This window comes from Diadema setosum, chromosome 12, assembly GCF_964275005.1.
Source record: "Diadema setosum chromosome 12, eeDiaSeto1, whole genome shotgun sequence".
Lineage (NCBI taxonomy): Eukaryota > Metazoa > Echinodermata > Echinoidea > Diadematoida > Diadematidae > Diadema > Diadema setosum.
This window is the reverse complement of record NC_092696.1, coordinates 30122944-30195032: the sequence shown is the minus strand read 5'-3', so window position 1 is coordinate 30195032 and position 72089 is coordinate 30122944. Positions and strand designations below refer to the sequence as shown.

Genomic DNA, 72089 nt, shown 5'->3' with positions numbered 1-72089 from the left:
ACAATGACAAGAATTCCATGTTTTGTAAGCTAAAATACAAAAATTTTCGGCTCCCTCGCTGCGCTCGCCCGCCGAAATTTATATATATATAAAATAGGAACAAAACGTGATGACGGCGCGGAAATATACAAAAAAAAAAAAAAAAAAAAAAAAAAATCGGCTCGCTCGCTCCGCTCGCTCGCAAAAAATTATCTAAATTTATTACATTCAAATCACACTCAAAAGACCCCTGTTAGGTGCTTGAATAAGCATATCATGTGGACTTTTTTTAAAGTCCCTGCCGGGATGGGGTTGGGGTTGAACACTTTTTCAGAAATTAGGGGCGCAATTTTTCGCGTTTGCCCCGGGCGCCGTTTTCCCTAGATACGCCACTGCGTCAACCACAAATGTCAAAACTCATTGCTTGCATTAAGGGCGGATCCTGGAATTCAGTAAAATGGGAGGCGCCTTTACAGAATAATTATAAGGGCTGCCGCACCCCCGATATTCTATTATTGTTAAACAAAAAAGAGAGATGGTGGCACAAGAGGGGGATTCGCCTCCTTCTCCATCCGCGATTGCGTTAACCATAATATTAAACTAATTGCTTGCCTTACAGGGGTGGATCCAGGAATTCCGTAAAAGGGAAGGGCCTTTACAAAATTAAAATCTGCCGCACCCCCATATTTTTTCTTTTTATTTCTATTGTTTAAACAAAAATGAAAGGAGGCACCATAGAGGTATGCGCCCTCTCTCGATCCGCGATTGGGTTAAACACAAATGTCAAAACTCATTGCTTGCATTCGAGGGGCGGGTCCAAATTCCGTAAAGGAGAGACGCGTTCATAAAATCAAAGGCTTGCGCAAACCGCCTCGCCCTTATCAATTTCTTTTTATTTCTTTTGTTTCAAGGACAGTTTAAGCGGCAGTCTTTAATTTTGTAAAGGAGCTTCCACTTAACGGAATTCCTGGTTCCGCCCCCTGTAATGCAAGCAATGGGTTTTGCCATTAACTTGTGGTTGACGATATTGTCCGATACAAATATAAAGGACATTTTGCAAAACTACGCTTAAAGAGCATCATACACACCAAATTTCACCTTCATAATTAAATGGTTCAATTTGATACAAAAATGAGTGGTTGCTATGGCAACACTTTTTCCTTATATTAACACATTGGTGTCTTGCATAACTACACCTCCCGATCATCATACATACTAAATTTGACCTTGTAATTGCTTGAATGATGTGGAAGTTATTCAGTCCACAATGTTTTGGTAAAATTATGGATTCCATGGCAACGCTTTGTCCGACACACACAAAAATCATCTACATCTATGCCTCAAGGCCATAATGCCTACCAAATTTGATTTCATTTGATTCAAAACTGTGAAAGTTGTTCACTCCACAAGATTTCGAAGAAAACATGCGGCTACCATGGTAACGACTGTCAAGTACAAACACAAAGAGTGTCTTGCATAACTGCACCTATAGATCATCATAGATGCCAATTTTGAAATTGATTGCTTGAATATTATGGCAGTTATTCAATCCACAAGGTTTTGCTAAAACTATGGTTACCATGGCAACGCATTGTCCGACAAACACAAAAAAACATGTCTTCCACATCTATACCTCAATATTTTCATTTACCTTAAGTTTCATTTCAATTACTGTACTTCAAAACTGTATATAGGAGGAGTTCGCGACGAAAGATTTTGCAACAGACCGACCGACCGACCGACCGCCCAGAAGAAAATAGGGGAAGGAGGAGGGTCGCGACAGCCTTTGACTTTGTAAAGACGCCTCCCCTTTATGAAATTCCTGGATACGCCTCTTTAATGCAAGCAAGAATGAGTTTGGTCATTTGTGGTTGACGCAATCATGGATAGAGAGGGAGCGCACCCCCCTTGGTGTCCCCTCTCTATATTTTGTTAAAACCAGAGAAAATGAAAAGAAGAAATTGGGTGGTGTCGCGCGAGCCTTTGATTTTGTAAAGGCGCCTCCCCTTCACGGAATTCCTGGATACGCCCCTGTGACGCGTTATGACCTTTGTGGTCGACCTGTTATGACATTTGTGGTTAATCCCCCATTTTGACATTGTGCGGTTGACGCAGTCGCGGATTGAGAGGGAGCCCCTCTCTTTATTTCGTCAAGACAAGAAAAATAAAAAGAAGAAAATGGGGGGGGGGGGGGTCGCGCCAGCCTTTGATTTTGTAAAGGCGCCCCTCCCCTTTACAGAATTCCTGGATCCACCCCTGTAATGTAAGCAATGAGTTTTTTCCATTTGTGGTTGACGCAATGATGATTCTAATCTAGCTTCTGGACTCTTTTTACTCGTAGCCGTGATTCAGTGCACGCGACAAGCCGTATGAGGGCGTGACACCTGAGGATTGCGATATACGCCGAGAACTGCGATAACCGAGAAAAAAAAGTCCAGTAAAATACTGTACTTTGGCCGGATCGAGCAGGGTCAAGAGTTCACGCTAGAGTGGTCATGAATATTCATAACTCGCAGTCAATCAGACAGTTTTACTGCCAGTTGATCGCACTACCGCTGGTAGTGTGTGCAGGGAAGTGTGTGGTAGTGCTGCCCACCTCCACTACACATTACTGTAAGTCATTTGTCCACCAAAATAGGGGGTTTTGTTCTAAAGTCGAGCCAGGGAGGTGCCACTACACCTCCCTAGTTGAGCCTTATGCTGTGCACTAATACTTCGACCGCCAGTTCATCATACTGCATTATGTTACGTGCTTTCTTTATGCATGATGAGCGACAAGCTGTCCATTCCATGATTTCATGAAGTCATCATATAAAAGTCTTTACATAAATCTCGGAAATACCAAAGACTCTCATTATTGTGTAGCTATATTATTTATACAAGAGAAGTAAATTTCATATCATCAAGTCTGTATGGGTAATGAGCGAAACGTCTTTTCACGAAACGTAGCCTTCAAATAGGGGAACTCCGATGAAAAAAAATGTTTCACTGGACATTAGGTTTATTGCAGATTACAGACTTTATTTCAGATTGATTCCTCCGAGAATAACAGAATGACACCCGTAAAAGGATAAATCCCACTATATCCGCTCAAATACGTGATTCTCATATATGTCACATGAGTTTGATCAATATTCCATAATCCTGTGTCATATTTTGGTAAAGCAACTATATCAAAGATAACCAGACAAGAAAAAAATACTATTACAAAATATCAAATGCAGGAACGAGATTCAAGTAGTCGATCGTGTCAAGATAGATGTCTATTTTTGAAAGCCTGTAGGAATTAAAAAAAAAAAAATAGTCATGGTCATCACAGGCAAGTGAAATTCATTGGACTGCGGGGTAGGATAACGAAGAGTTTCGTGTTTTTTTTTTTTTTTATATAGATCGAGTCAATTAAAACACAGACGGGAGATAGTTTTGTTAAGCTTATAAATCGTCTTAAAGATAAACAATCAAAATCGTTAATCTTTACAAAAAAGTCCCATGTTATAAAACACGTTGTTTTTGTAAAATAAAACAAAACACTAATTCTTCCTCTTCAGAAGACATATTTCATCAAGCAAATTCAGTATGTTATGTTATTTATATCAGGTATTTAAAAAAAAAAGATATTGGTTGCCATTCAGTTGTCTATTCACAACTTCTGTTTGGGTGAATGAGCCTTCCCTTGACGAATACCATTAGGTATTTTAAGATGCAACGAAACATACGTTATACCATGCTATGAGATTTCTCCTCAAGGATTATGACAGCATTATAGCTCAACTGGAAGGAATTCCTCTCATATCTCACTATAGAACCAAAGTAACTTTATCATCTTATTTCCATGGAAAAGTGCAGGTGTGAAACGTATATGTTACGAAAACTCACTCCCTGGCCAACATAACTCGCAGGATTTATCCATTTATAAACTAATACAAACGCTCTGAGGGAATGTATTCACAGCAACAACTTTCATAGTCAAACTACTTCATCTAAACATATCAAAAAGCAACATTATTCCATTTTTTTCCTTTTTTATATTTTGTTTTATCATCTAATTCATCTTTGCACATCACTTAAAATAGTTAAATTACACTCATTGGTGTAAATGTGTGACGGTAACGACAATTTTAATAACAATGATACACACAATGAAAATAGTAGCTCCGCATAGCTGGCAGGAGAAATCTACACTATTGTAAAAACGGGGTGAGTTATCTTTTGAGTTACGTAATACTAAACATGCCGGGTGAATGGTCCGTTTTCAAGAGTCACAAATGTTGTGTATGAGGTCTGCAGAATATTGTATTCCGTTGAATGTTTAAGTCCTTTTTGTAGTATTATCAGTCATTAATAATATTGTTTAACCCTCTAATGTCATAAGAGAATGTCAGTAATAGGGTTCGTTATTCCGAAGGTTCGTTATTCTCGAGGTTCGTGATTTTGCTGTGTACTATCGAGTATTCACTTAAATGTCTTGTATAGGGCCTACCTAGATGTGCGTTAATCCGGAAATATGGGGCCGGTTGAAATGGTGCGTTCTTCCAAAGGTTCCTTAATCAGGAAGTATAATTATGTCTGTTATATCGAAGGTTCGTGTATCCGAAAATAAACTAACGCTCACTATTTTTTTTTTTTTTTGTGATGATAATATTTTGTTCATCAGCCGAAACTTAAAACAATGGTTTGTATACATGTACTTGTAAATAGCACACTTTGGAATACACTGTATTGCGAACATTAGTAACCATCACAACGATACCCGCTCTTATTTTCACACGGCATGTGCTGATACGTGGCGATAACAATTTGCGAATTCTTTTAATTTTATTAAATGAATGGATTTTGAAGTTACAGGAGGGTTACACACATCTATTTTCCCTGAAAAGGTGTTAGTGCTAACCTATAGCAGTAAAGCAAAACAAAACAAAAGGAAACAAAATTGAAATGATACATTAACTCTGTATGTGTGCTTCCGTTCCTCTCACATATAGTTTGCATTTTATGTTGTGATTGACTATCAACGGTGTTCCTTACTGGATTTGCGTGTGAATTTTAAGGTTGTTCTCACTGTTTTGTGTGCAAAAATCATGACTTTTCAGTAATTTAGCTACTAGTCATTTGAAAGAAAAACAATCATAGATTTGTCATACAAGTTACATCAAAGCAAAGCTTGGCATTTTCTCTACATCTTTACTCACTATGTGTCCAGCTTAACAGAAATCTGTAGACGTAACATAGATTTGAAAAACAGAATGTTTTCTCAAGGCATGACAACGTTGGTGTCTCAGAATAATGTGGCACATAAAGAATTAAGCGTTGGTCGAAGGATGATGATACAGCATGACATTGAAATGATACATCAGAAGCAGAATGCTTCACAGACGCAGGTACACAGTGACTCAAATTGAGTATATGAATATAAGAACGACCCAAGTCCATGGAAGATCATTTCGAGTAAACTAAAAAAAACTTCATATCTTTTTTATTTGTCCAATACTATTCTATTTAACTGTGATGGGAAGGCAACATTGTATATACAAATTAGAACATATATTATTATGACAATTAACATTTACATTAATTGTGGAGAGGCCATTTTGTGTGGTGGACTTGGGTCGTTCTTTGATTCATATGGACTTGGGTCGTTCTTTGATTCATATACATGATATTCTGCTATAGAGATGGGAGAAGGATGAGAGAGGGCGCTATTATATGAATGTAAGAATGACCCAAGTCCTTCATTCTTACATTAATATAAGATTCAACTCATTCATTTCAGGCACTTCCGGGGGTAATTATGATTTATCATTTACACACAAGATGAGTACATGCATAAGCTGCAATTTCCCATGTCAAACTAAATTTGGCCAAAAATTGGACTTGGGTCGTTCTTATATTCATACACTCAATTGTCTTATGACTTCTGAAAGTGAACCATTTTTTGGGGTGCTCACCAATGTAAACGCAGGAGGAAATATAGGTCATTCTCATTGATACACGCAGAAAATGGGGAAAAATGATTAAGATACCTCGGGCAAATTACGTCCCGCAAAGCCATACTGATGAAAAGACATGCATTCTTCTTCTTCTTCTCTCTCTCTCTCTCTTTTAATGGGGGTGGACTTTCTCTTGTCTGTATGGTTGAAGATCACCTATTGGAAAGCAATACACTGAAGTACCTGGTTTAGCAAATATTTAGACATCACAGATGATATAACTTTCGAGCATAGCTATTATAAAATTGCATATACACATTGAACAAATTTAATATAAAAATCAATGATGCGCAGTGTGGGGCACGACATATTTCAATCCGTCTTAACGGTAACGTACTAATATGTTTAATTGGAAATACCAGATATTTTTCTTTTAATCATGCTGTTAATGAACATCTTTAATTATCATCCAACAATGAAGGATTAAAAATCTAGGGCAGCTAGATAAACTTTATAGGAGTGTATACCTTTGTTATCATGTGTAATACGTATTGTTCTATATAGGGGTGAACCCCGGAAACTGTGGTATCATAAAGTTTCATGAATAATGGATAAATTCATTTTGCACTACGATATATTCATAAGCAAGTGCCTAATTTATATCACACTATTCCCTTCAGCATGGTGTTGTGGAGTTTGCCAGTTATATCAAAGAGGTTCTCTCGCCTTCTTGATGATTATAGCTTACCTCCTGATGGTTACATTGCATTATCATGAATGCACGGTGAATATCAGAATTGTATAATATCCGCTGGGATTGTTAAATGCTAAATAATTCTGGACTCAGAAAATTTCTTATTTGTGGTTACAGTTTGTTATTCTGAAGGTACATTTCCCATGGTGTATTATTACGATAGTTCGGTAATCCAAAATGAAATAAGGTTCGTTTAAAATACTAAAGGATTGTTCTTCCGAACGTTCGTTTGTATAGTCCGTAAAAGAAAAAAGAAAAAAAAAAAACTTGCAATCCCGATGGTTCGTTAGTTTAAAACAAAAATTGGCTAGTAATTCAGAAGATTTGTTATAAGTATGCATTTTTTTTTCCATTTTTGGATTAACGAACCCTTATTTCACCTTTTTTTTTTTTTTTTTTTTTTTTGGGGGGGGGGTCTATCAAACCTTCAGAATCATGAAGTTTCTTTTATTTTCAGCTTAACGAAGCTTCGGGAAAACAACTCCTATTCAATTTTTGGATTAACGAACCGTATACTGAGTAAATAGCGTGCATAAGGTTTGCCACGTAAATTCTCCAAACACGTCATTTTATCATCCTTTGGTGAATTAGGTCTGAAGAAATACCAGCTTGTTTTTTTTTTAAATCAAAACTGATACAATAACATTCCTTGTGAAGCTCAACGCGGTAAACCTTTATGCTCGCGTAATCAAAGCGTGTTCTAACCTGTTATACTGTCTTCATAGCACACTATTCGCAAGAAGTTTTGAGTTTGATGGCTGCATTATTTCATCGATGAAATCACTTAATGTCATTGTCAGAGCCACACTCAGAAAGATTTGTGGATGTTTTTATTTGAAATTGCGTGGTATTTAGGCCCTATGCTGTTGTGAATTATTGTTCTCCAGACATAAAACCCAATTGTAAACCTACTTTACGTTTATACTTGGTTAAAAAAAAAAAAAAGGATTCCAGAAGTTCACGGCTTCATTATAACATAATGATTATATTATTATATTATAGGATTGCCCCACAAGTACAACATACACAGTCGACTGCAGTCGAAGTACAGGCCTATCCAGTCAAATTGCATATAATATCAATTTGATATAGAATCAGTGCCTCGATCTTCAAAGTGTTTATGGATTCACTCGGACACAGTGAAGCGGATTGAAATACCTCTCTCTTACCCAATCCTGTTGATACAAACAAGATCGCAAAATCAAGAACATGTCTTAAAATGATACGAACAGTCATGGCTACTGTTATGCCCTATTTCTTTGTACAGAGTTGAAAAAAAAAAAAAAAACATGAGAGGGAAAACACTAGAGATTAGCAATCGTAGATTGCCAAACCTTGGAGCTATTTCGTTTGTGTAGCTCCATGGCCAAATGTTGTAGCTTCATGGCCAAACTAAACTAGTATACCGGGTACATACATGTATTATTATGCAATGCATACATGCAGCACTGCACTGTAGAGTACATGTACTTCCATGGTGAGACTTACCTCCCTGACAGATCTGCAGAGTGTTGGTAGTCCAGTCAAAATATGAAAAAAGGGGCTCAACCCAAAACAAATTGCAACAGAAACCATTCCACTTGCATTTAACCTGGAAGAGCTATCAAAACAACATATTAAAAGTTCCCTCAAAATTCGAGTGGTGGATAAATGCCTAATTTGCATAAATTCAAAATGGCCACCATAAAACCTATTTATGCTTATATCTTGAGATGTAGAGCCCATATAAAGTCAGTTCTTGTGTCTAAACCTATGTCTTTTAGGTCAAGGAGTACAATTACGACATCAGTAATAACTTAAAAGTATTTATTTGTACATAATTTGCATAAATTTGCATATGAATGCATTCAAAATGGCAGCTATAATGGCCTTTTAATATCTCCGTACATAAAACATGTAGAAAGTAATTTTTGGCATCTATATCTATGTTTTTCACGTCAATATACACTGTCATGATGTGAGTTGTAACTCAAAAATCATGATTCCTACATACATTATCTGCATATATATATGCATATAATTATATGCAAAATGGCTGTCATATGGTTTGTGCATGCCCGATTATTTCATCTGTAAGTGAGTCTCTTTGTGTCTCTTATCTTCACTGCCAGGAGTAATTGCTGCAGTACCTACATTTAGGAGTAAGTCAATGAAAAATCTGCATATATATACATATAATTATTGCACTTTTTCCCTTCATTCTACCCTTCCTTTCTCCTTATCGCCACTCAGTGAGTGGTGACTTATATTCCTACAATGTTGTTTTGTTTAGACAATCGTTTCTGAGGCCATTGTCATCGTCAAGCGCTTGCTTATGACGATGGTCTCCTGAATTTCTATACATCAAGAATTGCCTGATTTGTCTTTGAGCAAGAGATATACTGTAACTTATGTATGCATAAATGTATGCACAAAATAGTATATTTTCATTTTGAATTGTATCAGGGAAAAGAGGTGAATATTTGAATTAATCATTTATTTGCTTTAATTGTCAGATTCAATTTATACTGTGCTCAATTTGTTTATTCAATTGACTTTGTACTTCATTTATGTATGAAAAAGAAATTCAGAAATAAAATCAGAATCAGATCATGTAATTATTCAAATCACTAATATGAATACACTTCCTTTTATCATACATATACATACAATGTTGGGCAAAGAACATTAACATATCAACCTTAATGATTATCTGATATATGTATATAGTTGCATGAATTTGCAAGTACTGTACCACCCATAACTTCCCAAAATAAAGCCTCTGAGCATTAATCAATGTAAACAGTATCAAACAGAACCAATTGTCAATTAACTTTAACTTCAAATTAGCTTCCAAGTGCGCTCAAAGGTACACCAAAATTGAAATCTTTGAATTGTTTAAAACATCTCATATATGCATACAATGTGAGAATTTGCCTTAATGTTTAATGCATACATGCAGTTTTCTTTTTTTTTTTTGAAGAGGGAGAGTACATCAATAATTCATTATGAGAACGTTTATCTATGAGTTGATAAGCAAAAGTTACATGAGTTTGGTGTGGAAATTGTTTTTATCATATTTTGGTGTCTTGTCACTGAATGACTTTCTGAACAAGAAACCCATGGGTTCAGAGCTCCCCAGTATCTCAAGTTTACCTTCCATGCAGTCTTGCAGACTGTTACCTAGGGAGAACACACCAAAGTTGGAAGTCTTTGGAGACCTCCAGGGCCCAGGGAGACATGGCATCCATATGTTTTTATTCTATGACACTGGCGAAAACACTTGTCAAAGTTGTATAAAAATGTGATCATGCGTGTTTCCAAAAAGAAGATCAAAACTTAAAACTGGTCCTCAATAAATTATTCCTGGCTGCGGCCTAAAGGGGACACCCCTGAATCTGCCATGAAACACTTGAAAGTACCCTCAGCGGTGTAGATCCCCCGCCCTCTAAAAAAGAAAATATATATGTGACTGTGCACCTCAAAACGAACATAAAGTCGCACACACTGATTTTGCGTGAGGACTGAAAGAAGTGAAATGGGTCAACCTAGCCGAACTTGACTTTTTCATATTTTTCTGAAAGAGCTGGTCTTCTTTTACATTATGCTAAAATTTGGTATCATAAAACGGGCAGGAAAGTGTGTTTTTTTAGCAGTTTATCTCGAACATTTTTGGTAGAATAGTGTGATTATGTGTGTCTTTAGAATCCCTTTTTCATTTCTGAAAAACCTTGTCCACACTCTTCACTTTCAACTTTAATAACTTTTGAAAGGATAGTGCTACTGCTTTGAAAGTTGGCATTAATTATGGTCAGAATGTAATGAGGCATCAATTTCAGTTTAATCTAATAATCCCTTCACTGTTGTTACTCTGGTAGTTTACTTCCTGTTTTTTGTCCCATTCATCGCACAGCCAGCACGGTTTGGTAAAGATTAAGCGCTTGAATAGACACTGTACTTCTGAGCCTCTTTTCTCAGTTCACACTTTTCCTGAGCTTGTGCTCTCTTTCCAATATTTAGATAAGTTAGGAGAGTCCATTTGATTTGAGTTATACATCATTTTAAAGCTTAAAGTCTGGTCTTTCAGAAAATGGGCTTAACTAAAAATTCATGTCTGGCGACTTTTTGTTTGTTTTGAGGTGCAGAGTCACATATAGTATATCTGAAGATGATCCTAATTTGGTTTGGATCCTAAAGGGATCATCCCTGTATCTGTTCTCCTGCTTTAAACATTTGGGGTTTTCCCACGAGTCATTGAGGTCAGCATTGAAAAAAAAAGAGGACTTTGGTCTTCTTTGCTTTAATAATCTGTGTCAAACTTAAGAGCCTTGTTTGCGTTGTGTCGGACTCGTAGGCTCTTTTTTATTACCTACTCTCAGACTCATGGGCCTTATTTGTTTAGTGTCAAGCTCATGGGCTGTATGACTCCTGGGTGTTGAATTGTGACATGTGCAAAAAAAAAAAAAATCTTGAGAGAGAGAGAGAGACGGCTATCTAGAGCGGGATAACTACAAACTCTGGAGGGAGACCGGGAAATTTTGAGAAAACAGTCTGAAAGCGGCCCATCAACCATTGAAAGAAATAGCATTAGTTAGAGTATCTGGCGCGCCCATAGAGGGCGACAAAACAGACTGATGCACCCGGGCGCGATTTTTTTTTCCGTAACCCTAACGCGTCGAAATTGCCAATTGTGTCACTTGAGCAAAGACTATCGGTGCACAAGTTGTTTTTTGTACGCATGTGCGTGGACTCCAGCGTTGAGTTTGTACTGTATAACACAGTACCATTGGCATGGTCGTCTGCTAACTACAGAATCACATCACAATGTGAGAATGGGACGCCGTCCTTCAAACAGAAACATAACAACGGGTTTATGGGTATATGAGTATGTGATGCGTGTGTTTGTGTGTGTGTGTGTGCGTGATTTCCACTTCACATTTCATCGGCATCGTGTTCGCCTTTGCCTTAGCTTACGTGGTATTTCTGTGGTTTTGTTCGCCGTCTGCTGACACTTTTCCTGTGTCTCGCAAGACTTGCGTTTCTAGGATGCGTGCAAATTCGACGTTGTCATCAATATCTTGCAAAAAGTAAATTAGAAATCTAATTGAAGCTTGTAATAAATTATGATCAATATCTTGCAAAAAATAAATTGGAAATCTAATTGAAGCTTGGAATAAATTATAATCAGAGTATTATATCTAGGCCAACAGCTGCAGCGTAGTATTGTTTTAACATTGATCATGTTTATTAAGCCCCACAAAATCAGATTCGAAGTGGGCATTGGGTCTTGGGTAACATGGATGAACTACTGGGTTAATTTGGGTTTATCCTCCAACTTCACGATGATTCAGAAAGGCGTAGTATAGGCTCCTTTTAGTTTAGGTTCATGTATATCAAGATATATGATTACATTTTCATTAATAATATAACATCCAAGATGAAGATGGGGGAGGGAAGAGAAACTGTGTGGGGGGGGGGGGGAGAGCTATAGTAATAATCGATTTTGATCGATAATCTCTCTATAAATAGTTTAATTTAATCAGCTTTAAAAGGGCATTTTGGATCGGCCAAAAATCAAAAGATGTGCTATTTCCAACAAATTCTATTCATGATATAACTCTATAAAACTATAATTCGTAGGCCTTGATTATATAGAAGTCACAAAGACGTCGCAAAACTGACGTAAATTTAACGTCACGTCATTAATATGACGTGGTAAATAGGTTGCAAAGCAACGTAAATTTTATTCTACTAATACTTCGTAAATATGAAGTGGATAATACGTCACAAAACTGACTTGAATTTTACGTCTTTACCCAGCTAACAAAAGACGTTTTCTAAACGTTCTTGAAACATTCCAAGTTCGTTATTTGGACGTTTTGTCTAAACTTTTTCAGAACGTCTTCTTGTGGAAGGTTTTCGACGTATTTAAAACGTTTCAATTGGACGTTATAAATACTTCTTTTAAACGTTAAAATAACACTAAAAAACCTTTCTAAATTTTTAGGACCGACAGAAAAACGTTTGGACGTTATAGACATCCAGATAACTTTTGAAACCCTCTACAGCCTTTAAAAAAGTTTTAACAACGTTCAAAAAGTCTTATGACCCGTTCCAGAACCCTGTTTGATTTTTGGATTAACGAACCTTCGGAATAACGAACCCTATTTCATTTTCGAATAAACGAGCCTTCGGAATAGCGAACCCTATTTTATTTTCGGACTAACGAACCTTCGGAATAACGTCACAAATGTCCGGATTAACGAACCTTTCTTGATTTTCGGGTTAACAAACCTCTAGGTATAGGGGATTTCGGTGTGTTTTGGATATTCGTTATTCCGAAGGTTCGTTTATCCGAAAAAACTAGGGTTAGCTTTCCGAAGGCTTGTTTATTCGAAACTGAAATAGGGTTCGTTATTCCGAAGGTTCGCTAATCCGGAAATAAAATATAGGGTTCGTTATTCGGAAGGTTCGTTGATCCGACAATGAAATAGGGTCCGTAACGAATCTTCGGAATAACGAGCTTTGTTTCATTTTCGGATTAACGAACCTTCGGAATAACGAATCTTCGGAATAACGAACCTTTGGAATACTCACCTTCTCAATAACGAACTGTATAACCATCATAATGGGTGCTATCATCGTTCAAACTTGTAGTTATCAGTTTCCCATGAATGCATTTTATAAAAACTCGTAAGTAGCCTCTGTGACTCTGAACCGATGCTCGTAAATTTGGCTAATATCTGGCAAATTGATTTTCATTTGGTTATCGATTACCATTATCAAAAATAAATGGAATCATTTTGTGCCACATAACACATTACAAAACGATCGTTTCAAATCTCTTCTACAAATGTGTTTAATTGAGAATCGGAGCTGTGGGTTGGATTTTTTTCTCTCTCTCTCACACATAGTAGACATATGGTTATGCTGATATTGATAAACTTCAATAAATAGCAAAACGTATATACAGAAGATGACATATACAGTGTAAATACATACCAGCATACTGTACATTGCAAAGTAACATAAAAAAGTACATGACACAGGAAGAGTTCACTAGAATGCCGAAATAACAATTAAAACGCTATTATTCAGGAATGATAAGCTATAGCCCAGAATAAATTTCGTGTGTTACTTACAAATAACAACTTTGCTTAAACAATCTCTTAATTGAATATATGGAAGAAGCTGATCTAATTGAGTGATCTGGCCTGTTCCATTCAAGTACAGAGGATACGATTGGGCTGCACTTGTGACAATCAGCGCGAAATCTTGGCACATGTAGATTTCCACTGTCTATTAGCCTTGTATGATGTTCATGTACATCACTAGGCTTAACTAAGTGCACCTGAAGGTACGAAGGTGCTAAGTTATGGACGCATTTATATATCATAACGCGACTGACGTCGTGTCATCCATTTAAGACTTTTGAATAAATCAGCTAGTATTCTTACAAACAAACAAACAGCCAAACCAAACCCCCCAAAAAAAAGAAATCAGTGTTTTAATATTCAATTGTTTATTTTCATCAATTCAATAAAGGGTGCTAGACCATGTGGGCATTGGAGGGAGGGATCGAGATAGGAATATATTGCCAGTCGCAATGCTTATTTAGACAGAGGATAATGATGAAGATGCTGAAAACTTTGAAAGAGATTTCGTGAAGTTGTTGTTGATGGATTGATGACATGAAAAACTAGAAATGTCGCTATGGCGACTGGTATGCCTCCGCCATAATGCCTGATTCTCCTAATAGGTCTATAGTACATGTGGACAATGTGTGATTACATTTTCGCAAAATTGGCAAAATATTAAAATGACATGTTTGTCACAAATGTATTGAATGTTTACCTTCCTTGACCTATGTTTAATTGGATGAATAGGAGAGCATGTATTTGGGAATTTAAGAACTTTAACTTGACTTTGACTCTTTCATAAGTTTATGCACTGAGTAATTTTCAAGGTATGGAGAAAAAGTGCAATTTCTGTATTGAACAGTAAATTGTTATCATTTTCATCTGGCCTTTGATTTATAAGAGAATCACTGTCAGGCAGAACATACATAAATATGTACTAAGTTTCAAGATAACTTGAGCCACTTCCGAGATATGGAAAAAGAAGTAAGTTCAGCACTTTCACTTGATCTTTGACCTTTTGACCTTTGACCTTCTTTGCAAAAACAAAATCCCAGAGACGAATCTCTATTGGGTTATACATGCATACATCAAGTTAAAAAAAAATAATCCTGCTGGCATTGCATAAATATAAGGAAAATAGTAAAATTTTGAAGTATTGTCCTTGACCTTTGACCCCATGAACCCTAAATTCCCTAGATAACCACTGCCAGTCAGTACATGCATATATACTATGTTCCATGAAGATAACTTGAACAATTTCCAAGATATAGAGAAAAATGTAAAATTTTAACATTTTACTTGACCTTTGATCTTTTGACCTCATGACCCCAAACTTTCACCAGAGAATCTTAACTGGGTAATACATGTGTACACTAAGTTTCAAGAAAATATCTTCAGGCATTGCATAGATATGGGGAAAATAGTGGAATTTTAAGCATTTGACCTTGACCTTTGACCTTTGACCTTGAGCATGTGCACCCAAAAGTTGATAGGCACAACTTCACCCCCTAATACACATGCATGCCAAGTTTCATTAGGATACCTCAAAAGGTTTTGGTAGTTACCCTGTCCACAAAATTCATTACGGACGGACGGAAGGACGGACGGACGGAAGGACGGACGGACGGACGGACGGACGGACGGAAGGACGGACGGACAACCCGAAAACATAATGCCTCCGGCACCACTTCGTGGCGGAGGCATAAAAAAGAGTATTGATAGTGGTGGAAGATTTATTGCTTGTGGTGATATGTATACGATGGTAATACGAGTGATAATCGTGGTGATGATGATAAGATGATAATGTCCAGTTATAATGATGTTTATGGTCGTGCGTGGTAATCTAATATAAGTAATGATGGTAGTTATGATTGGTTGATATATCAAGTGGTACCGTTGTACACATTGAGACTTGAATTGGTATCAACTTGGAACTTCAACTCGTATTAACTTATAATAGACCAGTAGCCTTCATTTGGTATCAACTGGTACAAAATGACACTTGAACTGGTATCAACTAGTATACCATGCAGTAAAACTTCAACCGACAGAAACTGTTACCAAGAAGTGGTACAGTGATACCTGAACTGGTATTACAACTGCCCATCAGTAGACTTTTACTGGTTTCAACTGGTATAAACTCGTACCAGTATGTTTAAACTGGTATCAACTGGTACCAGTACGTCTTCAACTGGTTTCAATTAGAATTGCTCATTTTGTTACTGGAAAGTTGGAGTTGCCTTGCTGGTTTCAACTGGAACCTTAAAACCAGTAACGACCAGTTAAAAATGCTTACTGGTTTCTACTGGTTTTTTGACCTAGGAAAGGAAACCAAAACCCAAAGATCAATATGGATTGAGTGAACGCAGCAACATTAGCAGTACACATCAGTGAAAGTTTGAGGAAAAATCGGACAATCAAAAGTTATTCGTTTTTATATTGTGGTGTTGTATCACTTAATAAGGAGATTACTAGGGACCATGACGTCTTTAGTGGACAACAATGTAAAGAAAATATGAAGAGAATTCCACACAAAAAAATCAATAAAATTACACATTCCCTCAACTTAATTGATACTGACATAATTTATGTTGAGGGTAGTAATCATTCCCCCTACTTTCTGAAAGTGTTTAATCAAATGCTCTTCCATTACTCAGGAAAAGTGAAAACATGTTTGTTTTCTTTATATTTTCTTTATGTCGTTGCCCACACATGATGTCATGCAGCCAGTGGTTCCAACATCAAAACGTAAAAAATTTAAAACTTTTGCATCGATTGCCCGCTTTTCCTTAAACTTTCAGTGATGTGTTCTACTAATGTTGCTGCTCTCACTCAATCCACATTTCTTTTTGGGTTTTGGTTTCCTTCAATGATGGTCGTGGTGGTAGAAATGACGATGGTACGTGATGAGAAGGACTATATACAGGTTGGCAATGATAAAGTGAAAATCAAAAAATTATTGATAGAGCAATTCAAACCGTGATACTAGTTTTTTATACAGTATGGCTACAAACATGTTATCTTTTCTACACATACTCTTCTCCAAAGCAAAAGTATCTCTACGAGCAAACTGAAGTTGTATACATGTACAGTACAATGTGAGTACATGTATGTCACAGGCACATTACTGCCTCCTATGTGATATCCATTCTACTTTGTACATGTATGGACTGGGAAAATGAATAGAATTTGTTGGAAATAGCCAGCACATCTTTTGATTTTTGGCCGATCCAAAATGCCCTTTTCAAGCTGATTAAATTAAACTATTTATAGAGAGATTATCGATCAAAATCGATGATTACTAAAGCTCCCCCCCCCCCCACAGTTTCTCTTCCCTCCCCCATCTTCATCTTGGATGTTATATTATTAATGAAAATGTAATCATATATCTTGATATACATGAACCTCACCTAAAAAGGAGCCTATACTACGCCTTTCTGAATCATCGTGAAGTTGGAGGATAAACCCAAATTAACCCAGTAGTGCATCCATGTTACCCAAGACCCAATGCCCACTTCGAATCTGATTTTGTGGGGCTTAATAAACATGATCAATGTTAATAACAATAGCATATCGCTGCAGCTGTTGGCCTAAATATAATACTCTTATTATAATTTATTCCAAGCTTCAATTAGATTTCCAATTTACTTTTTGCAAGATGTTGATTATGATTTATTACAAGCTTCAATTAGATTTCCAATTTACTTTTTGCAAGATATTGATGACAACGTCGAGTTTGCATGCATCCTAGAAACGCAAGTCTTGCGAGACACAGGAAAAGTGTCAGCAGACGGCGAACAAAACCACTACCACGTAAGCTAAGGCAAAGGCGAACGCGATGCCGATGAAATGTGAAGTGGAAATCACGCACACACACACACACACACACACACACACACACGCATCACATACCTATATACCCATAAACCCGTTGTTATGTTTCTGTTTGAAGGACGGCGTCCCATTCTCACATTGTACATTTGTAATTTGATTCTGTAGTTAGCAGACGACCATGCCAATGGTACTGTGTTATACAGTACAAACTCAACGCTTTAGTCCACGCACAAACAACTTGTGCACCGATAGTCTTTGCTCAAGTGACACAATTGGCAATTTCGACGCGTTAGGGTTACGGAAAAAAAAATCGCCACCCGGGCTTGGACTGGACACACATACAATGGCTGATTAAGTGGCCAAATCTGAACTACAAGGTAAAAGTCAATTCCTGCATTTAGGAGAATTTACATGCAGGGAAGGTATGCAGAAGGGAGTTATGTTACATGAGTACAATATTTGAAGAGTTTGTTTGCAAAAACCGATAAGTCCATATTTGTCAAATGGAGATATTTGCGATTAAAGGTCAAGAAAAATAAAGAGAATAATAAGAAAATTTTTGCTTCTTTTGACCATAACTTCAAAAATATACCTTTCTATGTAGTAACCAATATATAATTTAAAAGGTATTATTTTGTACTTTATGACAGAGACTGTACTTCAAAATCTTAAAAAATGGACTTATCGGTTTTTGCAAACAAACTCTTCATTTGTATGTGCAGTTTTATGACACACATTTGAGTGAGTCACTTAGCTAATTCATGCACAGCGTGAATTTAGTACATGTACGTGCATAAGAGGTATACGTAGAATATTAGTTCACATTTAATCCAAAAGTTGTGGATTATATTTCCAATCAGACTATTGTTTGCAATGCATGATATGTGGTTGCAAAATTGATATTGGGAGGTTCATAAGGTTTAGTCCTGTAAACGATTGGACTTCAGGCGTATTATTTATTCAGATATTCGAGGCAAAGCGTAAGATAATTCACGTGCAGATGTGAAATTTTTGCTGTTCATTGGTTTATGCTGTACACTGTGTACCCATACGGTGTAGGTAAATCGTTACAACAGAAGATGCCAATCGTTACTCTTGTGTACTGTTTTGTCTAAAAATTGTATCGGGTTTCTATGGATAATACTTAAACCCGAAACTTGTGTTATAATGCCACACATGTCTATGGCATGCACTCTTTTAGTCATTAATGTACAAGTGGCAGAATAGGGTATAAAGACGAATTATTGTATGAAGAATGTGTGAAGAGATTTAGCACACCACACTTATAGATACAAGAAATGATGACTCGATTCACCATAGCGTAGTATGGTTTGAACACCGTTGTTGCTGTATTTATTCATTCATGCAGAAAATACTTTAGTAACATATAAATATGTCGAACAAAGTTAAAGTGACAAAAGTTGTGTTCATAAGTGCAAGCATGCACTATGCATTGAGTACAGGCTCCCTATGAAGCGTATATCAAGACACACATGCATTATACATGTACTACATGTATATGTGTATTCGACATGGTTACAGTTACATTCATCTGTAATCTGAGCGTTGAATTGCATTACCAAGGATGCTTTCATTTACATTTTTCAGCTTGAATAAACACCGTTGAGAGCGGTAATTATCCAGTTCAAGCCCGGGTGCATCAGTCTGTTTTGTCGCCCTCTATGGGCGCGCCACCATTCAAGTTCTACGGGGAGCTATGCTGAGTAATCACCACTCAGGGTCTGAGGGAATCTTTGCTGAGTAACCGTCGTCACTTTCTGAGGGGCAGCTTGCTGAGTAACTACCATGGCTGACAGTACCGCACTGAAGTTGAAACGCCGAGGAGCCAAGGCCAGGCTCACCAGGTTCGGTCAAGAGGTCAAGACGATTATGGACAGGGAAAGACCACGTAAAGAATTGGAAGCAGCATTCAACAAATATGAGCAGGCTTATACTGGCTTGCAAGAAGCTCATGAGGCTTACAGCATAACTGTCGAAGATGACGACGAGTTCGAGAAAGAAGAGCAGTGGATCATGGAATGTCAAGAAAGTTTCTTGAAAATCAAGCTTTCGGTCAATGACTACACCGTGACCGAATCGACTACAAGCAGTGATGACGAGATAGTAGAGTCCACGCCAGAGGTATCACCAGCCCCTGTCACACCTGGTCCCTCAGCATGTGCCATAGAGAAACCCAAGCTACCCAAGTTTTCGGGTAACGTGAGAGACTACATAGTTTTTAAGTCGGACTTTTTACACCTAGTCGAATAAAGATACAACAGTAGGGATGACATCGCAATTCTACGTACATGCCTACAGGGTCAGCCATTGAACATCATTCGAGGGATTGGATCGGACTACGACGCTGCCTGGGAGCAGTTAGACGCAATCTACGGGGATTCAAGATTCGTGTCAGATGCCATAATAAATGACATCAACAGATTCAGACCACTGCAAGTAAATGAAGATGGCCGCTTTTGTGAACTAGTCCATCTCCTGAGAAGGAGCTACAACACATTGAAGGAGACTGGACAAGAGCATGACATGAACAATAGCCACATGTTATCCTTAGCGCAAGATGTGGATCGATGACAGGAAGGTCTGGTTCCGGTTCCAAGAAAGCCAAAAGGATCCGGCATCACTACAAATGCTACTAAATCGGATGAGTGTGGAAATGAATACCAGGATCAGATGTACGGCCCCCCTTAGAAGTGATCATCGTACGCAGTCAACAGTGGGTCATGTCGCACGCTCTCTAGACAAGAAACAGCCAGACCAATCTCCAACTCAGATGAACAGTCGTCCACAGTCTCACAGATGTTGGATCTGCAAGACTTCCACTCACTGGGTTGACCAATGCAGGAAATTGTTGGAGAAGACGCCACAAGAACGATGGAAGTACATGAAAGATAACCATGCTTGCTTCAGCTGCTTGAAAAGGGCAAGTAAAGACCACAATATGTCTACTTGTAAACGCAGGAAACAATGCCCTGAGGTCAAGAATGGGGAGAGGTGCAAATTTTACCATCATCCGCTCCTGCACACAGAAGATGAAGTTACATGCAGTACCAATGACAACGGAGTTGGGGTAGCTTCAGTGAGCTCAACTGGTGCTTTACTTCCGCTTGTGATAGTGGAGCTGCACGGAGACCAGGGAAAGAGATGGAAAGGAAATCTGCTCTTGGATTCAGGGTCTCAGATCAGCTTAATTCGGCAAGACCTGGCTTCAGAGATGCAGCTTAGTGGGGTGCCGACTACAATCACAATAAGCAAGATCGGTGGAGAAGAAGAAAGCCTCCAAACACAGCAGTATAGAGTCCCCATCCGAGAGTTGAACAGTACCAATAGACCTTTCCTGATAACTGCAGTCGGAATACCATGCATCAGCGAAAATATTGCAGTTAACATAGAGGAATTGGTCAGGAAGTTTGACATACAACCTGGGGATCTAAACAGAGGGAATGGAGCTGTAGATTTGCTGGTCGGGATAGATCACGCAAGGCTTCATACCGGAGAAGTACGAGAGGCTGGACGCTGTACTGCTAGGAAATCTCCAGTTGGATGGGTCATCTTTGGAACCACACCAAATGATGCTGTACACGGTCATGCAGTACCACATGTAAAGCTTGCAGGTCCTGTAGATCTGACAGAGTTTTGGACTGTTGAAACTGAGGGTATCCAATCAGAGGCTTGTTACTGCAAGGAAACGGGTATGAGTCACCAGAAAGCTGTAGAGGAGCAGCTGATCAGATCGTCTGCTCGCAAAGTCGGGAAGCAGTGGGAGATCGCGTACCCATGGAACAAGGACCCCGAGTTACTGCCAGACAACAAGATACAAGCAGAGAAAGTTCTCCATTCTACTGAGAAAAGACTTGAGAGAAACCCAGAGTATGCAGAAGCCTATGATAAGCAGATCAAAGAGATGGAGGAGATGGGATTTTGTAAGAAACTATCTGCTCAGACAATGAAAGAGTATGAAGGACCGGTCCACTACATTTCGCACCACGGAGTATTGAGACCCGAAAAGAAGAGCACGCCTATCAGGATAGTATTTAACTCATCAGCTTCATACCACGGCCACTGTTTGAACAGCTACTGGATGTAAGGCCCAGATCTCCTAAACAGTTTGTTTGGAGTCCTACTGAGGTTCAGAGAAAACGAGGTTGCTGTCTGTGCCGACATCTCCAAAATGTATCATCGGGTGCTCATCCCAGAGAGAGACCAACACGTGCACAGATTCCTATGGAGAAATATGGATCGTAAGAGAGAACCAGATGTCTACATGATGCAAGTGGTGACGTTTGGCGACAAACCTGCACCAGCAATGGCACAGATTGCTTTGAAGTTATCAGCCGAACAAGCAGAAGGTACTCATCCTGAGGCAGCATCTACACTGAAGGAAAATGTGTACATGGACGACATTTGCGATTCCGTGTAGACCGTGGCACAGGCAGAGCAGCTAACAGCGGATGTAGATCAGGTGCTAGCTGAAGGAGGCTTCAAAGTTAAACGCTGGTCATCAAATCGTCAACTTGGAGGAAAAGTCCAAAATGGAAAGGTGAAACTTCTGGAGGAAATAGCAGAAGAGAAAGTTCTTGGAGTTGTCTGGGACAGAGAACGAGACACGTTTTCACACAAGATGAAGTTGTCGGGAGACGTGACATCAGGCGATAATGACCAAGAAACGCCTAAGTTGACGAAGAGAAAGGTGTTGGGTCAAATCGCTCATATTTTCGACCCAATTGGATATGCTGCACCAATCATAGTTCGAGCAAAAATCGGTATGCAGTAACTCTGGCAGAGAGGCTATGATTGGGATGATCCTTTGTCTAAAGAAGACGAAGCGGAGTGGAGAAATATGTTTGCTGAGATGCAGAATCTAAACGAGGTCACCCTAGCTCGATGTCTGACGCCGTCAACTGCTGTAGACAGACCAGTTTTGGCTATTTTCAGCGATGCATCTGAAAATGCATACGGTACCTGTGCTTATCTGAGATGGTGGATTGGAAGTGATGACGACTATGAAGTGAGGTTTCTAGCGGGAAAGTCAAAGGTTGCGCCACTAAAACCATTGACGATTCCTCGTCTAGAGCTACAAGCAACAGTGCTAGCAGCCAGGATGTACAAGACTATCAGTAAAGAGTTGAGACTGCAAGTGGAAAATGTGATTCTTTTCACTGATAGCATGATAGCACTACAATGGATAAAATCTCCAGCCAGAACATTCAAGCCATTTGTTTCCAGTAGAGTGGGAGAAATCCAGACTCTCACAGATCCGTCACAGTGGAAACACATACCAGGAGAAGCCAATGAAGCAGACAAGGTATCGAGAGGGATACCAGTTGACGAACTGGAGAATGAGTGGAAGCAAGGGCCTGACTTCCTACGACATCATGAGGCAGAGTGGCCAGTAGACAAAGTGGTAACAGACCAGAGAGCCACAAATGAGGAAAAACGGAAAACTCAATCCATTCTCACAATGACAGAAGAGAATGGGCCGATCGACTGCAAGAGGTTTTCCAGTTGGCGACGATTGGTGAGAGTGACTACCTATGTCTTCAAATTCATCCAACTGTTGAAGGCTAGGACTCGGAAGGGACAGCCAAAAGAGGAGACCAGTACTCTAAGCCCCGCAGAACTGACAGAAGCCGAAAAGTACTGGGTAAAAGAGGCTCAGAAAAGTCTACTCGTGAGATATAACAAGGGAGAGTTCAAAACACTGTCTCCATTCACTGACAATGAAGGAGTGATCAGAGTAGGTGGTAGAGTGCAAAACCTGCAGACAGTGTACGAGACAAAACACCCAGCACTACTGCCTGCAAGCCATTATGTTGCACTCCTGATCACACGACATATGCATGAACTTGGACATCACGGAGTAGCGACAACAACTGCCAAAATCAGGCGGAGATTTTGGATAGTTCAAGGGCAGAAACTGGCAAAGAAAGTCAAGTTCAGGTGTGTAATATGCCGGAGGAATGAGTCTAAGACGGAGCAGTAGAGGATGGCGGACCTGCCCGATGCACGAATGGCACCATTCACCCCGCCATTCCATTTCACATCTGTCGACTATTTTGGCCCATTTCAAGTGAAAGTTGGCAGAAACAAGACGACGAAGCATTACGGTGTACTTTTCACTTGTCTTAATACACGAGCAGTGCACTTGGAACTAGCTGTGGACTGTTCGACAATGGAATTTTTGCAAGTGCTCCGCAGATTTATGTCCATTCGAGGGCAACCAGCTCGATTGCTGAGCGACAATGGGACTCAATTCATCGGAGCTGAGAGAGAACTACGAGAGATGGTCCGGGGATGGAATGAGCGCGAGCTGAAGGATTTCTGCTTAGAGAGGGGGACCGAGTAGAGATTCACTACACCTTCAGCGCCTCACCAGAATGGCTGCGTGGACTCGCTCGTCAAAAGTTGCAAATTCGCTGAAGAAAGCTATTGGCAGCCAGGTACTGACGCCGTTCGAGCTGCTAACGTGTCTGCAAGAAGTCGTGAATTTTGTGAATCAGCACCCCATCGGGAGAATCCCGAACGACCCAGACGATGGTTCCTACCTGTGTCCAAACGACATACTGCTCGGAAGATCTTCGAGCACGGTACCACAGGGACCATTTAGAGAAACGCGCAATCCAAGACATCGCGTTGAATTTGTTCAGCAGATCGTGAACGCGTTCTGGAAGTGCTGGAACAGGGACGTTTTTACATTGCTCGTACCACGCAGAAAATGAAAAACTGAGAAGCGTAATGTTCGCGTTGACGACGTAGTCATGGTTTCAGACCATAATGCAATAAGAGGAAAATGGACAATAGGTAGAATTGTGCAAGTGTACCCAGGCGCGGATGGACAATTAAGGAACGTTAAGATAAAGACTGTTGACTCTGAACTGTGCAGACCCATTAACAAAACTGTGGTCATTTACCCAGCTGAAGGGTATGATGAGTAAGTGAATTGAGACTAACAAGAACAGTTCTCTTTTGTTGGGGGGAGGATGTTTCCTTCAACATTTGATTGAACATTGCATTTTCAGTTTAAAGATACCATACCATGTTCACTCTGTTTGATTATGATGTTTGCCCTTTGGCTACACCATACATTGCTCATTATGCAGATTCATTAATGTGCAGATTCTGATCTGGCTCCAGGGGGATCCATGTATTTGTAACAGACATGCAGTGGTCCATCAGGTCCAAGAGTTTTTAAGGGCTTGTAGAGGTCTACATGCCATAAACGGTCAAGCTTACTGATGTATTCGGCCAAAGAAGTGAGTAAGATTCATAGAATGAAGTCATGCCAAATTATGTACCTTATAAAAGGTGAAATTCACAGGCCGAAATGTCACGGTCATGGTCACAAACATCGTACACAGAGTGCATAGCTAGTGCACAGAGTGTATTGCTAGTGTGTGTGTCAGTGCCACATGTAAGAGCACAGTTACAGTACAGTTGAGTGTGTATGAAGGTACACTCAGTTACAGTAGAGTTGGATGTGCATTAACTGGGTTGTCATGTACGGTCAGTGCAGACATGTTGTAGATACAACATTTTGCTTATATTATAAACCACATTTTGACATGGAAAGTTTATACTCAGCAGATTTGAATATAAGGCAAGAAATGAACCAAGCTCTGTTAAGTTGCTGGAAATAAAGTGTCATACAGGTGGCACATTCTAAGTGAAGTTGGTTTAGAGTTGAGGCACGTGCATTTGGCACAATTGCATGTGAGAGATATTTGAGGTGAAATCCAGTTCATTTGGTCTCAGGATTTAAAGATGGCTATACAACCCAGGTTAGCTGGACACACATACAATGGCTGATTAAGTGGCCAAATCTGAACTACAAGGTAAAAGTCAATTCCTGCATTTAGGGGAATTTACATGCAGGGAAGGTACGCAGAAGGGAGTTATGTTACATGAATACAATATTTGTATGTGCAGTTTCATGACACACATTGGAGTGAGTCACTTAGCTAATTCATGCACAGCGTGAATTTAGTACATGTCGCCCTCTATGGGCGCGCCAGTATCTACTTCTATAACGTATAAAGCAGAAGTGCTTTGAGTAAATACATCAGTGAATGGACTCGTAATATTGTTTATGACAGATTCAGGGGTGATCCCCTTTGGGCTTGTACTAAATTAGGGACCAATTTTCACACTTTCATCTTCACGAAAAGTGTGGTCGTTTTTTTTTTCTACCGAACTTTGCAGGTGATAGAATATCATATCATTTAGTCACATGAGTACCATGAACCCCATGTTGACTCCAAGATGCCCAAAATCCCCCAAATTAGGGAATCTTTGAAAGCATTTTTTCCCTCTAGAATCAGAAATGGGTAAAAGGATAAAGGCCATAATTACTGGGACCCTATACTGTAGAAGGTACTTTCAAATGTTTCATGGCAGATCCAGGAGTGCTCCGGTTTGGTCGCTGCCATACCTAATTCATTAGGGACCAGTTGTAAGTTTTGATCTTTTTGGAAACGCATGATCACATTTTCTACAGACCTTTCAGGTGTTTTTGCCAGTGTCGTGGAATAAAAACATATGGATGTCATGTCTCCCTGGGGCCCTGGATATCTCTAAAGGCTTCCAACTTTGATTTTTTGTTCTACCTAGGTAACAGTCTGCAAGACTGCATGGCAGGCAAACTTGAGATATTCAGGTGAGCTCTGAACCCATGGGTCTCTTGTTCAGAAAGTCATTGAGTGACCAAGGCACCAAAATATGACCAAAACATCTACTACATTGTATACCAAACTCATGTAACTTTTGTATATAGACTCATAGATAAACATGTTCATAATGAATTGATGTATCCTCCTCCTTGCAAAAAAAAAAAAAGTATTTTGTACTTACAAATATGCATTATACAATTGAAAGATTTCAATTTTTCTATACCTATTGGGCACACTTGGAAGCTAAATTGAGGTTAGAGTTAAATGAAAATCGGTTCTATTCAATGCTGTTTACATTGATTATTACCCAGAGGCTTGATTTGAGGTAATCATGGGTGGTAGAGTAGGCCTAAAACTACTTGTAAATTCATGGAAATTCATGCAACTAGGTGTTAGGATGTTCATTAAGATTGTAAAATGTAAATGTTCTTTGCCCTTGAATTAATAGATACAGGCATCACAATCAACATTGTGCTGGCTGCATGTATATGTATGTCCTAAGAGCAGAAATGTATTCATATTAGTGATTTGAATAATTATACTTATATGTTTATGCAGATTTTCATTGACTGACTATTGAATGTAGGTACTGCAGCAATTATTCCTGGCAGTGAAGACAAGAAACACAAAAGGAACCATTTACGGATGAAATAATCAGAGATATAGGGGCATGTACAAGCCATTTGGCAGCCATTTTGCATATAATTATATGCATATATATGCAAATTATGTATGTAGGAATGCTTTTTGAGTTACAACTGACATCATGATCGCGTATATTGACGTGAAAATAAATATAGATGCCAAAATTTACTTTCTACAGGTTTTATGTACGGAGATATTAAAAGGCCATTATAGTGGCCATTTTGAATGCATTTATATGTTAAATTTATGAAAATTATGTACAAATAAATACTTTTAAGTTATTACTGATGTCATAATTGTACTCCTTGACCTAAAAAACAAAGGTTTAGACACAAGAACTGACTTTCTATGGGCTCTACATCCCAAAATATAAGCATAAATAAGTTTTTTGGCGGCCATTTTGAATTTATGCAAATTAGGCATTGATCCACCACTCGAATTTTAGGGAAATTTTAATATGTTGTTTTGATAGCTCTTCCAGGTTAAATGCAAGTGGAATGGTTTCTGTTGCAATTAGTTTTGGGTCATTCCATATTTTGACTGTACTATGGGAGAAAGGTACTGAACTGTATAAAACTTTCACAGTGGATGACTAGTCTAATCCAAATTCAGCAGTAAATTCAACTATATGTGTTCATTTTAGACCTACTATGAAGAAAAAAGGTACTGTATCTTTTCTTTAGAAGAATTGAATGATCGGAAACCAATTTGTGAGGTATATGATAATCTACATGTCATTAATATACAGTAGATCACATACGAAGTCATATAGATGCGAATTCCATTTACTGAGACTGATAAACAGACTGATAAACAGACTGTCAGAGCGAATGATTTATCGCGTTCAGTCAAAATCTGACTGAAAGTCGTAAAAATAGTTACGTTCAGACGGCAGGCCCTAACCTCGAGGTTAGGAAACCTCGAGGTTTAGCTCTTGCCCCCTTACTACGACGTGTGTCCACACGACGAATCTTAACCTTGAGGTTACGAAACCTCGAGGTTAAGCTTCTGCCCCCCCCCCCCCCCGTATACGAGTGGGTCCCACTCGATGTTAAAACCACAAAACCGGAAGTTTCAGCCCATACTGCTAACAAGCTTATGCGTCTATTTCTTCTTTAGTCCAACCCTGTAGTACTCGCTTACCGGTACCCTTTTTCCCACCGGCGGCACCAGCTTCGGTATGCAGAGATATCACTGCACTGATGACTTTATGCCTTTATGAAGATATTTGTCGAAAACAATTTTTTAGCGTCAGAGAAGAAAATAGAATACAGTAGCGAGTTCGACGTGTTCAGTTTCAGAGATCAAGCGCATGGGAAGAAAAGATGATGTTGTGATGTGCGTCATAGGTTTTTCACCTCGCACACACGTGTAGTGTATTTGTGGTGTATTTATACGTGTAGGAGGTTGACCCGGAAGCAGAGAGAAATTGTAGGGGCTGGAGTTCGCGGCGAGGTCACTCTTAACTTCGGGTTTGTTGTTTTTGTGTCCACACGGTGCTTAACTACGAGTGGGAACCCCCCGCGGCTTGTGGTTAGAGCGCTAACCATAAGATTTCTCGTGGCTCGAAACATCGAGCAAACCTCGAGGTTTGCTGACTACGAGTGTTTCTTCAAGGTCCCTAACTACAAGCTCTAACCTCGAGGTTTCCTAACCTCGAGGTTAAGGACTCCCGTCTGAACATAACTTAAGAGACTTTTCTTTTTCTTTTTAATCTGATTTATGATTTCGCCATCTACATAAAAGAATCATTTATTAGCGCATTTTCATGGTCTTAATAAAATGTGTAAGAGGTGCATAGACAATCCAAATATATAAAGATTGACATAAAAACCAAACGCGCTCCAGCGCAGTCGTGGCTATGGTGTATTGACCGACACACACCCAGTACCGTTTTGTATGCAACCCTCACATGGCGCAGGATGATCTTTTGCAAAGAAGACGGAAGGTGAGACGACATTAGCCATGTCTACACCTATCCAAAAACTTGTAGTTATACTAACTACGAAAACAATCCTTCCCCTAACCACGACAAAACTTCGATGCCGTTCACACCTACATGCAGTTAGCAAAACCTCGAGGTAAAGCTAACTACGATAGAAAATAAAGGGCGCCTAGTTCGCACAAAGGGTTGCGCGCTATTGTGGAAAAAAATTGAGCGTCGTGGTGAACAAAACTCCGTTCACATCTGTCTAAGGGTGCGTTTATCAACTCCTTTTCTCGGCAGAAACAGGTTATCCAAACAGCTTCTGCCTTTCAAGGAATTTTTACGAGTTGATAAACGCAAAGCTGTTTTGATAGCCCTTTAGGAAAGCCTTTTACGAAAAGGTGCGTTTATCAACTCTCCTTTCTCGGCAGAAACAGGTTATCCAAACAGCTTTCAAGGAATTTTCACTAGTTGATAAACGCAAAGCTGTTTTGAAAGCCCTTTAGGAAAGCCTTTTCGAAAGCCCGAAATTTGTGACGATCCAAATAGGTTTCCTAAACAGGTTATCAGAAACTTGTTTGTAAAAGCCTTTCGAAGTTGATAAACGCAAAGCTGTTTTGAAAGCCCTTTAGGTCGCCCTATACTGCGGTTGCGCAACCATGCATTTCCAGTTTCTGAAAAGACGCGCGCCACGTAAAGTGCACACGAGTACGTGTACACAGGTGTATACATACAGCTGTGTGTAATGCACGTACATGCTTGGAACAAGGAGATGTTTCTCTCACCAACAAGGTTTGAGAAATAAAGTAACAGCAGTCTCATTCCCTTTGATCCCATGTCTCATGCCGCTACTAAGAAATATTTGAAGTATGTGCTACACTGGAGCTGCCTCACAGATAGGAGGACAATTGATTCATGTACCATTGTATCATGACTCCTCACTCTCAAAGGAAGATATGTCTTTATGATGGTAATTGCTTTTCGTCGTCCCTTCTTAGAAAACAAGCGGCACATTAATAGTACAGGCAGTCAGGGCTTTGGAAAGAGCTCTCGAAAGGGCTATGGAAAGGGCTATGGAAAGGGCTATCGAAAGTTGATAAACGCAGCCGACGAAAACAAGCGGCACATTAATGGTACAGGGAGTGGACAGGGCTTTCGAAAGGGCTATGGAAAGGGCTTTCGAAAGGGCTATGGAAAGGGCTATCGAAAGGGCTATCGAAAGGGCTTTGGAAAGTCGTTTAAACTGGGGAAAGTTGATAAACGCAGCCATAGTTTACGCGCTCTGTGGGGGGCCTTCCCAAAACCACGACGAATTACACCCTAAGAAATCTTATGGTGTTGTCGTGGTGTCTTCGCCTTAAGGTTTTGTCGTGGTTTTCAAAACTACATGCGTCTACATCTACGCAAACTTGGAGTTTAGTGCCTCGTAGTTTACAAAACCTCGAGGTTTTGAAGACCTTAATATAAAGGGATCTAGGTGTGAACCTCATTTATACAACTTTCTTTCCGGACCCCTTTTCGTTGGGCGCGCAGTCTCTCGATTATCGCAATCTAGTCTGGCTGCCAGATCCTCTGCCCATACTATTTCGCTATTCATGATATTGATGCCCTCAACGTCGAAATAAAGGCGGCGACTTCGTCGCCGCGGAGTCCAGTTGGCAAAGGGTCTGGAAACCAGACTAATCGCAATCAGAAAATTTGCGCCCTCTCTTGGTTTATCGCACCAAGAAAAAGGGGACGGAGCCCAGACTATGATGGATCGAGAGGAGGCGCATCCCCCTCTGGTACACCCTCACTTTAGTAGGTTAAATCAACAGAGACATGAATAAGAAAATGGGGGGGGGGGGGGTCGTGCCAGCCTTTGATTTTGTAAAGGCGCCCCCCCCCCCCCTTTACGGAATTCCTAGATCCAACCTTGTGACGCGTTATGACATTTGTGGTCGACGTGTTATGACATTTGTGGTTAATCCCCGATTTTGACTTGTGGTTGACGCAATCGCGGGTTGAGAGGGGGCGCATCCCCCTTTAGTGCCCCTCTCTTTATTTCGTCAACACAACAGAAATTAAAAGCAGAAAATGGGAAGGGGGAGGGTCGCGCCAGCCATTGACTTTGTAAAGGCGCCTCCCCTTTATGGAATTCCTGGATCGGCCCTTGTGACGCGTCATGACATTGCAGTAAATTTGGAAATTTTGACATTTGTCGTCGACGTGTTATGACAATTGCAGTAAAAATGGAAATTTTGACATTTGTCGTCGACGTGTTTTGACATTAGTGGTTGTTTTGATATTAGTGGGCGATTTTGACATTAGTGGGCTCTTCAGAGGGTCTAATATCGCTACTCTAAAATATCTAATCCTAGCTTACCTGTTTGGCAGTTCGACCCGTTATAACCCGGTAAACACAGACAGGAGTACATATTGACATCGTCCTGACACGTTCCTCCGTTCAGACAAGGATTGCTATCGCATTCATCAATATCTGTAAATTGAGAAAAGCAGATTATGATTAGAATATAAACAAAAAGTCAACAGAACGTACATGCAAAAACTAAAACGCCAAAAGCATACAATTTAAACGGAAAGCAGAATATTGGCTGTGATTTTCAATGGGTTATAAAAAGATTCTCATCTTAGAAGCGAATAGATTTACACGCTTTCAAATAGTAAACGACTATAATGTAATGCATGTTCAGTTAAACAAACCACCAAATAGCTAGCATATTAGTAAAGTAGTATGTATGGGCCTTAGTTATCATAATGATATAAGAAATATTTGGTCAGATATTTTTAATGTGGTATCAGATTGCAAATACATTTTATATTTTTCCTTTTCAATCAGAATAGTTAGGAGCACAGGTATATCGGAAAGGAATTAGAGTATGATTATAAAGTGCTTTATCTTTTCTTATAATATATATATATATATATATACATATATATATATATATATATATATATATATATATCATATTTAACTTGAGACTTGGTTCTGAAAAATACTGATTTTGAAAGACGAAAAATGTACTAAAATTACAGACATTCTTATATGTTCCACTTGACTCCAAGGGGAAAATGGTTTAATGTTCCTCTCTTGAGAATCTAATCCGAATAATACAGGTTGTAACATGCCAAATAAAAAAAAAATTGTCATCTTGACGTACTGAGAAGCAACACAGATGAGGAGCAAAAGCTATAATGTTAAGAATGATATTCAATGTGTTCTTCTGGCTCTCAGATGAACTTTATTTTAAAGCTTTCTTCTTAACCAATGTTTTGAGAGCGAATTCCATCCAACTGATTGAGACTAAATTGATAAGGAATCGCCTTATACCACCTGAGAGACGAATTTAGTTCCAAGCCCCTTTGCATCCGAGACTTTTGAATTGAAGGTACAATTCCGAGACACCTTCTTACAGTATAGCAGTTTATCATTTATTTATTTATTGTGTGTGTGTGTGTGTGTGTGTGTGTGTGTATGTGTGTGTGTAGTTATAGGCACTTGGTTGCCGAAGTTGAATGCGAAAACGGATGACGGTGTGATACCAATCTCCTGTATTTTGCAAGTAGACAACCATTATCTAAAGTCCACACACACACACACACACTCTCTCTCGCGCGAGCAGGTAACTTTTTTTTTTATTTTCATAAAATTCTTTCCTCGAGATGTTTTTATGCAACTGATTGACAAATTTCCAACAGAGGGCAAAAGTGCTGCATCTGTAAACTCTAACCAAGTTTCAGGGGGTGGCTCAACTCTCCTGGATCTCCCCGAATATACATGCACATAACTTACTGTAATAGACCATAATTTGGTCGTGGTTCAGTACGTCATTTAGCGTTAAAAAGAAAAAAAAAATCATACAATGTGTTATTTTGCATTCGTTTAGAAATATGTCGGTTGTGAGTAAAAAGTTACAAATATCGTCTGCTGAAAAGCAGACGAGCATTATCGCGCTCTAATATTGAAAGATATGTATAGTATTGATAGATATGAGCATTGGGCTTTTAACTTTCTGGAGATGCCACTCATGATATAGATACCACTCATGATAAAGATCAGAGAATACATTAAAAGAGGCATTTAAAATCGGTTTTTGAATGGCTGAGATATAAAGCAAAACGTAATACAAAGGAATAGTAATGAAACATGGGTGCCACCCTTTATTACGTTCGATCTGTTTTTGATATTTCAGATACTTCAAAACCAATTTTCATCAAATAGTTTTTTAATTCCTTTTTGAATTACATGTTACGCACAAAAAAGTAAGAAAAAAGAAATATGTCTCGACCCCAACTATTATAATCTCTGAATGAATAAAATCGAAATAATCAAATTTCATTAAATGAAAAAAAAAACATACTTAATCAAAGGCGGGTAGATTTTCAAGCATTGTTCCCTATTTCGGGTAAATAGCACTCTTATCGTTTTGATTTTCAACCTTTTCCTATAAATTACGCGGTGCCCGATACATGCTATGAGGATTGGAACCGACACTTGCTGTCGGGCGGAGGCTCGCTGGTCAGGTGGTGATGAGGCCTGTCCGGAGATCAGGAGGTCTTAGGTTTCGATCCTGCGCGAGTGTGTGCGCCCGCGATTTTTTGTCATAGCTACTATTAAACACTGATCAATTCTGTGGTTATTAACAAAAGGTTTAGCTTCATTGTCAAATTCAGCAGCAGATTCCTATTCGCTACTCTAAATTACAAGCGTTGTACATAATCCTAGCTCACCTGTTTGGCAGCTCGACCCGTTATAACCCGGTAAACACAAACACGAGTACATATTGACATCGTCCTGACAAGTTCCTCCGTTCAGACAAGGATTGCTAACACATTCATCAATATCTGTAAATGGAGAAAATCGGATTATGATTAGAATATTAAACATGTCATCTTATGAATGAATAAGGAAAAAGTCAATGAAACGTACATGCCAAAACTGAAACGCAAAAGCAGAATAATTTCCCTGAGTTTCAATGGCTCATAAAAAGATTCTCATCTTAGAACCCAAAAGATTTACACGCTTTCAAATAGTAAAAGCCTATAACGTAATACATGCTCACCTATACAAACTACATACAGGTACCATATTAGTGAAGTAGTGTGTATGGGTCTTAGTTTTCCAAAGAATGTAAGAAATATTAGGAAAGACAAACGTGTTTTCTTTTTTTGAATTAAAAAAAATGCATCAGCAGATTGCAATTCGCTATATCTACTCTAGAATACCTAATCCTAGCCTACTTGTTTGGCAGTTCGACCCGTTATAACCCGGTAAACACAGACACGAGTACATATTGACAGCGTCTTGACACGTTCCTCCGTTCAGACAAGGATTGCTTTCACATTCATCAATATCTGTCAATTGAGAAATTCAGATTATCATTAGAATAGATTATCTTACCAACAAACAAGGAAAAAATCAACGGAACTTACATGAAAAAAACAAACGCAAAAGCATACAGTTTAGAATGAAAGCAGAATATTGGCTCTGGGTTTCAATGGCCCATAAAAAGATCCGCATCTGAAGACCGAATAGATTTACATGCTTTCAAATAGTATAAAGAGCCTTAAATACAAGAAATGCTCAGCTATGTAAATCACCAAATTGGTAGCATATTGGAAAAGTAGCATGTACGGCTCTCAGTTATCCTAATAATTTTAGAAATATGTGGTCAGATAATTCAATGTTGTATATTGCACATACATTGTACACGTACATGATAAAAAAAAAAAAAAACGCACAGGCATACAGTTTACACTGGAAGCAGAATATTGGCTCGGGGTTTCAATGGCCCATAAAAAGATCCTCATCCTAGAACCGAATAGATTTACACGCTTTCAAATAGTAAGAGCCTTTAACGGACTAAATGCTCAGCTATACAATCCACCAAATAGGTAATATATTGGAAAAGTAGTATGTACAGGTCTTAGTTATCCTAATAATTTCAGAAATGTTTGGTCAGAGAATTCAATGTTGTATATTGCACATACATTTCATTTTTTTCTTTCATTCAGAATAGTTAGGAGCACAGGTATGTCGGAGAGGAATGAGACTTTGATCATAGAGTGTTTCGTTCTTTTACATTTTGTTTGGAAAGTGAGTGCTGTTGGATACTTGAGTGTTTGCTCTGCAATGTCAATTGCATGTGAATCTTGAATAGTTTCGCGTAGTGCGACCTAGAGCTGAAAAACACTGAATTTGAAAGTCGAAAATGTAACAGAATTATAGATATTCTTATATGTTCCGCTTGACTGCAAGGGATAAATAGTTTAATGTTACTGTCTTGAGAATCTAATCCGAATGATACAGGTTTTAACATGTCAAAAAAAAAAATGTCATCTAGACGTACTGAGGAGCAACACAGATGAAGAGCAAAAGCAATAATGTTAAAAGTGATTTCAATGTGTTCTCCTGGCTCTGGGATGAACTTTATTTTAAAGCTTTTTTCTTAACCAATGTTTTGACAGTAAATTCCATCCAACTGAGACGGGATTGATAAGGAATCGCCTTATACCACTTGAGAAACCAATTTGGTTTCAAGCACCTTTGCATCCAAGACTTTTGAATGGCAAGTACAATTCCGAGACACCTTCTTACAGTATAGCAGTTTATCATTTATTTATTTATTTTGTGTGTGTGTGTGTGTGTGTGTGGGTGTGTATGTGTGTGTGTAGTTATAGGCACTTGGTTGCCGAAGTTGAATGCGAAAACGGATGACGGTGTGATACCAATCTCCTGTATTTTGCAATTAGACAACCATTATCTAAAGCACACACACACACACACACACACACACACTCGCGCGCGCAGGTACCTTTTTTTTCATTTTCATGAAATTCTTTCCTCGAGATGTTTTTATGCAACTGATTGACAAATTTCCCTACATCGACGTAAATACGCACTCAATTGATCAGTGTTTAATAGTAACCAACACACACACACAGACACACAGACACACACACACACACACACACACACACACACACACAACCCATGGGGGCACACACTCGAGCAGGATTCGAACCTACGACCTCCTGATCACCGGACAGGCGTCATCTCCACTAGCCCAATGAGCTTTTGCCCGACAGCAAGTTTGGGTTCTGATCCTTATAGCATGTCGGGGGCGCCGCGTTGTAGGCTATTTTTGGCTACCATTAAACACTGATCAATTGAGTGCTTATTTACGTCGAAGAAGGGCAATTTCTTGCATGAAAACATGTCGGAGGAAGAATTTCATGAATTTGATTAATAGACTGCATTGCTAAACTCTTCTCAACGTGGCCATTTTCAACTTTCCTTACGCGTATCAAAACCAGAAAATAAAAAATCCACTAAATTTATCAAAGATGAAACAATGTGACCTAGAGTCCACATAACTCACTGACTAACCATTTGTTGTCATGTGAGTAATAGAAAAGGTAACACCTGAAACGCATCAGTTCATTTTTCTGCTGTCTTTTGGTTTTGTTTTGTTTTTTATGACGTGTGTCTTTGCGTTGCTGTACCACCTCTGCTTGCTTGTGCTAAAGTGACAGTAATGTTAAGCACAGACTGCCAACGGAGGGCAAAAGTGCTGCATCTGTAAACTCTAACCAAGTTTCAGTGGGTGGCTCAACTCTCCTGGATCTCCTCGAATGTACATGCACATAACTTACTGTAATAGACCATAATTTGGTAGTGGTTCAGTACGTCATTTAGCGTTAAAAAGAAAAAAAAAATCATACAATGTGTTATTTTGTATTCGTTTAGAAATATGTCGGTTGTGAGTAAAAAGTTACAAATATCGTCTGCTGAAAAGCAGAAGAGCATTATCGCGCTCTAAGATTGAAAGATATGTATAGTATTGATAGATATGAGCATTGGGCTTTTAACTTTCTGGAGATGCCACTCATGATAAAGAACAGAGCATACATTAAAAGAGGCATTTAAAATCGGTTTTTGAATTGCTGAGATATAAAGCAAAACGTAATACAAAGGAATAGTAATAAAAGATGGGTGCCACCCTTTATTACGTTCGATCTGTTTTTGATATTTCAGATACTTCAAAAACTAATTTTCATCAAATATTTTTTCATTCCTCTTTGAATTACATGCTCTCATAATTTATGTCCATTGTTACGCACAAAAAAAGTAAGAAAAAAGAAATATGTCTCGACCCCAACTATTATAATCTCTAAATGAATAAAATCGAAATAATCAAATTTCATTAAATGAAAAAAAAATACTTAATCAAAGGGGGGTAGATTTACAAGCATTGTTCCCAATTTCGGGTAAATAGCACTCTTATCGTTTTGATTTTCAACCTTTTCCTATAAATTACGCGGTGCCCGATACATGCTATGAGGATTTGAACCGACTTGCTGTCGGGCGGAGGCTCGGTTCTCAGGTGGTGATGACGCCTGTCCGGAGATCAGGAGGTCTTAGGTTCGAATCCTGCGCGAGTGTGTGTGCCCGCGATTTTTTGTCATAGCTACTATTAAACACTGATCAATTCTGTGGTTACTAACAAAAGGTTTAGCTTCATTATCAAATTCAGCAGCAGATTCCTATTCGCTACTCTAAATTACAAGCGTTGTACATAATCCTAGCTCACCTGTTTGGCAGCTCGACCCGTTATAACCCGGTAAACACAAACACGAGTACATATTGACATCGTCCTGACAAGTTCCTCCGTTCAGACAAGGATTGCTAACACATTCATCAATATCTGTAAATGGAGAAAATCGGATTATGATTAGAATATTAAACATGTCATCTTATAAATGAATAAGGAAAAAGTCAATGAAACGTACATGCCAAAACTGAAACGCAAAAGCAGAATAATTGCCCTGAGTTTCAATGGCTCATAAAAAAGATTCTCATCTTAGAACCGAAAAGATTTTTACACGCTTTCAAATAGTAAAAGCCTATAACGTAATACATGCTCACCTATACAATCTACATACAGGTAGCATATTAGTGAAGTAGTGTGTATGGGTCTTAGTTTTCCAAAGAATGTAAGAAATGTTAGGAAAGACAAACGTGTGTGTTTTTTTTTTTAATTAAAAAATGCATCAGGAGATTGCAATTTGCGTATCCGGGCAATTACCCCGAGAGGGCAATTACCCCCCGGCTAAATACTGGTTAGTGGTAAGCTTAGAGTAACGATTAGGGTTAAGGTTAGGGTTAGGGTTAGGAGTTTGAGTTAGGGATAGAATTAGGTTCAGGATTAGGATTAGGATTAGGGCCAGGGGAAGGGTGCGGGGTAATTGCCCAGGGGGTAATTGCCCTAGACCCGCAATTTGCTATATCTACTCTAGAATACCTAATCCTAGCCTACCTGTTTGGCAGTTCGACCCGTTATAACCCGGTAAACACAGACACGAGTACATATTGACAGCGTCTTGACACGTTCCTCCGTTCAGACAAGGATTGCTTTCACATTTATCAATATCTGTAAATTGAGAAATTCAGATTATCATTAGAATAGATTATCTTACCAACAAACAAGGAAAAAATCAACGGAACTTACATGAAAAAACAAACGCAAAAGCATACAGTTTAGAATGAAAGCAGAATACATGTATTGGCTCTGGGTTTCAATGGCCCATAAAAAGATCCTCATCTGAAGACCGAATAGATTTACATGCTTTCAAATAGTATACAGAGCCTTAAATACAAGAAATACTCAGCTATATAAATCACCAAATTGGTAGCATATTGGAAAAGTAGCATGTACGGCTCTCAGTTATCCTAATAATTTTAGAAATATGTGGTCAGATAATTCCATGTTGTATATTGCACATACATTGCACACGTACATGATGAAAAAAAAAAAAACAAACAAACAAAAACGCACAGGCATACATTTTGCACTGGAAGCAGAATATTGGCTCGGGGTTTCAATGGCCCATAAAAAGATCCTCATCTTAGAACGGAATAGATTTACACGATTTCAAATAGTAAGAGCCTTTAACGGACTAAATGCTCAGCTATACAAACCACCAAATAGGTAATATATTGGAAAAGTAGTATATACAGGTCTTAGTTATCCTAATAATTTCAGAAATGTTTGGTCAGAGAATTCAATGTTGTATATTCCACATACATTTCATTTTTTTTTTTTCATTCAGAATAGTTAGGAGCACAGGTATGTCGGAGAGGAATGAGAGTTTGATCATAGAGTGTTTCGTTCTTTTACATTTTGTTTTGAAAGTGAGTGCTGTTGGATACTTGAGTGTTTGCTCTGCAATGTCAGTTGCATGTGAATCTTGAATAGTTTCGCGTAGTGCGACCTAGAGCTGAAAAACACTGAATTTGAAAGTCGAAAATGTAACAGAATTATAGATATTCTTATATATGACCGTGCACCTCAAAACGAACATAAAGTCGCACACACTGATTTTGCGTGAGGACTGAAAATAAGTGAAATGGGTCAACCTAGCCAAACTTGACTATTTCATATTTTCTGAAAGAGCGGGTCACTTTTACATTATGCTAAAATTTGGTATCATAAAACGGGCAGGAAAGTGTGTTTTTTTTTTAGGAGTTTATCTCGAACATTTTTGGTAGAATAGTGTGATTAGGTGTGTCTTTAGAATCCCTTTTTCATTTCTGAAAAACCTTGTCCACACGCTTCACTTTCAACTCTAATAACTTTTGAAAAGATAGAGCTACTGCTTTGAAAGTTGGCACTAATTATGGACAGAATGTGGTAATGATCGAGGCATGCTTAATTTCAGTTTAATCTGATAATCCCTTCATTGTTGTTACTCTGGTGGTTTACTTCCTGTCCTTTGTCCCATTCATTGCACAGCCAGTACGGCTTGGTAAAGATTAAGCGCTTGAATAGACACTGTACTTCAGACATGTCAGAGCCTCTTTTCTCACTTCACACTTTTCCTGAGTTTGTGCTTTCATTCCAATATTTAGGTATGTTAGGAGAGTCCATTTGATTTGAGTTATACATCATTTTAAAGCTTAAAGTCTGCTCTTTCAGAATATGGTCTTAACTAAAAATTCATGTCTGGCGACTTTTTGTTTGTTTTGAGGTGCAGTGTCACATATGTTCCGGTTGACTGTATGAGATAAATAGTTTAATGTTACTGTCTTGAGAATCTAATCCGAATGATACAGGTTTTAACAAGTCAAAAAATGTCATCTAGACGTACTGAGGAGCAACACAGATGAAGAGCAAAAGCAATAATGTTAAAAGTGATTTCAATGTGTTCTCCTGGCTCTGGGATGAACTTTATTTTAAAGCTTTTTTCTTAACCAATGTTTTGACAGTAAATTCCATCCAACTGAGACGGGATTGATAAGGATTCGCCTTATACCACTTGAGAAACCAATTTGGATTCAAGCACCTTTGCATCCAAGACTTTTGAATGACAAGTACAATTCCGAGACACCTTCTTACAGTATAGCAGTTTACCATTTATTTATTTATTTTGTGTGAGTGTTTGTGTGTGTGTGTGTGTGTGTGTGTATGTGTGTGTAGTTATAGGCACTTGGTTGCCGAAGTTGAATGCGAAAACGGATGACGGTGTGATACCAATCTCCTGTATTTTGCAAGTAGACAACCATTATCTAAAGCACACACACACACACACACACACACACAAACACTCTCGCGCGCGCAGGTAACTTTTTTTTTTCATTTTCATGAAATTCTTTCCTCGAGATGTTTTTATGCAACTGATTGACAAATTTCCCTACATCGACGTAAATACGCACTCAATTGATCAGTGTTCAATAGTAACCAACACACACACACAGACACACAGACACACACACACACACACACACACACACACACACACACACAACCCATGGGGGCACACACTCGAGCAGGATTCGAACCCACGACCTCCTGATCACCGGACAGGCGTCATCTCCACTAGCCCAATGAGCTTTTGCCCGACAGCAAGTTTGGGTTCTGATCCTTATAGCATGTCGGGGGCGCCGCGTTATAGGCTATTTTTGGCTACCATTAAACACTGATCAATTGAGTGCTTATTTACGTCGAAGAAGGGCAATTTGTTGCATGAAAACATGTCGGAGGAAGAATTTCATGAATTTGATTAATAGACTGCATTGCTAAACTCTTCTCAACGTGGCCATTTTCAACTTTCCTTACGCGTATCAAAACCAGAAAATAAAAAATCCACTAAATTTATCAAAGATGTAACAATGTGACCTAGAGTCCACATAACTCACTGACTAACCATTTGTTGTCATGTGAGTAATAGAAAAGGTAACACCTGAAACGCATCAGTTCATTTTTCTGCTGTCTTTTGGTTTTGTTTTGTTTTTGATGACGTGTGTCTTTGCGTTGCTGTACCACCTCTGCTTGCTTGTGCTAAAGTGACAGTAATGTTAAGCACAGACTGCCAACGGAGGGCAAAAGTGCTGCATCTGTAAACTCTAACCAAGTTTCAGTGGGTGGCTCAACTCTCCTGGATCTCCTCGAATGTACATGCACATAACTTACTGTAATAGACCATAATTTGGTAGTGGTTCAGTACGTCATTTAGCGTTAAAAAGAAAAAAAAATCATACAATGTGTTATTTTGCATTCGTTTAAAAATATGTCGGTTGTGAGTAAAAAGTTACAAATATCGTCTGCTGAAAAGCAGAAGAGCATTATCGCGCTCTAAGATTGAAAGATATGTATAGTATTGATAGATATGAGCATTGGGCTTTTAACTTTCTGGAGATGCCACTCATGATAAAGAACAGAGCATACATTAAAAGAGGCATTTAAAATCGGTTTTTGAATTGCTGAGATATAAAGCAAAACGTAATACAAAGGAATAGTAATAAAAGATGGGTGCCACCCTTTATTACGTTCGATCTGTTTTTGATATTTCAGATACTTCAAAACTAATTTTCATCAAATATTTTTTTCATTCCTCTTTGAATTACATGCTCTCATAATTTATGTCCATTGTTACGCACAAAAAAGTAAGAAAAAAGAAATATGTCTCGACCCCAACTATTATAATCTCTAAATGAATAAAATCGAAATAATCAAATTTCATTAAATGAAAAAAAAAAATACTTAATCAAAGGCGGGTAGATTTACAAGCATTGTTCCCAATTTCGGGTAAATAGCACTCTTATCGTTTTGATTTTTAACCTTTTCCTATAAATTACGCGGTGCCCGATACATGCTATGCGGATTTGAACCGACTTGCTGTCGGGCGGAGGCTCGGTTCTCAGGTGGTGATGACGCCTGTCCGGAGATCAGGAGGTCTTAGGTTCGAATCCTGCGCGAGTGTGTGCGCCCGCGATTTTTTGTCATAGCTACTATTAAACACTGATCAATTCTGTGGTTACTAACAAAAGGTTTAGCTTCATTATCAAATTCAGCAGCAGATTCCTATTCGCTACTCTAAATTACAAGCGTTGTACATAATCCTAGCTCACCTGTTTGGCAGCTCGACCCGTTATAACCCGGTAAACACAAACACGAGTACATATTGACATCGTCCTGACAAGTTCCTCCGTTCAGACAAGGATTGCTAACACATTCATCAATATCTGTAAATGGAGAAAATCGGATTATGATTAGAATATTAAACATGTCATCTTATAAATGAATAAGGAAAAAGTCAATGAAACGTACATGCCAAAACTGAAACGCAAAAGCAGAATAATTGCCCTGAGTTTCAATGGCTCATAAAAAAGATTCTCATCTTAGAACCGAAAAGATTTACACGCTTTCAAATAGTAAAAGCCTATAACGTAATACATGCTCACCTATACAATCTACATACAGGTAGCTTATTAGTGAAGTAGTGTGTATGGGTCTTAGTTTTCCAAAGAATGTAAGAAATGTTAGGAAAGACAAACGTGTGTTTTTTTTTTTTTTTTAATTAAAAAATGCATCAGGAGATTGCAATTTGCGTATCCGGGCAATTACCCCGAGAGGGCAATTACCCCCCGGCTAAATACTGGTTAGTGGTAAGCTTAGAGTAACGATTAGGGTTAGGGTTAGGGTTAGGAGTTTGAGTTAGGGATAGGATTAGGTTCAGGATTAGGATTAGGATTAGGGCCAGGGGAAGGGTGCGGGGTAATTGCCCAGGGGGTAATTGCCCTAGACCCGCAATTTGCTATATCTACTCTAGAATACCTAATCCTAGCCTACCTGTTTGGCAGTTCGACCCGTTATAACCCGGTAAACACAGACACGAGTACATATTGACAGCGTCTTGACACGTTCCTCCGTTCAGACAAGGATTGCTTTCACATTTATCAATATCTGTAAATTGAGAAATTCAGATTATCATTAGAATAGATTATCTTACCAACAAACAAGGAAAAAATCAACGGAACTTACATGAAAAAACAAACGCAAAAGCATACAGTTTAGAATGAAAGCAGAATACATGTATTGGCTCTGGGTTTCAATGGCCCATAAAAAGATCCTCATCTGAAGACCGAATAGATTTACATGCTTTCAAATAGTATAAAGAGCCTTAAATACAAGAAATACTCAGCTATATAAATCACCAAATTGGTAGCATATTGGAAAAGTAGCATGTACGGCTCTCAGTTATCCTAATAATTTTAGAAATATGTGGTCAGATAATTCCATGTTGTATATTGCACATACATTGCACACGTACATGATGAAAAAAAAAAACAAAAACGCACAGGCATACATTTTGCACTGGAAGCAGAATATTGGCTCGGGGTTTCAATGGCCCATAAAAAGATCCTCATCTTAGAACGGAATAGATTTACACGATTTCAAATAGTAAGAGCCTTTAACGGACTAAATGCTCAGCTATACAAACCACCAAATAGGTAATATATTGGAAAAGTAGTATATACAGGTCTTAGTTATCCTAATAATTTCAGAAATGTTTGGTCAGAGAATTCAATGTTGTATATTGCACATACATTTCATTTTTTTTTTCATTCAGAATAGTTAGGAGCACAGGTATGTCGGAGAGGAATGAGAGTTTGATCATAGAGTGTTTCGTTCTTTTACATTTTGTTTGGAAAGTGAGTGCTGTTGGATACTTGAGTGTTTGCTCTGCAATGTCAGTTGCATGTGAATCTTGAATAGTTTCGCGTAGTGCGACCTAGAGCTGAAAAACACTGAATTTGAAAGTCGAAAATGTAACAGAATTATAGATATTCTTATATATGACCGTGCACCTCAAAACGAACATAAAGTCGCACACACTGATTTTGCGTGAGGACTGAAAATAAGTGAAATGGGTCAACCTAGCCAAACTTGACTATTTCATATTTTCTGAAAGAGCGGATCACTTTTACATTATGCTAAAATTTGGTATCATAAAACGGGCAGGAAAGTGTGTTTTTTTTTTAGGAGTTTATCTCGAACATTTTTGTTAGAATAGTGTGATTAGGTGTGTCTTTAGAATCCCTTTTTCATTTCTGAAAAACCTTGTCCACACGCTTCACTTTCAACTCTAATAACTTTTGAAAAGATAGAGCTACTGCTTTGAAAGTTGGCACTAATTATGGACAGAATGTGGTAATGAGGCATTCTTAATTTCAGTTTAATCTGATAATTCCTTCATTGTTGTTACTCTGGTGGTTTACTTCCTGTCCTTTGTCCCATTCATTGCACAGCCAGTACGGCTTGGTAAAGATTAAGCGCTTGAATAGACACTGTACTTCAGACATGTCAGAGCCTCTTTTCTCACGTCACACTTTTCCTGAGTTTGTGCTTTCATTCCAATATTTAGCTAGGTTAGGAGAGTCCATTTGATTTGAGTTATACATCATTTTAAAGCTTAAAGTCTGCTCTTTCAGAATATGGTCTTAACTAAAAATTCATGTCTGGCGACTTTTTGTTTGTTTTGAGGTGCAGTGTCACATATGTTCCGGTTGACTGTAAGGGATAAATAGTTTAATGTTACTGTCTTGAGAATCTAATCCGAATGATACAGGTTTTAACAAGTCAAAAAATGTCATCTAGACGTACTGAGGAGCAACACAGATGAAGAGCAAAAGCAATAATGTTAAAAGTGATTTCAATGTGTTCTCCTGGCTCTGGGATGAACTTTATTTTAAAGCTTTTTTCTTAACCAATGTTTTGACAGTATATTCCATCCAACTGAGACGGGATTGATAAGGATTCGCCTTATACCACTTGAGAAACCAATTTGGATTCAAGCACCTTTGCATCCAAGACTTTTGAATGACAAGTACAATTCCGAGACACCTTCTTACAGTATAGCAGTTTACCATTTATTTATTTATTTTGTGTGAGTGTTTGTGTGTGTGTGTGTGTGTGTGTGTGTATGTGTGTGTGTAGTTATAGGCACTTGGTTGCCGAAGTTGAATGCGAAAACGGATGACGGTGTGATACCAATCTCCTGTATTTTGCAAGTAGACAACCATTATCTAAAGCACACACACACACACACACACACACAAACAGTCTCGCGCGCGCAGGTAACTTTTTTTTTTTTCATTTTCATGAAATTCTTTCCTCGAGATGTTTTTATGCAACTGATTGACAAATTTCCCTACATCGACGTAAATACGCACTCAATTGATCAGTGTTCAATAGTAACCAACACACACACACAGACACACAGACACACAGACACACACACACACACACACACACAACCCATGGGGGCACACACTCGAGCAGGATTCGAACCCACGACCTCCTGATCACCGGACAGGCGTCATCTCCACTAGCCCAATGAGCTTTTGCCCGACAGCAAGTTTGGGTTCTGATCCTTATAGCATGTAGGGGGCGCCGCGTTATAGGCTACTTTTGGCTACCATTAAACACTGATCAATTGAGTGCTTATTTACGTCGAAAAAGGGCAATTTGTTGCATGAAAACATGTCGGAGGAAGAATTTCATGAATTTGATAAATATACTGCATTGCTAAACTCTTCTCAACGTGGCCATTTTCAACTTTCCTTACCCGTATCAAAACCAGAAAATAAAAAATCCACTAAATTTATCAAAGATGTAACAATGTGACCTAGAGTCCACATAACTCACTGACTAACCATTTGTTGTCATGTGAGTAATAGAAAAGGTAACACCTGAAACGCATCAGTTCATTTTTCTGCTGTCTTTTGGCTTTGTTTTGTTTTTTATGACGTGTGTCTTTGCGTTGCTGTACCACCTCTGCTTGCTTGTGCTAAAGTGACAGTAATGTTAAGCACTGCCAACAGAGGGCAAAAGTGCTGCACCTGTAAACTCTAACCAAGTTTCAGGGGGTGGCTCAACTCTCCTGGATCTCCCCGAATGTACATGCATATAACTTACTGTAATAGACCATAATTTGGTAGTGGTTCAGTACGTCATTTAGCGTTAAAAAGAAAAAAAAAATCATACAATGTGTTATTTTGCATTCGTTTAGAAATATGTCGGTTGTGAGTAAAAAGTTACAAATATCGTCTGCTGAAAAGCAGAAGAGCATTATCGCGCTCTAAGATGAAAAGATATGTATAGTATTGATAAATATGAGCATTGGGCTTTTAACTTTCTGGAGATGGCACTCATGATATAGATACCACTCATGATAAAGAACAGAGCATACATTAAAAGAGGCATTTAAAATCGGTTTTTGAATGGCTGAGATATAAAGCAAAACGTAATACAAAGGAATAGTAATAAAAGTTGGGTGCCACCCTTTATTACGTTCGATCTGTTTTTGATATTTCAGATACTTCAAAACTAATTTTCATCAAATATTTTTTTCATTCCTCTTTGAATTACATGCTCTCATAATTTATGTCCATTGTTACGCACAAAAAAGTAAGAAAAAAGAAATATGTCTCGACCCCAACTATTATAAACTCTAAATGAATAAAATCGAAATAATCAAATTTCATTAAATGAAAAAAAAAATACTTAATCAAAGGGGGGTAGATTTACAAGCATTGTTCCCAATTTCGGGTAAATAGCACTCTTATCGTTTTGATTTTCAACCTTTTCCTATAAATTACGCGGTGCCCGATACATGCTATGAGGATTTGAACCGACACTTGCTGTCGGGCGGAGGCTCGCTGGTCAGGTGGTGATGACGCCTGTCCGGAGATCAGGAGGTCTTAGGTTCGAATCCTGCGCGAGTGTGTGCGCCCGCGATTTTTTGTCATAGCTACTATTAAACACTGATCAATTCTGTGGTTACTAACAAAAGGTTTAGCTTCATTATCAAATTCAGCAGCAGATTCCTATTCGCTACTCTAAATTACAAGCGTTGTACATAATCCTAGCTCACCTGTTTGGCAGCTCGACCCGTTATAACCCGGTAAACACAAACACGAGTACATATTGACATCGTCCTGACAAGTTCCTCCGTTCAGACAAGGATTGCTAACACATTCATCAATATCTGTAAATGGAGAAAATCGGATTATGATTAGAATATTAAACATGTCATCTTATCAATGAATAAGGAAAAAGTCAATGAAACGTACATGCCAAAACTGAAACGCAAAAGCAGAATAATTGCCCTGAGTTTCAATGGCTCATAAAAAGATTCTCATCTTAGAACCGAAGATTTACACGCTTTCAAATAGTAAAAGCCTATAACGTAATACATGCTCACCTATACAAACTACATACAGGTAGCATATTAGTGAAGTAGTGTGTATGGGTCTTAGTTTTCCAAAGAATGTAAGAAATATTAGGAAAGACAAACGAGTGGTTTTTTTTTTTAAATTAAAAAATGCATCAGCAGATTGCAATTCGCTTTATCTACTCTAGAATACCTAATCCTAGCCTACCTGTTTGGCAGTTCGACCCGTTATAACCCGGTAAACACAGACACGAGTACATATTGACAGCGTCTTGACACGTTCCTCCGTTCAGACAAGGATTGCTTTCACATTCATCAATATCTGTACATTGAGAAATTCAGATTATCATTAGAATAGATTATCTTACCAACAAACAAGGAAAAAATCAACGGAACTTACATGTAAAAAACAAACGCAAAAGGATACAGTTTAGAATGAAAGCAGAATATTGGCTCTGGGTTTCAATGGCCCATAAAAAGATCCTCATCTGAAGACCGAATAGATTTACATGCTTTGAAATAGTATAAAGAGCCTTAAATACAAGAAATGCTCAGCTATATAAATCACCAAATTGGTAGCATATTGGAAAAGTAGCATGTACGGCTCTCAGTTATCCTAATAATTTTAGAAATATGTGGTCAGATAATTCAATGTTGTATATTGCACATACATTGTACACGTACATTATAAAAAAAAAATAAAAAACAAAAACGCACAGGCATACAGTTTACACTGGAAGCAGAATATTGGCTCTTGGTTTCAATGGCCCATAAAAAGATCCTCATCCTAGAACCGAATAGATTTACACGCTTTCAAATAGTAAGAGCCTTTAACGGACTAAATGCTCAGCTATACAAACCACCAAATAGGTAATATATTGGAAAAGTAGTATGTACAGGTCTTAGTTATCCTAATAATTTCAGAAATGTTTGGTCAGAGAATTCAATGTTGTATATTGCACATACATTTCATTTTTTTTTTCATTCAGAATAGTTAGGAGCACAGGTATGTCGGAGAGGAATGAGAGTTTGATCATAGAGTGTTTCGTTCTTTTACATTTTGTTTGGAAAGTGAGTGCTGTTGGATACTTGAGTGTTTGCTCTGCAATGTCAATTGCATGTGAATCTTGAATAGTTTCGCGTAGTGCGACCTAGAGCTGAAAAACGCTGAATTTGAAAGTCGAAAATGTAACAGAATTATAGATATTCTTATATGTTCCGCTTGACTGCAAGGGATAAATAGTTTAATGTTACTGTCTTGAGAATCTAATCCGAATGATACAGGTTTTAACATGTCAAAAAATGTCATCTAGACGTACTGAGGAGCAACACAGATGAAAAGCAAAAGCAATAATGTTAAAAGTGATTTCAATGTGTTCTCCTGGCTCTGGGATGAACTTTATTTTAAAGCTTTTTTCTTAACCAATATTTTGAGAGTAAATTCCATCCAACTGAGACGGGATTGATAAGGAATCGCCTTATACCACTTGAGAAACCAATTTGGTTTCAAGCACCTTTGCATCCAAGACTTTCGAATGGCAAGTACAATTCCGAGACACCTTCTTACAGTATAACAGTTTATCATTTATTTATTTATTTTGTGTGTGTGTGTGTGTGTGTGTGTGTGTTTGTGTGTATGTATGTGTGTGTGTAGTTATAGGCATTTGGTTGCCGAAGTTGAATGCGAAAACGGATGACGGTGTGATACCAATCTCCTGTATTTTGCAAGTAGACAACCATTATCTAAAGCACACACACACACACACACACACACACACACAAACTCTCGCGCGCGCAGGTAACCTTTTTTTTTTCATTTTCATGAAATTCTTTCCTCGAGATGTTTTTATGCAACTGATTGACAAATTTCCCTACATCGACGTAAATACGCACTCAATTGATCAGTGTTTAATAGTAACCAACACACACACACACACAGACACACAGACACACACACACATACACACACACACACACACAACCCATGGGCGCACACACTCGAGCAGGATTCGAACCTACGACCTCCTGATCACCGGACAGGCGTCATCTCCACTAGCCCAATGAGCTTTTGCCTGACAACAAGTTTGGGTTCTGATCCTTATAGCATGTAGGGGGCGCCGCGTTATAGGCTACTTTTGGCTACCATTAAACACTGATCAATTGAGTGCTTATTTACGTCGAAAAAGGGCAATTTGTTGCATGAAAACATGTCGGAGGAAGAATTTCATGAATTTGATTAATAGACTGCATTGCTAAACTCTTCTCAACGTGGCCATTTTCAACTTTCCTTACGCGTATCAAAACCAGAAAATAAAAAAATCCATTAAATTTATCAAAGATGTAACAATGTGACCTAGAGTCCACATAACTCACTGACTAACCATTTGTTGTCATGTGAGTAATAGCAAAGGTAACACCTGAAACGCATCAGTTCATTTTTCTCCTGTCTTTTGGTTTTGTTTCGTTTTTTATGACGTGTGTCTTTGCGTTGCTGTACCACCTCTGCTTGCTTGTGCTAAAATGACAGTAATGTTAAGAACTGCCAACAGAGGGCAAAAGTGCTGCATCTGTAAACTCTAACCAAGTTTCATGGGGTGGCTCAACTCTCCTGGATCTCCCCGAATGTACATGCACATAACTTGCTGTAATAGACCATAATTTGGTCGTGGTTCAGTACGTCATTTAGCGTTAAAAAGAAAAAAAAATCATACAATGTGTTATTTTGCATTCGTTTAGAAATATGTCGGTTGTGAGTAAAAAGTTACAAATATCGTCTGCTGAAAAGCAGAAGAGCATTATCGCGCGATAAGATTGAAAGATATGTATAGTATTGATAGATATGAGCATTGGGCTTTTAACTTTCTGGAGATGCCACTCATGATATAGATACCACTCATGATAAAGAACAGAGCATACATGATAAGAGGCATTTAAAATCGGTTTTTGAATGGCTGAGATATAAAGCAAAACGTAATACAAAGGAATAGTAATAAAAGATGAGTGCCACCCTTTATTACGTTCGATCTGTTTTTGATGTTTCAGATACTTCAAAACCAATTGTCATCAAATAATTTTTTAATTCCTCTTTGAATTACATGCTCTCATAATTTATGTCCATTGTTACGCACAAAAAAGTAAGAAAAAAGAAATATGTCTCGACCCCAAATATTATAATCTCTGAATGAATAAAATCGAAATAATCAAATTTCATTAAATGAAAAAAAAAAACATACTTAATCAAAGGTGGGTAGATTAACAAGCATTGTTCCCAATTTCGGGTAAATAGCACTCTTATCGTTTTGATTTTCAACCTTTTCCTATAAATTACACGGTGCCCGATACATGCTATGAGGATTGGAACCGACACTTGCTGTCGGGCGGAGGCTCGCTGGTCAGGTGGTGATGACGCCTGTCCGGAGATCAGGAGGTCTTAGGTTCGAATCCTGCGCGAGTGTGTGCGCCCGCGATTTTTTGTCATAGCTACTATTAAACACTGATCAATTCTGTGGTTATTAACTAAAGGTTTAGCCTCATTATCAAATTCAGCAGCAGATTCCTATTCGCTACTCTAAATTACAAGCGTTGTACATAATCCTAGCTCACCTGTTTGGCAGCTCGACCCGTTATAACCCGGTAAACACAAACACGAGTACATATTGACATCGTCCTGACAAGTTCCTCCGTTCAGACAAGGATTGCTAACACATTCATCAATATCTGTAAATGGAGAAAATCGGATTATGATTAGAATATTAAACATGTGATCTTATCAATAAATATGAAAAAAGTCAATGAAACGTACATGCCAAAACTGAAACGAAAAAGCAGAATAATTTCACTGAGTTTCAATGGCTCATTAAAGATTCTCATCTTAGAACCGAATAGATTTACACGCTTTCAAATAGTAAAAGCCTATAACGTAATACATGCTCACCTATACAAACCACATACAAGTAGCATATTAGTGAAGTAGTGTGTATGGGTCTTAGTTTTCCAAAGAATGTAAGAAATATTAGGAAAGACAAACGTGTTTTTTTTTTTAATTAAAAAATGCATCAGGAGATTGCAATTCGCTATATCTACTCTAGAATACCTAATCCTAGCCTACCTGTTTGGCAGTTCGACCCGTTATAACCCGGTAAACACAGACACGAGTACATATTGACAGCGTCTTGACACGTTCCTCCGTTCAGACAAGGATTGCTTTCACATTCATAAATATCTGTAAATTGAGAAATTCAGATTATCATTAGAATAGATTATCTTACCAACAAACAAGGAAAAAATCAACGGAACTTACATGAAAAAACAAACGCAAAAGCATACAGTTTAGAATGAAAGCAGAATATTGGCTCTGGGTTTCAATGGCCCATAAAAAGATCCTCATCTGAAGACCGAATAGATTTACATGCTTTGAAATAGTATAAAGAGCCTTAAATACAAGAAATGCTCAGCTATATAAATCACCAAATTGGTAGCATATTGGAAAAGTAGCATGTACGGCTCTCAGTTATCCTAATAATTTTAGAAATATGTGGTCAGATAATTCAATGTTGTATATTGCACATACATTGTACACGTACATTATAAAAAAAAAATAAAAAACAAAAACGCACAGGCATACAGTTTACACTGGAAGCAGAATATTGGCTCTTGGTTTCAATGGCCCATAAAAAGATCCTCATCCTAGAACCGAATAGATTTACACGCTTTCAAATAGTAAGAGCCTTTAACGGACTAAATGCTCAGCTATACAAACCACCAAATAGGTAATATATTGGAAAAGTAGTATGTACAGGTCTTAGTTATCCTAATAATTTCAGAAATGTTTGGTCAAAGAATCCAATGTTGTATATTGCATATACATTTCATTTTTTTTTTCATTCAGAATAGTTAGGAGCACAGGTATGTCGGAGAGGAATGAGAGTTTGATCATAGAGTGTTTCGTTCTTTTACATTTTGTTTGGAAAGTGAGTGCTGTTGGATACTTGAGTGTTTGCTCTGCAATGTCAATTGCATGTGAATCTTGAATAGTTTCGCGTAGTGCGACCTAGAGCTGAAAAACACTGAATTTGAAAGTCGAGAATGTAACAGAATTATAGATATTCTTATATGTTCCGCTTGACTGCAAGGGATAAATAGTTTAATGTTACTGTCTTGAGAATCTAATCCGAATGATACAGGTTTTAACATGTCAAAAAAAATGTCATCTAGACGTACTGAGGAGCAACACAGATGAAAAGCAAAAGCAATAATGTTAAAAGTGATTTCAATGTGTTCTCCTGGCTCCGGGATGAACTTTATTTTAAAGCTTTTTTCTTAACCAATATTTTGACAGTAAATTCCATCTAACTGAGACGGGATTGATAAGGAATCGCCTTATACCACTTGAGAAACCAATTTGGTTTCAAGCACCTTTGCATCCAAGACTTTTGAATGGCAAGTACAATTCCGAGACACCTTCTTACAGTATAGCAGTTTATCATTTATTTATTTATTTTGCGTGTGTGTGTGTGTGTGTGTGTGTGTGTGTATGTGTGTGTGTAGTTATAGGCACTTGGTTGCCGAAGTTGAATGCGAAAACGGATGACGGTGTGATACCAATCTCCTGTATTTTGCAAGTAGACAACCATTATCTAAAGTACACACACACACACACACACACACACTCTAGCGCGCAGGTAACTTTTTTTTTTCATTTTCATGAAATATTTTCCTCGAGATGTTTTTATGCAACTGATTGACAAATTTTCCTACATCGACGTAAATACGCACTCAATTGATCAGTGTTTCATAGTAACCAACACACACACACACACACACACACACACACAACCCATGGGGGCACACACTCGAGCAGGATTCGAACCTACGACCTCCTGATCACCGGACAGGCGTCATCTCCACTAGCCCAATGAGCTTTTGCCCGACAGCAAGTTTGGGTTCTAATCCTTATAGCATGTAGGGGGCGCCGCGTTATAGGCTACTTTTGGCTACCATTAAACACTGATCAATTGAGTGCTTATTTACGTCGAAGAAGGGCAATTTGTTGCATGAAAACATGTCGGAGGAAGAATTTCATGAATTTGATTAATAGACTGCATTGCTAAACTCTTCTCAACGTGGCCATTTTCAACTTTCCTTACGCGTATCAAAACCAGAAAATAAAAAATCCACTAAATTTATCAAAGATGTAACAATGTGACCTAGAGTCCACATAACTCACTGACTAACCATTTGTTGTCATGTGAGTAATAGAAAAGGTAACACCTGAAACGCATCAGTTCATTTTTCTGCTGTCTTTTGGTTTTGTTTTGTTTTTCATGACGTGTGTCTTTGCGTTGCTGTACCACCTCTGCTTGCTTGTGCTAAAATGACAGTAATGTTAAGAACTGCCAACAGAGGGCAAAAGTGCTGCATCTGTAAACTCTAACCAAGTTTGAGGGGGTGGCTCAACTCTCCTGGATCTCCCCGAATGTACATGCACATAACTTACTGTAATAAACCATAATTTGGTCGTGGTTCAGTACGTCATTTAGCGTTAAAAAGAAAAAAAAAATCATACAATGTGTTATTTTGCATTCGTTTAGAAATATGTCGGTTGTGAGTAAAAAGTTACAAATATCGTCTGCTGAAAAGCAGAAGAGCATTATCGCGCTCTAAGATTGAAAGATATGTATAGTATTGATAGATATGAGCATTGGGCTATTAACTTTCTGGAGATGCCACTCATGATATAGATACCACTCATGATAAAGAACAGAGCATACATTAAAAGAGGCATTTAAAATCGGTTTTTAAATGGCTGAGATATAAAGAAAAACGTAATACAAAGGAATAGTAATAAAAGATGGGTGCCACCCTTTATTACGTTCGATCTGTTTTTGATATTTCAGATACTTCAAAACTAATTTTCATCAAATATTTTTATAATTCCTCTTTGAATTACATGCTCTCATAATTTATGTCCATTGTTACGCACAAAAAAAAAGTTAGAACAGAGAAATATGTCTCGTCCCCAACTATTATAATCTCTGAATCGAAATCGAAATCGAAATAATCAAAGTTCATTAAATGAAAAAAAAAAAAAAACATACTTAATCAAAGGCGGGTAGATTTACAAGCATTGTTCCCTATTTCGGGTAAATAGCACTCTTATCGTTTTGATTTTCAACCTTTTCCTATAAATTACGCGGTGCCCGATACATGCTATGAGGATTTGAACCGACACTTGCTGTCGGGCGGAGGCTCGCTGGTCAGGTGGTGATGACGCCTGTCCGGAGATCAGGAGGTCTTAGGTTCGAATCCTGCGCGAGTGTGTGCGCCCGCGATTTTTTGTCATAGCTACTATTAAACACTGATCAATTCTGTGGTTACTAACAAAAGGTTTAGCTTCATTATCAAATTCAGCAGCAGATTCCTATTCGCTACTCTAAATTACAAGCGTTGTACATAATCCTAGCTCACCTGTTTGGCAGCTCGACCCGTTATAACCCGGTAAACACAAACACGAGTACATATTGACATCGTCCTGACAAGTTCCTCCGTTCAGACAAGGATTGCTAACACATTCATCAATATCTGTAAATGGAGAAAATCGGATTATGATTAGAATATTAAACATGTCATCTTATCAACGAATAAGGAAAAAGTCAATGAAACGTACATGCCAAAACTGAAACGCAAAAGCAGAATAATTTCCCTGAGTTTCAATGGCTCATAAAAAGATTTTCATCTTAGAACCGAATAGATTTACACGCTTTCAAATAGTAAAAGCCTATAACGTAATACATGCTCACCTATGCAAACTACATACAGGTAGCATATTAGTGAAGTAGTGTGTATGGGTCTTAGTTTTCCAAAGAATGTAAGAAATATTAGGAAAGACAAACGTGTGTGTTTTTTTTTTATTAAAAAATGCATCAGCAGATTGCAATTCGCTATATCTACTCTATAATACCTAATCCTAGCCTACCTGTTTGGCAGTTCGACCCGTTATAACCCGGTAAACACAGACACGAGTACATATGTGACCCTGCACCTCAAAACAAACAAAAAGTCGCCAGACATTAATTTTTAGTTAAGACCATATTCTGAAAGAGCAGACTTTAAGCTTTAAAACGATGTATAACTCAAATCAAATGGACTCTCGTAACCTATCTAAATATTGGAAAGAAAGCACAAACTCAGGAAAAGTGTGAACTGAGAAAAGAGGCTCTGAAGCACAGTGTCTATTCAAGCGCTTAATCTTTACCAAACCGTGATGGCTGTGCGATGAATGGGACAAAAAACAGGAAGTAAACCACCAGAGTAACAACAATGAAGAGATTATCAGATTAAATTGAAATTAAGCACACATCATTAACACATTCTTTCCATAATTAATGTCAACTTTCAAAGCGGTGGCACTATCCTCTCAAAAGTTATTAGAGTTGAAAGTGAAGAGTTAGGACAAGGTTTTTCAGAAATGAAAAAGGGATTCTAAAGACACACCTAATCACACTATTCTACCAAAAATGTTCGAGATAAACTGCTAAAAAAACACACTTTCCTGCCCGTTTTATGATACCAAATTTTAGCATAATGTAAAAGAAAACCCACTCTTTCAGAAAATATGAAAAAGTCAAGTTCGGCTAGGTTGACCCATTTCACTTATTTTCAGTCCTCACGCAAAATCAGTGTGTGCGACTTTATGTTCGTTTTGAGGTGCACGGTCACATATTGACAGCGTCTTGACACGTTCCTCCGTTCAGACAAGGATTGCTTTCACATTCATCAATATCTGTAAATTGAGAAATTCAGATTATCATTAGAATAGATTATCTTACCAACAAACAAGGAAAAAATTCAACGGAACTTACATGAAAAAACAAACGCAAAAGCATACAGTTTAGAATGAAAGCAGAATATTGGCTCTGGGTTTCAATGGCCCATAAAAAGATCCTCATCTGAAGACCGAATAGATTTACATGCTTTGAGATAGTATGAAGAGCCTTAAATACAAGAAATGCTCAGCTATGTAAATCACCAAATTGGTAGCATATTGGAAAAGTAGCATGTTCGGCTCTCAGTTATCCTAATAATTTTAGAAATATGTGGTCAGATAATTCAATGTTGTATATTGCACATACATTGTACACGTACATGATAAAAAAAAACAAAAAACAAAAACGCACAGGCATACAGTTTACACTGGAAGCAGAATATTGGCTCGGGGTTTCAATGGCCCATAAAAAGATCCTCATCCTATAACCGAATAGATTTACACGCTTTCAAATAGTAAGAGCCTTTAACAGACTAAATGCTCAGCTATACAAACCACCACATAGGTAATATATTGGAAAGTAGTATGTACAGGTCTTAGTTATCCTAATAATTTCAGAAATGTTTGGTCAGAGAATTCAATGTTGTATATTGCACATACATTTCATTTTTTTTTTCATTCAGAATAGTTAGGAGCACAGGTATGTCGGAGAGGAATGAGAGTTTGATCATAGAGTGTTTCGTTCTTTTACATTTTGTTTGGAAAGTGAGTGCTGTTGGATACTTGAGTGTTTGCTCTGCAATGTCAATTGCATGTGAATCTTGAATAGTTTCGCGTAGTGCGACCTAGAGCTGAAAAACACTGAATTTGAAAGTCGAAAATGTAACAGAATTATAGATATTCTTATATGTTCCGCTTGACTGCAAGGGATAAATAGTTTAATGTTACTGTCTTGAGAATCTAATCCGAATGATACAGGTTTTAACATGTCAAAAAATGTCATCTAGACGTACTGAGGAGCAACACAGATGAAAAGCAAAAGCAATAATGTTAAAAGTGATTTCAATGTGTTCTCCTGGCTCTGGGATGAACTTTATTTTAAAGCTTTTTTTTTAACCAGTATTTTGACAGTAAATTCCATCCAACTGAGACGGGATTGATAAGGAATCGCCTTATACCACTTGAGAAACCAATTTGGTTTCAAGCACCTTTGCATCCAAGACTTTTGAATGGCAAGTACAATTCCGAGACACCTTCTTACAGTATAACAGTTTATCACTTATTTATTTATTTTGTGTGTGTGTGTGTGTGTGTGTGTATGTGTGTGTGTAGTTATAGGCACTTGGTTGCCGAAGTTGAATTCGAAAACGGATGACGGTGTGATACCAATCTCCTGTATTTTGCAAGTAGACAACCATTATCTAAAGCACACACCCACACACACACTCTCTCTCGCGCGCGAAGGTAACTTTTTTTTTTTTCATTTTCATGAAATTCTTTCCTCGAGATGTTTTTATGCAACTGATTGACAAATTTCCCTACATCGACGTAAATACGCACTCAATTGATCAGTGTTTAATAGTAACCAACACACACACACAGACACACAGACACACAAACACACACACACACACACATACACACGCACACAACCCATGGGGGCACACACTCGAGCAGGATTCGAACCTCCTCCTGATCACCGGACAGGCGTCATCTCCACTAGCCCAATGAGCTTTTGCCCGACAGCAAGTTTGGGTTCTAATCCTTATAGCATGTAGGGGGCGCCGCGTTATAGGCTACTTTTGGCTACCATTAAACACTGATCAATTGAGTGCTTATTTACGTCGAAGAAGGGCAATTTGTTGCATGAAAACATGTCGGAGGAAGAATTTCATGAATTTGATTAATAGACTGCATTGCTAAACTCTTCTCAAAGTGGCCATTTTCAACTTTCCTTACGCGTATCAAAACCAGAAAATAAAAAATCCACTAAATTTATCAAAGATGTAACAATGTGACCTAGAGTCCACATAACTCACTGACTAACCATTTGTTGTCATGTGAGTAATAGAAAAGGTAACACCTGAAACGCATCAGTTCATTTTTCTGCTGTCTTTTGGTTTTGTTTTGTTTTTCATGACGTGTGTCTTTGCGTTGCTGTACCACCTCTGCTTGCTTGTGCTAAAATGACAGTAATGTTAAGCACTGCCAACAGAGGGCAAAAGTGCTGCATCTGTAAACTCTAACCAAGTTTCAGGGGGTGGCTCAACTCTCCTGGATCTCCCCGAATGTACATGCACATAACTTACTGTAATAAACCATAATTTGGTCGTGGTTCAGTACGTCATTTAGCGTTAAAAAGAAAAAGCAAATCATACAATGTGTTATTTTGCATTCGTTTAGAAATATGTCGGTTGTGAGTAAAAAGTTACAAATGTCGTCTGCTGAAAAGCAGAAGAGCATTATCGCGCTCTAAGATTGAAAGATATGTATAGTATTTTGATAGATATGAGCATTGGGCTTTTAACTTTCTGGAGATGCCACTCATGATATAGATACCACTCATGATAAAGAACAGAGCATACATTAAAAGAGGCATTTAAAATCGGTTTTTAAATGGCTGAGATATAAAGCAAAACGTAATACAAAGGAATAGTAATAAAAGATGGGTGCCACCCTTTATTACGTTCGATCTGTTTTTGATATTTCAGATACTTCAAAACTAATTTTCATCAAATATTTTTTTAATTCCTCTTTGAATTACATGCTCTCATAATTTATGTCCATTGTTACGCACAAAAAAAAGTAAGAACAGAGAAATATGTCTCGTCCCCAACTATTATAATCTCTGAATCGAAATCGAAATCGAAATAATCAAAGTTCATTAAATGAAAAAAAAAACATACTTAATCAAAGGCGGGTAGATTTACAAGCATTGTTCCCTATTTCGGGTAAATAGCACTCTTATCGTTTTGATTTTCAACCTTTTCCTATAAATTACGCGGTGCCCGATACATGCTATGAGGATTTGAAAAGACACTTGCTGTCGGGCGGAGGCTCGCTGGTCAGGTGGTGATGACGCCTGTCCGGAGATCAGGAGGTCTTAGGTTCGAATCCTGCGCCAGTGTGTGCGCCCGCGATTTTTTGTCATAGCTACTATTAAACACTGATCAATTCTGTGGTTACTAACAAAAGGTTTAGCTGCATTATCAAATTCAGCAGCAGATTCCTATTCGCTACTCTAAATTACAAGCGTTGTACATAATCCTAGCTCACCTGTTTGGCAGCTCGACCCGATATAACCCGGTAAACACAAACACGAGTACATATTGACATCGTCCTGACAAGTTCCTCCGTTCAGACAAGGATTGCTAACACATTCATCAATATCTGTAAATGGAGAAAATCGGATTATGATTAGAATATTAAACATGTCATCTTATCAATGAATAAGGAAAAAGTCAATGAAACGTACATGCCAAAACTGAAACGCAAAAGCAGAATAATTTCCCTGAGTTTCAATGGCTCATAAAAAGATTTTCATCTTAGAACCGAATAGATTTACACGCTTTCAAATAGTAAAAGCCTATAACGTAATACATTCTCACCTATGCAAACTACATACAGGTAGCATATTAGTGAAGTAGTGTGTATGGGTCTTAGTTTTCCAAAGAATGTAAGAAATATTAGGAAAGACAAACGTGTGTGTGTTTTTTTTATTAAAAAATGCATCAGCAGATTGCAATTCGCTATATCTACTCTAGAATACCTAATCCTAGCCTACCTGTTTGGCAGTTCGACCCGTTATAACCCGGTAAACACAGACACGAGTACATATTGACAGCGTCTTGACACGTTCCTCCGTTCAGACAAGGATTGCTTTCACATTCATCAATATCTGTAAATTGAGAAATTCAGATTATCATTAGAATAGATTATCTTACCAACAAACAAGGAAAAAATCAACGGAACTTACATGAAAAAACAAACGCAAAAGCATACAGTTTAGAATGAAAGCAGAATATTGGCTCTGGGTTTCAATGGCCCATAAAAAGATCCTCATCTGAAGACCGAATAGATTTACATGCTTTGAAATAGTATAAAGAGCCTTAAATACAAGAAATGCTCAGCTATGTAATTCACCAAATTGGTAGCATATTGGAAAAGTAGCATGTACGGCTCTCAGTTATCCTAATAATTTTAGAAATATGTGGTCAGATAATTCAATGTTGTATATTGCACATACATTGTACACGTACATGATAAAAACAAAAAAAAAAACAAAAAACAAAAACGCACAGGCATACAGTTTACACTGGAAGCAGAATATTGGCTCGGGGTTTCAATGGCCCATAAAAAGATCCTCATCCTAGAACCGAATAGATTTACACGCTTTCAAATAGTAAGAGTCCCTACATCGACGTAAATACGCACTCAATTGATCAGTGTTTAATAGTAACCAACACACACACACAGACACACAGACACACCCAGACACACACACACACACACACACACACACACACACACAACCCATGGGCGCACACACTCGAGCAGGATTCGAACCTACGACCTCCTGATCACGGGACAGGCGTCATCTCCACTAGCCCAATGAGCTTTTGCCCGACAGCAAGTTTTGGTTCTGATCATTATAGCATGTAGGGGGCGCCGCGTTATAGGCTACTTTTGGCTACCATTAGACACTGATCAATTGAGTGTTTATTTACGTCGAAGAAGGGCAATTTGTTGCATGAAAACATGTCGGAGGAAGAATTTCATGAATTTGATTAATAGACTGCATTGCTAAACTCTTCTCAACGTGGCCATTTTCAACTTTCCTTACGCGTATCAAAACCAGAAAATAAAAAATCCATTAGATTTATCAAAGATGTAACAATGTGACCTAGAGTCCACATAACTCACTGACTAACTATTTGTTGTCATGTGAGTATTAGAAAAGGTAACACCTGAAACGAATCAGTTCATTTTTCTGCTGTCTTTTGGTTTTGTTTTGTTTTTTATGACGTGTGTCTTTGCGTTGCTGTACCACCTCTGCTTGCTTGTGCTAAAAGGAAAACTCTGTAAACTCTAACCAAGTTTCAGGGGGTGGCTCAACTCTCCTGGATCTCCCCGAATGTACATGCACATAACTTACTCTAATAGACCATAATTTGGTCGTGGTTCAGTACGTCATTTAGCGTTAAAAAGAAAAAAAAAAATCATACAATGTGTTATTTTGCATTCGTTTAGAAATATGCCGGTTATGAGTGAAAAGTTACAAATATCGTCTGCTGAAAAGCAGAAGACAATTATCGCGTTCTAAGATTGAAGGATATGTATAGTATTGATAGATATGAGCATTGGGCTTTTGACTTTCTGGAGATGTCACTCATGATATAGATACCACTCATGATAAAGAACAGAGCATATGCATTAAAAGAGGCATTTAAAATCGGTTTTTGAATGGCTGAGATATAAAGAAAAAAGTAATACAAAGGATTACTAATAAAAGATGGGTGCCACCCTTCATTACGTTCGATCTGTTTTTGATATTTCAGATACTTAAAAACCAATTTTCATCAAATAAATTTTTAATTCCTCTTTGAATTACATGCTCTCATAATTTATGTCCATTGTTACGCACAAAAAAAGTAAGAAAAGAGAAATATGTCTCGACCCCAACTATTATTTCTCTGAATCGAAATCGAAATCGAAATAATCAAAGTTCATTAAATGAAAAAAAAAAAAAAAACCATACTTAATGAAAGGCGGGTAGATTTACAAGCATTGTTCCCTATTTCGGGTAAATAGCACTCTTATCGTTTTGATTTTCAACCTTTTCCTATAAATTACGCGGTGCCCGATACATGCTATGAGGATTTGAACCGACACTTGCTGTCGGGCGGAGGCTCGCTGGTCAGGTGGTGATGACGCCTGTCCGGAGATCAGGAGGTCTTAGGTTCGAATCCTGCGCCAGTGTGTGCGCCCGCGATTTTTTTGTCATAGCTACTATTAAACACTGATCAATTCTGTTTAGCTCACCTAGCTCACCTGTTTGGCAGCTCGACCCGTTATAACCCGGTAAACACAAACAGGAGTACATATTGACATCGTCCTGACAAGTTCCTCCGTTCAGACAAGGATTGCTAACACATTCATCAATATCTGTAAATGGAGAAAATCGGATTATGATTAGAATATTAGATATGTCATCTTATCAATAAATAAGGAAAAAGTCAATGAAACGTACATGCCAAAACTGAAACGCAAAAGCAGAATAATTGCCCTGAGTTTCAATGGCTCATAAAAAGATTCTCTTCTTAGAACCGAATCGGATTTACACACTTTCAAATAGTAAAAGCCTATAACGTAATACATGCCTAGCTTTACAAACCACATACAGGTAGCATATTAGTGAAGTAGTGTGTGGGTCTTAGTTTTCCTAATAATGTAAGAAATATTAGGACAGACAAACGTGTTTTTTTAATAAAAAATGCATCAGCAAATTGCAATTCGCTATACACTCTAGAATACCTAATCCTAGCCTACCTGTTTGGCAGTTCGACCCGTTATAGCCCGGTAAACACAGACACGAGTACATATTGACATCGTCCTGACACGTTCCTCCGTTCAGACAAGGATTGCTGTTACATTCATCAATATCTGTAAATTGAGAAATTCAGATTATCATTAGAATAGATTATCTTACCAACAAACAAGGAAAAAAATCAACGGAACTTACATGAAAAAAACAAACGCAAAAGCATACAGTTTAGAATGAAAGCAGAATATTGGCTCTGGGTTTCACTGGCCCATAAAAAGATCCTCATATGAAGACCGAATAGGTTTACACGCTTTGAAATAGTATAAAGAGCCTTTAATACAATAAATGCTCAGCTATATAAACCACCAAATAGGTAGCATATTGGAAAAGTAGCATGTACGGCTCTCAGTTATCCTAATAATTTTAGAAATATTTGGTCAGATAATTTAATGTTGTATATTGCACATACATTGTTCACGTACATAATAAAAAAAAAACAAAAACGCACAGGCATACAGTTTACACTGGAAGGAGAATATTGGCTCTTGGTTTCAATGGCCCATAAAAACATCCTCATCCTAGAACCGAATAGATTTACACGCTTTCAAATAGTAAGAGCCTTTAACGGACTAAATGCTCAGCTATACAAACCACCAAACAGGTAATATATTGGAAAAGTAGTATGTACAGGTCTTAGTTATCCTAATAATTTCAGAAATGTTTGGTCAGAGAATTCAATGTTGTATATTGCACATACATGTCATTTTTTTTTTCATTCAGAATAGTTAGGAGCACAGATATGTCGGAGAGGAATGAGAGTTTGATCATAGGTGACCCTGCACCTCAAAACAAACAAAAAGTCGCCAGACATGAATTTTTAGTTAAGACCATATTCGGAAAGAGCAGACTTTAAGCTTTAAAATGATGTATAACTCAAATCAATTGGACTCTCCTAACCTATCTAAATATTGGAAAGAAAGCATAAACTCAGGAAAAGTGCGAACTGAGAAAAGAGGCTCTGAAGTACAGTGTCTATTCAAGCGCTTAATCTTTACCAAACCATGCTGGCTGTGCGATGAATGGGACAAAAAACAGGAAGTAAACCACCAGAGTAACAACAATGAAGGGATTATCAGATTGAACTGAAATTAAGCATGCCTCATTAACACATTCTGTCCATAATTAGTGCCAACTTTCAAAGGAGTATCACTATCCTTTCAAAAGTAATTAGAGTTGAAAGTGAAGAGTGTGGACAAGTTTTTCAGAAATTAAAAAGGGATTCTAAAGACACACCTAATCACACTATTCTACCAAAAATGTTCGAGATAAACTGCTAAGAAAACATACTTTCCTGCCCGTTTTATGATACCAAATTTTAGCATAATGTAAAAGAAGGCCCGCTCTTTCAGAAAATATGAAAAAGTCAAGCTCGGCTAGGTTGACCCATTCCACTTATTTTCAATCCTCACGCAAAATCAGTGTGTGCGACTTTATGTTCGTTTTGAGGTGCACGGTCACATAGAGTATTTCGTTCTTTTACATATTGTTTGGAAAGTGAGTGCTGTTGGATATTTGAGTGTTTGCTCTGCAATGTCAATTGCATGTGAATCTTGAATAGTTTCGCGTAGTGCGACCTAGAGCTGAAAAACACTGAATTTGAAAGTCGAAAATATAACAGAATTATAGATATTCTTATATGTTCCGCTTGACTGTAAGGGATAAATAGTTTAATGTTACTGTCTTGAGAATCTAATCCGAATGATACAGGTTTTAACATGTCAAAAAAAATGTCATCTAGACGTACTGAGAAGCAACACAGATGAAAAGCAAAAGCAATAATGTTAAAAGTGATTTCAATGTGTTCTCCTGGCTCTCAGATGAACTTTATTTTCAAGCTTATTTCTTAACCAATATTTTGACAGTAAATTCCATCCAACTGAGACGGGATTAATAAGGAATCGCCTTATACCACTTGAGAAACCAATTTGGTTTCAAGCACCTTTGCATCCAAGACTTTTGAATGGCAAGTACAATTCCGAGACACCTTCTTACAGTATAGCAGTTTATCATTTATTTATTTTTTTGTGTATGTGTGTGTGTGTGTGTGTGTGTGTGTGTGTGTAGTTATAGGCACTTGGTTGCACAGGTATGTCGAAGAGGAATGAGAGTTTGATCATAAGTGAGTGTTTCGTTCTTTTACATTTTGTTTGGAAAGTGAGTGCTGTTGGATACTTGAGTGTTTGCTCTGCAATGTCAATTGCATGTGAATCTTGAATAGTTTCGCGTAGTGCGACCTAGAGCTGAAAAACACTGAATTTGAAAGTCGAAAATGTAACAAAATCATAGATATATAAGATATCATAGATTTATGTTCCGCTTGACTGCAAGGGATAAATAGTTTAATGTTACTGTCTTGAGAATCTAATCCGAATAATACAGGTTTTAACATGTCAAAAAAATGTCATCTAGACGTACTGAGGAGCAACACAGATGAAGAGCAAAAGCGATAATGTTAAAAGTGATTTCAATGTGTTCTCCTGGCTCTGGGATGAACTTTATTTTAAAGCTTTTTTCTTAACCAATGTTTTGACAGTAAATTCCATCCAATTGAATGAGACGGGATTGATAAGAAATCGCCTTAAACCACTTGAGAAACCAATTTGGTTTCAAGCACCTTTGCATCCAAGACTTTTGAATGGCAAGTACAATTCCGAGACACCTTCTCACAGTATGGCAGCCAACGTCAAAATCCACTAATGACATTGTTGGTTGATTTCGAAATAGAAAATTGAGAGACTTTCTTCTTTTTTTTTCACCGTACCCACAAAATCTGCGGGAAAGCATGCAATATGTCGCTGTATGCCGGGAATATCTTTACGTGGAAGAATCTCGTGTGGAAAGGTTTCTATGACCTCTCCGTTCTTTCCATTAATATTGTGACAAGGGTTCTTGATGCCGAAATCCAGGACGCCTGATATCGGGACTAGGTTTCCTTGGCGAGGCCGTGCAGCTGATGATGAGCTTTTCCACATCATGCCTGATGTTAGGCAAGGATTTAGACGAGTCGAAGATGTCAAATATGCAGATAATGAGAAACAAAGGAGAGACATGAAAAAGAAAGGAAGCGAAAACAGTTGCAAGTAAATGTCAGTATCCGTGGACATTTGTAACAAAGGTAAGAAAAACATCATTGAGGTATTTTGATACGACCTTTCCTCCTACATTAATTGTGACCGTGCACCTCAAAACGAACATAAAGTCGCACACACTGATTTTGCGTGAGGACTGAAAATAAGTGAAATGGGTCAACCTAGCCGAACTTGACTTTTTCATATTTTCTGAAAGAGCGGGTCTTCTTTTACATTATGCTAAAATTTGGTATCATAAAACGGGCAGGAAAGTGTGCTTTTTTTAGCATGCAGTTTATCTCGAACATTTTTGGTAGAATAGTGTGATTAGGTGTGTCTTTAGAACCCCTTTTTCATTTCCGAAAAACCTTGTCCACACTCTTCACTTTCAACTCTGATAACTTTTGAAAAGATAGAGCTACTGCTTTGAAAGTTGGCGTTAGTTATGGACAGAATGTGTTAATGAGGCATGCTTAATTTCAGTTTAATCTGATAATCCCTTCATTGTTGTTACTCAGGTGGTTTACTTCCTATTTTTTTTGTCCCATTCATCGCACAGCCAGCACGGTTTCGTAAAGATTAAGCGCTTGAATAGACACTGTACTTCAGAGCCTCTTTTCCCAGTTCACACTTTTCCTGAGTTTGGGCTTTTTTCCAATATTTAGGTAGGTTAGGAGAGTCCATTTGATTTGACTTATACATCATTTTAAAGCTTAAAGTCTGCTCTGTCAGAATATGGTCTTAACTAAAAATTCATGTCTGGCGACTTTTCGTTTGTTTTGAGGTGCAGGGTCACAATTTGTAACCTATATAGCATTGACAGGTTCTTCGAACTTGTGCAAGGCAATTAAAATATAAGGAAAGATATCTCATTAAATCGATTTATAGAATCAATTAGCGGGAAAATTGTTTGGAGTCCACGTACACAGACACCAACACATTACATGTACCACTGTCGGGTAATATAGAGATATCGAAATCATTAAAGCGCCGTTCCACGACTCGTCCTCTTAAGGGATGGTACAGTATTTGTTGAGATAGAATTCGAGGTTAGAATTTTTTGTTTTTGGTAATGATTTTTGCAATGTTGAGAAACCTCATATGAAATATGAAAGATCATACATTTTTAAGAGGAATTCAAAGCTTGTTGGATGAAAAGCGGTTTTGAAATTGCTGAGATATCAGTCTGATATCCAAAACAAAGCAATCCTATTAAAAGGTGGGACACACTTTTTTATTAGGAACCCATTATTTTACTATGTTTTTGGATATCTCATCCTTTTCAAAACCGATTTTCATCAAATAATCTTTAAATTTCTCTTAATACAGTGTAAAATGGGAGGCTTCTTAACATTTAATAAAGTGGTTTCTAAATATTTCTTTAAAAATGAAAGCTGATTTTTCACCTCAACCAATAATATATCATTCTTTTCAGTGCCAGAAGTATTATCATTTCAACGAGTAATAATATCAATAATATCATAATCATAACTACTTCTTGTAGGTGATACCGGGCCCAAGATATCATTATTTATTCGTGCATCACTGTCAAATTACTTTTAGTAACACCATAATAAGATTTGATGCAGAATCATGCGTAAATGACAGATATGTCGAAACATACTACGAGACTTTTGATTTGATTTGATTGTTTTTGTTTGACTGACTTATGTCTTCTTCAACAATTTCATGCATGAATCAGAATTCTTTACGTAATATCTTAGAAAACATCAATATATAAATTGCATCGTATATAATTCAAAGAAGAAAAAAAATGTATTTTTCAACTCGCATTACCAAAATATATTGTTTTACCAGATTGGCAAACAATTACCTAATATATTATGCAGAAGAAGGACTCTCACTATAAGCGGATGCTTGAAAACGTGGCAGCCCATGAAACCTATTTAAATATACGTAATTAATTTACAGAATGGAGAAAAAAATATCTGAACATCCTATAATGTGTTCAGTTTTCATATTTCCGTACTGAGAATGGAAGCATTTCCTTGCCTGTCAATATCACCACCACGACGACCGTCTTCAACAGACCAAGGAAACACGAAAAATGGTGCGGTTTGGACTGTGAAAATAAAGATATTCAGAATACAATATATGCCTTGTTAATTATACTCACCAGTACCACTTTCATCATGAAACAGCACGATATTATGTGATTTCAGGGGCGTCACCAGCTTTTTTTCAAGGGGTTGCGTTTTGACACTAAATGTTTACGAGATTTTTTGGACAGACATTTGGAATATAGGAAGCTCTCAATCCCTAGACTTTTATTGTTTTTTGAGGGAAACCAAGCGCGGAAAGGGCACCGGCGTAGCTAGGATTTCATCGGGGGGGGGGGGGGGGGGAGGGGGTGGTGTTAGTATGCGAGGGAGCGAGCAAGGGGTGGGGGGAGGGTGTGGAAGTGCCGGAGGGGGTTGCACCCCCTATAAATGGATTATGGAATGACGGTGTGATACGACAAGTTACTGGCAGTGATATAAGGAGAATGGCATAATGACTTGTATGATGCGAGCGAGCGGAGCGAGCGAGCTTGAAAATTTTGACATTTTACAGTCCCAAAACTGCCGTTTGTAGCCATATTTTTTTGCTTTGTAAATTAAGGGAGGCGCACCGGGCGCAACTGCTGGCAATTACTGGCAGCAACATCAGGTGAATGGCATAATAATTAAACGCGAGCGAGCGAAGAGAGCGAGCTTGAAAATTTTGACATTTTACAGTCCAAAAACTACCGTTTGTAGCCATATTTTTTCGCTTTGGAAATAAAGGAGGGGGGGGGGGGCGTAACGGGCGCAACTGCCGGTAATCACTGGCAGCAATAACATCAGGTGAATGGCATAATAATTAAATGCGAGCGAGCGAAGAGAGCGAGCTTGGAAATTTTGACATTTTATAGTCCAAAAACTGCCATTTGGAGCCATATTTTTCGCTTTGGAAATAAAGGAGGGGTGGGGGGCACAACGGGCGCAACTGTCGGTAATTACTGGCAGCAATAACATCAGGAGAATTGCATAACAATTAAATGAGGGGGGGGGGGGGGCGCACCGGGCGCAACTGCTGGCAATTACTGGCAGCAACATCAGGTGAATGGCATAATACTGGTAATTAAAGGGATAGTACAGTATTGGTAGAGATGAGAATTGGGCTTTTAACTTTTTGCGAGATACCAAGAAAACACTTATGATATTGTACAGAGCATACCATTTTAAGAGGAATTCAAAGTTTATTTGATGAAATTCGGGTTTGGAATAACTGAAACATCCAAAAACAAAGTAAAACAAAGCAATCGTAATAAAGTGTGGGTCCCACACTTTATCGGAATCGCTCTTTTTTGGATATCTCGGCCATTTCAAAACTAATTTTCATCAAATAATCGTTGAATTCCCCATAGAATTACATGCTCTTTCATATTTTATGCGAGGTTTCTCATTATCTCACCAAAAAATGTTAGAAACCTGAAATTAGGTCTCAACCAAAACTATATGATCCCTTTAAATGCGAGCGAGCGAAGAGAGCGAGCTTGGAAATTTTGACATTTTACAGTCCAAAAACTGCCATTTAGAGCCATATTTTTTCGCTTTGGAAATAAAGGAGGGGTGGGGGCGCAACGGGCGCAACTGCCGGTAATTACTGGCAGCAATAACATCGGGAGAATTGCATAACAATTAAATGCGGGGGGGGGGGCGCACCGGGCGCAACTGCTGGCAATTACTGGCAGCAACATCAGGTGAATGGCATAATACTAGTAATTAAATGCGAGCGAGCGAAGAGACCGAGCTTGGAAATTTTGACATTTGACAGTCCAAAAACTGCCACTTAGAGCCATATTTTTTCGCTTTGGAAATAAAGGAGGGGTGGGGGCGCAACGGGCGCAATTGCCGGTAATTACTGGCAGCAATAACATCAGGAGAATTGCATAACAATTAAATGCGAGCGAGCTCGAAAATTTTGACATTCTACAGTCCCAAAACTGCCGTTTGTAGCCATATTTTTTTGCTTTGGAAATTACGGGGGGGGGGGGGGGAGGGGCGCATCGGGCGGAACTGCTGGCAATTACTGGCAGCAACATCAGGTGAATTGCACAACGATTAAATGCCAGCGAGCGAGCGAGCGAGCGAGCTTGAAAATTTTGACATTCTACAGTCCCAAAACTGCCGTTTGTAGCCATATTTTTTTGCTTTGGAAATTACGGGGGGGGGGGGGGCGCACCGGGCGGAACTACTGGCAATTACTGGCAGCAACATCAGGTGAATTGCATAACGATTAAATGTGAGCGAGCGAAGAGAGCGAGCTTGAAAATTTTTACATTTTACAGTCCAAAAACTGCCGTTCTTAGCATATTTTTTCGCTTTGGAAATTAAGGGCGGGGGGGGGGGGGGGGCGCACCGAGCGCAACTGCAGGCAATTACTGGCAGCAACATCAGGTGAATTGCATATCGATTAAATGCGAGCGAGCGAAGAGAGCGAGCTTGAAAATTTTGACATTTTACAGTCAGTCCGTAGCGCGAGCGAAAACGCACGTATTTATTCAAGTCGTATGCACGGCTGAGCGGTGTTTGCATACGTAATGAGCAGATACATGGTCATGAATAAATCCGTGTAGAACGAATATTTCTTGTCAGTTTTCGACACTTTTTATATCGACTGAAAGAAAAAAACATTAGCAAATATGCTCATGATCAAAATAAAACGGAAAAGAAGAATGTAGAATATCAAAATCTCTCTCGAATTCGGTATTGTATTCAAAAATATTCCTTCACGTTTGACGCCAAAAAACTAACCTGAAATCTTTCATGCCCCTCTAAAATATGGTGAAGACTATGTCCGCTAAAGTATATAGTATCACAATAAGGGCAAGTTTTCTCATCTTCATTTCAATTCGGGTTAGGAACTAGCAAAATTCAGAGACATGTCTAGCGTCGAGTTTAAAAAGATTATCCTCGCGTTCGCACCGGAATTCCGGGTCTGTGATTGGTCGAAATCTGTCGCAAGACGCGGCGTGTCGCATTGCGTAGTATCCATTGGCTGCTGACTCAATGCTGTGAGTTCAAAAACTCTGTATCAGATAAAAGTGTCATTGATATGAGTAATAGCTGAATAGTGTACAATTGAGTTGGAGGTAATTTGAAAATGAAAGCCTATATTAGTTTCATGAAATCCATGGTTTTTTTAAATCTTAAGTTCCAGATTGTGATCGAATTTTCACTCTCTATACAAAACTTGAACTTTACACAGTAACCAATGATGTGTATGTGAGTGTGCACTTACAATGACCCTGAACAATGGACCTGGCTACCACCTGTCCCGAGCTCTGCTGCAAGGCACATGAATGCTTTATCAGTTATTCATGACCATTGTGGATTGCCCCGAGCACTGCTAGTCTGAATTCTTGACACAGGGTGAAATGCATGCACATGAAAGAAGTAAGCACATGTTTCCATGTGCTTGCACACACCACATTTCAGAATGAACAAAGACTAGCTGCGATAGTGGAATTCTTCATGAAGCATTCCAATCCTGGTCATTGTCCACGACCATTGTCTGGGTATCAACAACACACTCCACGCGTGTTCATTCACTACCTCACTTCCGGTGAGAAAACATAATTTGCCTTGCTTTCAACAGGAAAATTCACAACCTTAAAAATGGTGCCCCTCTTCGTTTTCTAATTGATCATACTCGCTCAAGTTTCACGATTGTGAAATCGAGGAAATTACGGAGATCTATTTTCAATACCAGTCAGGAACTAGCAAAACATCAAACTATGATCTAAAAGCTTCTTGAACACTGGCAAAATAATCGTTTACTTTGATGCTAAAATGGACTACTATATTGAGATCAAAAATAGGGAAATTAGGTATCAAATTAATGAACATAATCAGCTCTATAACCTACCCAACCATCCTGGGTCAAACAATGCACTGCGAAAGCTATGAAAGCTGTTATTGCGACCTCTGCAAAAACTCTCGCAAAGTATCGCAAAATCTCGTCAGTCTCAAGGGCACAAACTGCGCAAACGTGATTCTGAATAAAATTGTCGTTCGTGCCTCATTATCGCACGCGCTGCGGACTGACTGTTTACAGTAAGAAAAACTGCCATTTGTAGCTATATTTTTTCGCTTGGGAAATTAAGGGGGGGGGGGGGGTGCGCACCGGGCTCAACTGCTGGCAATTACTGGCAGTAACATCAGAAGAATGGCATAAAGATTAAATGCGAGCGAGCTTGAAAATTTTGACATTTTACAGTC

General features: G+C 38.3%; 3 protein-coding genes across 3 annotated transcripts; 2 read left to right on the top strand and 1 right to left on the bottom strand.

Moving 5' to 3' along the window:
* Positions 1–20190: 20190 nt before the first annotated feature.
* LOC140235866 (uncharacterized) lies at positions 20191–21717 on the top strand. The gene has a single exon (XM_072315862.1). The coding sequence runs from the start codon at positions 20191–20193 to the stop codon at positions 21715–21717; it is 1527 nt and encodes a 508-aa protein (XP_072171963.1).
* A 753-nt stretch (positions 21718–22470) lies between these two features.
* On the top strand, positions 22471–23613 carry LOC140235865 (uncharacterized). Its single transcript, XM_072315861.1, has one exon. The coding sequence runs from the start codon at positions 22471–22473 to the stop codon at positions 23611–23613; it is 1143 nt and encodes a 380-aa protein (XP_072171962.1).
* A 14546-nt stretch (positions 23614–38159) lies between these two features.
* LOC140235864 (uncharacterized) lies at positions 38160–65727 on the bottom strand. The gene is made up of 13 exons (XM_072315860.1): positions 65574–65727; positions 62701–62814; positions 62203–62316; positions 59936–60049; positions 59428–59541; positions 55363–55422; positions 54855–54968; positions 51496–51570; positions 50991–51104; positions 47088–47201; positions 43001–43114; positions 42280–42393; positions 38160–38302 (listed from the first exon to the last, which is right to left on the bottom strand). The coding sequence occupies exons 1-13, from the start codon at positions 65725–65727 to the stop codon at positions 38160–38162; spliced, it is 1458 nt and encodes a 485-aa protein (XP_072171961.1).
* Between the last annotated feature and the right edge of the window lie 6362 nt (positions 65728–72089).

Coding starts and splice junctions, on each gene's coding strand:
- LOC140235866 (XM_072315862.1), top strand. CDS start 20,191: ATGTGGATCGATGACAGGAAGGTCTGGTTCCGGTTCCAAGAAAGCCAA.
- LOC140235865 (XM_072315861.1), top strand. CDS start 22,471: ATGTTTGCTGAGATGCAGAATCTAAACGAGGTCACCCTAGCTCGATGT.
- LOC140235864 (XM_072315860.1), bottom strand. CDS start 65,727: ATGTGGAAAAGCTCATCATCAGCTGCACGGCCTCGCCAAGGAAACCTA. Junction 54,969..55,362: donor CGGGTCGAACTGCCAAACAG/GTAGGCTAGGAT, acceptor CTCCATTTACAG/ATATTGATGAATGTGTTAGC. Junction 51,571..54,854: donor CGGGTCGAGCTGCCAAACAG/GTGAGCTAGGAT, acceptor GTCTGAACGGAG/GAACGTGTCAAGACGCTGTC.